Below are 72,089 nucleotides of genomic sequence, written 5' to 3' on the forward strand. Positions count from 1 at the left end.
TGTCATCGACAAAGACACCTTGCAGGCATTTGGAATTTGAAGGACATTTGGAGCACATGCTCAGGGACTTCTTTGTACTTGGCACTGGCCATGAAGTAACACTTCGTAAACTAATTTTGAGAGTCGAGACCCCACCCTTGAGTAAAGCCATAGCGATAGCCCAAGCGTTCATCGCCACCAGTGACAATACCAATCAAATCTCTCAGCACACGAGTGCTGTACAAGTACTGTAAACAAAGTAATGTTGTTCTCAAATCGTTACGTACAGGGCAGACCTCACATGCCTGCAGCTGCAGGTCTGCAGATGTCTCAGAGTCCACCATCAAGGGTGATGAATGCTACGCCATTAACACCTTGTTGGCGCTGCGGGGGTGATCATCGTTTCCATTCATGCCGCTTTAAATGATACGTTTGCAAGGGCTGTGGAACAATGGGACACCTGCAATGAATGTGCAGGCAAACTGCAAACCCTGCTATTCCTGCAAACCACTATGTTGCAGAGGAGGGCAGATCCACGGCAGATCACAACAAACCAGAGCATCAGACCGAGGAGGTAGAGGTATATGGGGTGCATACATTTACCACAAAGTGCCCCCGATAATGCTGAAGGTTGAATTAAATGGACTCCCGGTGTCAATGGAGCGAGACATGGGCGCGAGCCCGTCCATTATGAGCAGAAAGACTTTCGATAAATTGTGGTGCAGCAAGGCCTCAAGGCCAGTCCTGACTCCCATTCGCACTAAACTGAGAACTTACACAAATGAACTGATTCCCGTAATCGGCAGTGCTACTGTAAAGGTCTCCTACGATGGAGTGATACACAAGTTACCACTCTGGGTGGTACCGGGCGATGGCCCCACGCTGCTCGGCAGGAGCTGGCTGTGGAATATACGCTGGAACTGGAACGACATCCGGGTGCTCTCGCCCATCGACAACATTTCGTCTGCCCAGGTCTTAAACAAATTCTCCTCGTTGTTCGAACCATGCATCGTGAAGTTCCAAGGAGCAAAAGTGCTGATCCACCTAATTACCGGGGCGCAACCTATCAATCACAAAGCGAGAGCAGTAACGTACATGATGAGAGAGAGGGTGGAGATCGAGCTGGACAGGCTGCAACGAGAGGGCATCATTTTGCTGATCGAATTCAACGAGCGGACCAGTCCGATTGTTCCAGTCCTCAAGGGAGAGGGCACCGTCAGATTCTGTGGTGATTACAAAGTAACTATCAAATGTTTCTCCCTTCAGGATCAATGCCCACGACCAAAGGCAGACAACCTTTTTGCGACGCTGGCGGAGGAAAGACGTTCACGAAGCTGGACTTGACCTCGGCCGACATGACGCAGGAGCTGGAGGAATCATCGAAGGGCCTCACCTGCATGAACACGCACAAAGGTCTCTTCATTCACAACAGATGCCCATTTGGGATTCGATCAGCCAGAGAATTCCAGAGAAACATGGAAAGCTTACTGAATTCGGTCCCGCGCACCGTGGTCTTCCAGGACAACATCTTGGTTACAGGTCGGAACACAGATGAGCATCTGCAGAACCTGGAGGAGGTTCTTAGTCGGCTTAATCGCGTGGGGCAAAGGTTAAAATGCTCGAAGTGCGTTGTCCTGGCGCCCGAAGTGGAGTTCCTGGGGAGAAGAATTGCGGCGGACGGCATCAGGCCCACCGATTCGTAGATGGAGGCAATCGACAACGCACCGAGGCCACAGAACGTGACGGAGCTGCGGTCGTTTCCAGGACTCCTGAACTACTTTCGTATCTTCTTACCGGGTCTCAGAACACTGTTCGAACCACTGCACGCTTTACTGCATAAAGAAAACGAATGGGTATGGGGTAAAAGCCAAGAAAATCCCGTTGTAAAAGCTAGAAAGCTGTTATACTCAACCAAATTGCTTGTGCTGTATGATGCATGTAAGCGTTTGGTGCTAGCATGTGATGCGTCGTCATACGATGTTGAGTGTGTATTGCATCAAGCTCATGAATCTGGGAAATTGCAACTGGTTACTTATACATCCAGGAGTCTGTCTAAGGCTGAGAGGGCCGACAGCATGATCGAAAAAGAAGTGTTAGCATGTGTTTATGGAGCAAAAAAAATGCATCAATATCTGTTTGGGCTCAAATTTGAATTGGAAACTGACCATAAGCCACTTATATCCCTCTTTTCTGAAAGTAAGGGGATAAATACAGATGCATCGGCCCGCATCCAGAGATGGGCGCCCACATTGTCCGCATACAACTACGCCATCCGCCACAGACCAGGCACAGAAAACAGTGCCGATGCTCTCAGTAGGCTGCCATTGCCCACCACAGGGGTGGAGATGGCACAGCCCCCAGATTTAGTTATGGTAATGGAAGCATTCGAGAGTGAGCAATCACCTGTTACCGCCCGACAGATTAGAACCTACATGAGCCAGGATCCCTCATTGTCCTTCGTAAAAAACTGTGTGCACCACGGGAGTTGGTCTAGTGTTCCGTTAGAGATGCAGGAAGAAATAAAGCCGTACCAGCGGCGCAGAGATAAAATGTCCATACAGGTAGACTGTATCAAGTAGTGGTGCCAATAAAGGGCAGGGACACTTTCATTAGTGATCTCCACAGTACCCACCCAGGCATTGTAATGACGAAAGCGATAGCCAGATCCCACATGTGGTGGCCCGGTATCGATGCGGACTTAGAGTCCTGCGTTCACAGATGTAATACATGCTCGCAGTTAAGCAATGTACCCAGGGAGGCGCTGCTAGGTTTTTGGTCTTGGCCCTCCAAACCGTGGTCTAGGGTACACGTCGACTATGCAGGCCCGTTCTTGGGTAAAATGTTCCTTGTGGTTGGAGATGCGTACTCCAAGTGGATTTAATGTGAGATGATGTCCGCTGCCACCACTGAAAGCTTGCGGATCACGTTTGCCATGCACAGCCTGCCTAACGTTCTTGTCAGTGACAATGGGCTGTGCTTCACCAGTGCTGAGTTCAAAGAGTTCATGACACGCAATGGGATCAAACATGTCACATCTGCCCCGTTTAAACCAACATCCAATGGTCAGACAGAGAGAGCAGTGCAGCAATCAAGCAGAGCTTGAAGAGGATAACTGAGGGCTCACTGCAGAGTCACCTATCCCGATTCCTGCTGAGTTACCGCACAAGACCCCACTCGCTCACTGGGGTTCCCTCCGCAGAACTGCTCATGAAAAGGGCACTTAAGTCAAGGCTCTCGTGAGTCCACCCTGATCTACACAAACAGGTAGAGAGCAGGCGGCTTCAAGAGAATACATATCATGATCATGCAAATGTGTCACACGAAATCGAGATTAATGATCCTGTATTTATGTTGAACTATGGACAAGGTCCCAAGTGGCTTCCCAGCACTGTCGTGGCCAAAGAGGGGAGTAGGGTGTTCCTGGTCAAACTTCAGTACGGACTCACCTGCAGGAAACACTTGGACCAAACCAAACTCAGATTCACGGACTATCCAGAACAACCCACAATAGACTCTACCTTTTTCGCTCCTCCAACACACACACAAGTGGCAATCAACCCAGCGGTTGACCACGAAGCAGAACCCATCACCCGCAGCAGCCCAGCAGGACTCACCACGCCCAGCAGGCCAGCGAGGGCCCAACAAATGACTCACCAAAACCAGCATTTGCACTGAGACGTTCAACCAGGGAAAGGAAGGCCACAGATTGACTCAAATTGTAAATAGTAACAGTGCTGACTTTGAGGAGGCTGGGGGGAGCGGTGCCGGGGAGAGTGTTGTTACATATGTAAACCTGTAAATACCTTGTTTAACAATCAGAGGGCTCATCCACTGGAGTCCCAAGGGATCCCACAATCCATCAGGAGGCCTCACAGGTTGGAGAGGCACACTGGAGACTTGTAATAAAGGACGACGGTCACACCTTACTTTGAGTTTGCGGTATCTGGTCAGATTCTTTATTCAAGACATAACACTCAATATTTCGGAGGCTGGTTTAAAATGTTTATTGCTCATGCGACAAGGAATCTGGGGCGACTTTTGTTCAATTTATTTCACAGCAAAAATAGTCTCAAAAATCACGTTCCGCCCGGGATCCTTTCGCGTGTGAAGCGAACGTGATAACAACGATGCTACGGAAACACTGCGGTTCAAATGATGTTAGGAACATAACCAGATGTTTAAACTTGCTGTCGAGGAACTGCCAGGATCTTCTTCAATAGTGGACTAGGCTTGAGGGGCCGAATGGCCTGCTCCGGCCCCTAATCCTTGCATGCTTATGATCTTATGACCTTTCACAGGAGAACAAACTCGCCCCTGAGCATGCATGAGGAGAAAGCTACAGAAAATATTCCCGCCCAGTGAGCTTTCACTTGTGAGGTGAACGTATTAACAGCTACACTGCGGAAACATCTCCACTTTCAGCACCTGGTCAGACGGAAATGTGAAGCGAGCAGGTGAACTGCTGAATCCCAGTTTTTAGGAGTTAGTCGTGGTGTCAAACAATGAGCTTCACTTAATGATTAAAAGTAAGAAATGTCAGATTCAAATCCACACCTCCAGAGGAGACTGCGAACAGAACACAGCACCTGAGACCGCTCGGATATCCTGACGATTCAGTGCAGGGTGATTTTGAACTGTTGTGTCCTGTCACATGAAATAAATGAGGGCAGCAGGCGTAACTCTGCCTGACACCGGGGAAACAGTGAGAAAACCTTGGAGCAAGGGTCTGGTTTTTGCCAAACTGCAAAGAAAATATTAATTCTGGAAGAACAATTTCCAAATATACAGTGACTTCGACTTGATTTGAACATGCAACCTTCTGATATGGAGTCAGACACGCTACCATTGCGCCACAAGGTCTACACAGGGAGCAGGGGATGTTCGTCTATATGAAGGTTTCACAATACAAGTGGCTTTAAAATCTCCGCCCATTCCCACCTGGTGTCAGAAGCAGCGCTCACCTGCCAGTCACTGTATGTTTTTTTCTGACACATTTGTGTTGCTTTCACGGGAAAGCATCATTAATTAACCCCTCACCTTCTTTTGCACAATGAAAGAAATGTTAACTGAGGGACAGTCGGATACTTCAATCATTTGTCCTGTGCTTTGGGGAGCGGGAAGGGAAGTGGACCCGAGTCCATGATCGGATCAGCCATGATCGTATTAAATGGCGGAGCAGGCTCGAGGGGCGTATGGCCGACTTCTGCTCCTATTTCTTATGTTCTTATGTTCTTATGCATATTAACCCATTTTACACACTGTATTTTAGGAGTCTGGTTCAAAACCTTCATTGCCGATAACACCAGGAATCTGGGGCATCTTTTGTCAAATTTAACAGCACCGGTTATTCCCACCGTGCACAGAAAATAGAATCAGCAGTGAGGATAAAATCCCATGGTGCTCATTTTCAGATTCAATGCAGTAGGATTTCAATTAAAGTGAAATAATTTTACAGTGAAAAGATTTGGAAGTGTTACTTGTATTTATGTCTTTAATTTAACTTTGTGGCATCTGACTCCCGTTCATGCCACTGCTGAATACGAAAGTAGGGTCTGACGTTGACCAGACTGCACTGCCCCTGATATTTGTGAGTTCACCCTTTATATTCAGTGGTTTCTTGCCCTTTGATTGGTTGCAGTGTAGCGGATATCACGTTGGCCTCACATGCGAAAGATCCCCGGTGGATCCGTTTCCTCTCACTGAAGGTTATCTCTTTATTGAAGTGAAATAAAGTGCAATTAAGGAATAAGGGACCACTTTTGCCAGGAGAATAAATAGAAAATAAAAACAGCAAATGCTGGAAATCTCAGCAGGTGAGGCAACATTTGCCAGGAGAATAAACTCGCCTCTGATTGTTCCTCTTTCGCAAGTTTAAACATAAAGTTCGTGGCCAGGATTGAACCAGGGACCTGTCACATGTAAAGAAAACGTGATAACCGCTGTCCTGCAGAAACCTCTGGCACAGCAGCCCCAACAAAGGGGAGCTGACCAGTGAGCTCCCTCTGTGCTGATCGGGAATGTGTTTGCTCACCTTAAACAACTTCTCTCCCACACTGAAAGTTCTCAAACTTCTCCTCCGCTGCCCTTTACAGAAATGTCACGGATCACCCAGCAACCGTGTTCACTTCCGCATCCTCACAGTGGGGCCACAGAGGCTCCTACCGTCTCCCCGCGATCAGCGAACTCGCCCAGTTGACAAAATTAAACCCGGAACACGTGCCCGGCAAAGGGCAGGAGAAGCCAGATCGTCTGTAAACTCGGTCTATCACAGAAAGTATTGGTTTTCATGGTGATTACAGTATTTATTAATCGTCTCACAGTCCTCAATTATTTTAATGCAATGAACTGCTCGAGGATTGAAACCAGATTAGTTCACCGGATCTTAACCCCTCGACCACCAGGGAACAGTTATGATACATATAGATATATTTATATATATTTATATATGAACCGGAATATCAGTGGCTAGCTGCCTAGACCTCATGGAGCAACGGTAGTGCGTCTAACTTTGAGTGAGAGAAGTTGTTCCACAGAGACACCCATTTCATCTTTTGTTCCCTTTTAAACCCCAGAAACTGAGACAGGGGGAAGAAATATAGAAATAAAAGCACAGGGATAGAGACAAGAGGAAGAGAGAAGGGGAAAGAGACGGTCCCCATCCAGAACTAATGCAGAAACCCCTCTGCTGCGCTCGGGGTGGCCACCCACAGCCTGGATACGCTAACGGGAGAACACCAGCGGCAGGTCGGGGCCATAAAAGGAACGGCGAGCGGCCCTGGGAGCAGCTTGGAGGTCCCGGGAGACTCCTCCAGGGAGCAGCGCGAGCTGGTGCAGGAGGGCGGCGGCAGCGAAGAGTGATGTCATCAAGGTCCAGCTCGGTGATTGGAACGTGGGCAGATACAGCAGGAGCGGCGAGATCGGGGCAAAGAGTGGCGAGAGACTGTAGAGGGATGTGATCAGGGCCCAGGGGAGGCATGAGTTCGGAGCCAGGAGCCCAGGGGCAGCACGGGCCAGCCCACACTGTGATATGTGTGTGCACTAGGTCCGTGCAGCAGAGCTGGTCTCCAGTCCTCTTGGTTAACCCTTGCCACTGGACCAAGACCTCGCTCTGTCAAGCCCGTGTGATGGCTGGGGTGCAACGGCTACCACACATCAAAAAAATCCACGCACAGGCATCTTCCACCCTTTGGGATGTCGTTCGGGTCCTTCATTGAAACACCTGTGAACTCATCTTTTTTCGGCGTGGAAGCAAGTCATCCTCGTTTCGAGTAACCGCCTATGATGATGATGATGATGGATACATTAACGTCCCAACAGCTCATTGACTGCAGGAGTGGGACCGTGCGGCGCTTCAGAAGACATGTCGAAAAGGCAAAGTCACTGATTCCGTCTCATGTGCTCCTCCGATCAAGAATAGCAAAACACACTAGAAATGCTTCAATAATGGTTACACCTTATCTCCACATTTGCAAAGCAGTTGGCTCGTTGGTTTTGGAGTATGATTGTAGTTTTGGGGTTGTTACTTGAAATTTGCGAGAGTTTCTCAGTTCAAATCCCGCACGAGCCCTCAATTTGTCGCAAATTTTTAATTTGCATCAAACTTTTGCAAAGAATGACTTGCATTTCTGCAGTGCCTGACATGACGCCCAAAAGCGCTTTACAGCCATGGAGTTTCCTTTGAAGTGTTGCCACGTGAGAAAAGATGTACCCAAATCACCCCTCACGAACCTCATCTCTTTGCGAAGGAGTTCATAGAATCATAGAAGTTTACAGCACGGAAGGAGGCCATTTCGGCGAATCGTGTCCGCGCCGGCCAATAAGAGGCTATCCAGCCTAATCTCACTTTCCACCTCTCGGTCCATAACCCTGCAGGTTACGGCACTTCAGGTGCACATTCAAGCACTTTTTAAATGTGGTGAGTGTTTCTGCTTCTACCACTCTTTCAGGCAGTGAGTTCCAGACCCCCACCACCCTCTGCGTGAAGAAATTTTTTCTCTAAACTTTCTACCAATTACTTTAAATTTATCCACCTGGTTGTTGACCCCTCTGCTAAGGGAAATAGGCCCTTTCTATCCACTATATCTAGGCCCCTCATAATTTTATACACCTCAGTGAGGCCTCTCCTCAGCCTCCTCTGTTCCAGGGAAAACAAACTCAGCCTATTTAATCTGTCCTCATCGATAAGATTCTCCACTCCCGGCAACATCTTCGTAAATCTCCTCTGCACCCTCTTCAGTGCAATCACGTACTTCCTGTAATACGACGACCAGAACTGCACGCAGTACTCCAGCTGTGGCCTTACCAGTGTTTTATACAGTACAAGTATAAATCCCCACCCCATCTCTTGTAATCTATGCCTCGGCTAATAAAGGCAAGCATTCCATATTCCTTCTTAAACACCTCATCTACCTGGCCTGCTACTTTCAAGGATCTGTGGACATGCACTCCCTGGATTCTGTGAGGACCCTGCTGATTGGAAAACTGCAAATATAACGCCCTTATTGAAAAAAGGAGGCAGACAAAAAGCAGGAAACTATAGACCCGTTAGTCTAACATCTGTGGTTGGGAAAATGTTGGAGTCGATTATTAAAGAAGCAGTAGCAGGACAGTTGGAAAAAATAATTCAATCAGACAGAGTCAGCAGGGATTTATGAAGTGGAAGTCATGTTTGACAAATTTGCTGGAATTATTTGAGGATGTAATGAACAGGGTGGATAAAGGGGAACCCGTGGATGTGATGTATTTTGACTTCTCGAAGGCATTTTGACAAGGTGCCACATAAAATGTTACTGCACAAGATAAAAGTTCACGGGGTTGGGGGTAATATATTAGCATGGATGGAGGATTGGCTAACTAACAGAATACAGAGAGTCGGGATAAATGGTTTATTCTCGGTTTGGCAATGAGTAATTAGTTGGATGCCGCAGGGATAGATGCTGGGGCACCAACTATTCACAATCTATATTAACGACTTGGGAAAAGGGATCGAGTGTAACATAGCCAAGTATGCTGATGAGACAAAGATGAGAGGAAAAGCAACGTGTGAAGAGGATACAAAAAATCTGCAAAAGGACATAAGCAGGCTAAGTGAGTGGGCAAAAATTTGGCAGATGTATTATAATGTTGGAAAGTGTGAGGTTATGAACATTGGCAGAAAAAATCAAAGAGCAAGTTATTATTTAAGTGGAGAAAGATTGCAAAGTGCTGCAGTACAGTGGGACCTGGGGTAATTTTGCATGAAACACAAAAGGTTAGTATGCAGGTACAGCAAGTGATAAGAACATAACATAAGAAATAGGAGCAGGAGTAGGCTATACAGCCCTTCGAGCCTGCTCCTCCATTTAATACGATCATGGCTGATCCGAACATGGGCTCAGGTCCACTTCTCTGCCCGCTCCCCATTACCCCTTATTTCCTTATCAGTTAAGAAACGGATTATCTCTGTCTTAAATTAAATTTATGATCAGGAAAGCCAATGGAATCTTGGCCTTTATTGCAAAGGGGATGGAGGATAAAAGCAGGGAAGTCTTGCTGCAGTTATACAGGGTATTGGTGTGGCCACACCTGGAATACTGCGTGCAGTTTTGGTTTCCATATTTACGAAAGGATATACTTGCTTTGCAGGCAGTTCAGAGAAGGTTCCCTAGGTTGATTCCGGAGATGAGGGGGTTGACTTATGAGGAAAGGTTGAGTAGGTTGGGCATCTACTCATTGGAATTCAGAAGAATGAGAGGTGAACTTATCGAAACGTATAAGATTATGAGGGTGCTTGACAAGATGGATGCAGAGAGGATGTTTCCACTGATCGGGGAGACTAGAACTAGGAGGCATAATCTTAGAATAAGGGGCCGCCCATTGAAAACTGAGATGAGGAGATATTTCTTCTCTCAGAGGGTTGTAAATCTGTGGAATTCGCTGCCCCAGAGAGCTGTGGAAGCTGGGTCGTTGAATAAATTTAAGACAGATATAGACAATTTCTTAAACGATAAGGGAATAAGGGGTTATGTGGAGCGGGCAGGTAAGTGGACCCAGTCCCTGATCGGAGCAGCCATGATCATATTAAATGGCGAAGCAGCTCGAGGGGCCGTATGGCCTGCTCCTATTTCTCATGTTCTCATGTTCTTATGTCCCTTTGTTCCTCTACACTTCTCAGTGTCCTACCATTTAATGTCTATTCCCTTTCCTTGTTAGCCCTCCCAAAATGCATGACCTCACACTTCTCCGGATTAAACTCCATTTGCCACTGTTTTGCCCACCTGACCAGTTGCTTGATTTCCTCCTGCATTCCGCAGCTTTCTTCTTCATTATCAACCACACCGCAGATTTTAGTATCAACTGCAAACTTCTTAATCATAACCCCTAATTCAAGTGTAGATCATTGATGTAAATCACAAAAAGCAAGGGTCCGAGTACTGAGCCCTGCGGAACCCCACTGGAAACATCTTTCCAGTCGCAAAAACACCCATCAACCATTACCCTTTGCTTCCTGCCTACGAGCCAGTTTTGGATCCAACTTGCCACTTTGCCCTGGATTCCATGGGCTTCTACTTTTGTGACCAGTCTGCCATGTGGGACCTTATCAAAAGCTTTGCTACAGTCCATATACACTACATCATATGCTTTGCCTTCATCGACCCTCCTGGTTACCTTCCCAAAAAATTCAATCAAGTTAGTCAGACACGACCTTCCCTTAACAAATCTGTGCTGACTGTCGTTGATTAATCCGTGTCTTTCTAAGTGAAGATTTATCCTGTCCTTTAGGTTTTTTCCAATAATTTACCCACCACCGAGGTAAGGCTGACCGGCCTGTAATTACTCGGTCTATCCCTTTCTTCCTTCTTAAACAAAGGTACAACGTTAGCAGCCCTCCAGTCCTCTGGCACCACACCTGAAGCCAGAGAAGATTGGAAAATGACGGTCAAAGCCTCTGCTATTTCCTCTTTTGCTTTAGAAGAACCAGAGGTGCTCTCGGAAGAAAAGCAACTGAGACAGTGCGGGCACATTTCACCCGGACAAGGTCCGGTCTTTGAAGTGCTACATCAACAGCCCCTCTCTTTTGTGAAAAAGAGGCAAAGTATCGATTAAGAATCATAGCCAAGTCTTCTGCCTCCACACACAGATTTCATTTTTGGTCTCTAATAGGCTCCACTCTATCTCTAGTTAACCTCTTACACTTAATGTCTTTGTGTTTGTGTTTTTCCTGATTTTACTTGTCAACATTTTTTCATGCTCTCTCTTTGCTTTCCTGATATATTTTTTAATTGCACCCCTGCACTTCTTATATTCCTTTCGAGTTTCTGCACTTGGTGGTTAACAATTGTACAGTTGTAGCAGGATTTCCCTGCTTTTATACTCCATCCCCCTTGTAATTAAGACTAACATTCCATTTGCCTTCCTAATTACTTGCTGTACCTGCATACTAACCTTTTGTGTTTCATGTACAAGGACCCCCAGGTCCCTCTGCACCGCAGCATTTCGTAATCTCTCCCCATTTAAATAATTATTTGCTTTTTTATTATTGCTACCACAGTGGATAACCTCATATTTCCCACATTATACTCCATCTGACAAATTTCTGCCCACCCACTGACCCTATCAATATCGCTTTGCAGATTGTTTGCGTCCTCCTCACAACTTGCTTTCCCACCTATCTTTGTATCATCAGCAAACTTGGCGACATTACAAACATGCAGAGCACAGAACAAATTATTGACGGATTGACTTTCTCTCAGTCAACATTTCTTTCATTGTGTAAAAGAAGATTATCGAATCATTAATTATTTTATCCCATGAAAGCAAAATAAAAGCATAACGAAAATAATTGGCACATTTGAAAGGAACATTCTTGTTTTGTGCAGTTTCGGTCAGAGAAATGTTTGTGAAAGGAATTTTTTGCAGAAACGGATTCAGCATTTCAGCTTGTCGCTGAACACTTCTCTCTGGGTACTGCACTAAGCAGCAGTTTCCGTAGTGCAGCGGTTATCATGTTCGCCTCACCCGCGAAAAATCCCTGGTTTGAAAACCAAATGAAAATGTTATTTTTGTAACAAAAACTGATTTTAATTGTTCATTCCCTCCTTCCGTCCTGTAAACTTCTCTGATTCCATGATGAGCAATGAACATTTAAAACCAGTCTCCTAAAATACAGAGTGTGTAAAATAAGAAAGGGAATAAAACTTCCTCAATGATTAAAGTTTCACAAATTATTAAAATGAAGTTGTTGAAGTATCGACTGTCCCTCAGTGATCATGTTAGCATTTCTTTCATTCTGCTCAACAATGCTATCGGTTAATACCAGCAGATCTAAGCCACATTTCAAACCCGGAAACAACTCATTCATTATTCACCCTTCCCAGTTCCAGTGCACAGAGGGTTATTAAAACTCCATCCCAGAAACTCAAGTCCAACTTCTGACATTCCTTATTTCTAATTATCAACGCATTTGTTTTGACACCAGTCTGAAGTGCTTTGGGTCATCTGTGTAATTTAATTAAATTACTTCACTTAGTGGTAGCAAAATTACTTCCCTAACTGGGAATCGAACCCTGGTAACTGAAGTGATTGGAAAGGTTTTGTGAAGCATTTAAATATGCCCTGCAAAAATCTCGCACTGCTAATTAAAAAACACGGTGACAATTTGCTTCAGTGCGAAAGAAGGGGATTGAAAATGAGAACAAAAACACCAGGCAGCAAGTGCATTAAGACAAATTCAAACTTTTAACACAGTTGGTACTCCGAATCAACGGCTGAGCTAAAGTGGGCACTGACCAATAGTTAAGAAACATCTCATTATAAACGATGAGCCCACAAATATCAGGAACAGTGCAGTCTGGTCAATGTCAAACCCCTCCTTCCTTATTCAACAGAGACATGAATGGCAGACAGACGCCACAAAGTTGAATTAAAGAGCGAAATACAAGTCACATTTAATTTCCAAATCCTTTCACTATGAAATTCTTTCATTTATGTCAAATCTTACTGCGTTGATTCTGAAAATGAGCACCATGTGATTTTATCTTTAATACTGATTCTATTTTCTGTGCACGGTAGGAATTACCGCTCCAGTTTTGAGCCCAATTTGATAAAAGTTGCCCCAGATTCCTGGTGTCGTCAGCAAAGAATATTTTGAACCAGACTCCTAAAATAGTGTTTTATTATATTAGTTCACAGGATCTGGGTGTCACTGGCAAGGCCAGAATTTATTGTCGAACCCTAATTGCCCTTGAGAAGGTGGTGGTGAGCCACCATCTTGAACCGCTGCAGTCCGTGTGGAGAAGATGCTCCCACAGAGCTGTTAGGGAGGGAGTTCGAGACTTTTAACCCAGTGACGATGAAGGAACGACCGATATATTTCCAAGTCAGGATGGTGTGTGACTAAATCTAACAATGTCTGGTGTCACAGGCACCAAACATTTTAAAGCAATGTCCTAAAATGCAGTGTGTAAAATGAGACAAGATAATAATTCACAGAAAAATAGAAACATAGAAAATAGGTGCAGGAGTAGGCCATTCGGCCCTTTGAGCCTGCACCGCCATTCAATGAGTTCATGACTGAACATGCAACTTCAGTACCCCATTTCTGCTTTCTCGCCATACCCCTTGATCCCCCTAGTAGTATGGACTACATCAAACTCGTTTTTGAATATATTTAGTGAATTGGCCTCAACAACTTTCTGTGGTAGAGAATTTCACAGGTTCACCACTGTCTGGGTGAAGAGGTTTCTCCTCATCTCGGTCCGAAATGGCTTACCCCTTATCCTTCGACTGTGATCCCTGGTTCTGGACTTCCTCAACATTGGAAACATTCTTCCTGCATCTAACCTGTCGAACCCCGTCAGGATTTTAAATGTTTCTGAGATCCCCTCTCATTCTTCTGAACTCCAGTGAATACAATCCAGTTGATCCAGTCTTTCTTGATATGTCAGTCCCGCCATCCCGGGAATCAGTCTGGTGAACCTTCACTGTACTCCCTCAATAGCAAGAATGTCCTTCCTCAAGTTAGGAGACCAAAACTGTACACAATACTCCAGGTTCGGCCTCACCAAGGCCCTGTACATCTGTAGTAACACCTCCCTGCCCCTGTACTTAAATCCCCTCGCTATGAAGGCCAACATGCCATTTGCTTTCTTAACCGCCTGCTGTACCTGCATGCCAACCTTCAATGACTGATGTACCATGACACCCAGGTCTCATTGCACCCCCCCTTTTCCTAATCTGTCACCATTCAGATAATAGTCTGTCTCTCTGTTTTTACCACCAAAGTGGATATCCTCACATTTATCCACATCATACTTCATCTGCCGTGCATTTGCCCACGCATGACATGCAAAGCAGGGAAAGTAATGTCTAAAATGGGGCTGTATAAAATTAATGTGAATATTTTTCTGCCTGACAGGGTTTTGGAAGCAGATTTAATATTAACATTCCAAAGGGAAATATAGTTGAAAATAAACATTTGCAGGGTGTTGGGGAATGGGACTAATTGGAACCTTCTTTCACAGAGTCAGCACAGATAACAACATAAGAAATCGGAGCAGTAGTAGGCCATACGGCCCCTCAAGCCTGCTCCACCATTCAATGTGATCAAGACTGATCGTCGATCTCATCTACACTTTCCCGCTCGATCTCCCGATCCCTTGATTCCCTGAGACTCCAAAAATCTATCGAACGCAGCCTTGAATATATTCAGAGACTCAGCATCCACAGGCCTGTGGGGCAGAGAATTTCACAGATTCATAACCCCCTGAGTGAAGAAATTCCTCCTCATCTCTGTCTTAAATGGCCGACCCCTTAACCTGAGACTGTGCCCCCTGGTTCTAGATACTCCAGCCCGGGGGAAACAACCTCTCAGCATCTACCCTGTCAATCCCCTTCAGAATATTGTGTGTTTCAATGAGATCACCTCTCATTCTTCTAAACTCCGGAGAGTAACGGCCCATTCTACACAATCTCTCAACTTAATACAGTCCTCTCATCCCAGGAATCAATCTGGTGAACCTCTGTTGTACCACCTCCCCGGCAAGTGTGTCCTTCCTCAGATAAGGAGACCAAAACTGTGTGCAGTACTCCAGGTGTGGTCTCACCAGGGCCCTGTACAATTGTAGCAAGACTTCCTTAATCTTGTACTGTGGGCTATATATTCGGTACTATGGGGCAACTGCAAACAGTGCTCCCTGGCAGTCTAGTGGTTAGGGTTTGGTGTTCTCATTGCTGTGGTCAGTGTTTGATTTTCGGTCAGGGAAAGCATTGTTACAGAGCAAGTTGATTAAAAATAATTCAAGTCGGTGAAATACTGAATAATTGTTTCAATCAGCATTAATGCACCGACATGATTTTGCACACTGAAGGAAATACAAATATGTTTGCCCAGCGACTGTTTAATTTTAATAACTTTTTATACAACCGTAGAATCAGCAGAAAAACAGGATATTCGCCCATAGTACTTATCTAAGGAAGGATATACTTGCCTTGGAGATGGTGCAACAGAGGTTCAACAGATTGATTCCTGGGATGAGAGGGCTGTCCTATGATGAGAGATTGTGCAGAATATGCCGATACTCTCTGGAGTTTCGAAGAATGGGAGGTAATCTCGTTGAAACGGACAATATTCTGAAGTGGATTGACAGGGTAGATGTTGAGAAGCCCGGCTAGCTCAGTCGGTAGAGCATGAGACTCTTAATCTCAGGGTCGTGGGTTTGAGCCCCATGTTCGTCGATTACTGTTCCTTAAAATGTATGTTGCTTTCACCGAAAAACATCATTAATGAACCCATAATCTTCTATTATTTAGAGATAACCTTTCAATGCTTCACCAAACCATTCCTTTCGCTGCAGCCACCCGGGATCGTTTCCTGGTTTGGGAAGTAACTTTGATATCACCGTTTGGAATTGAAGTGGAGTAATTTTCTGAAGTTCGATGGATGTCCCAAAGCACTTCAGAATGGTGTCAAAACAACTGAGTTTGTAATTAAAAACACTGAATGTCAGGAGAGGGATTTGAATCCACACCACCAGAGGAGACTGTGACCTGAACGCAGCGCCTTAGACCGCTCGGCCATCCTGACTGTTGGATGCTTCAGTTACAAGTTATTACTGGGAAAGTTTCAGACCGGGCGCTTGTTCAGTGTTGCTGGAAGGCCCAGTGATCGGGATATCCTCACCCCCGGGGTTTTCTTGAGCCTGTGCTCGGTATACGAGGAGCTTTGCCCCGGGTCTGAGGTAGTTTGCATCCCAGGGATGGACAATAACCCTCTGAGCTCTGGAACTGGGGAAGAGCGAATAATTAATGAGTTGTTTGTGGGTTTCAAATGGAACTTAGATCTGATGGTATCAACCGATAGTGTTGTTTCGCAGAATGAAAGAAATGCGAAAAGGGACAATCGAAATTTCAATAACTGAACTTTAATAATTAGTGAAACTTTAACGCTTGATGAAGTTTTATCCCCGATCTGATTTTACACACTCTGTATTTGAGTGGATTAGTTTTAAAATGTTCATTGCTCATGCGACAATGTATCCCGGACAGCTTTTGTTCAATTTTATTGCAGACAAGTTTTTGCTTCACAAATAATGTTTCCGCACAGGCTCGAAACAGAGACTTTTCGCGTGTGAGGCAAACATGATAACCGCTACACTACGGAAACTGCTGCTTAGCTCAGTGCCCAGAGAGAAGTGTTCAGCAACAAGCTGAAATGCTCAATCCCTCTCTCTGCAAAACGTTCCTTTCACAAACATTTCTCTGAACGGAACTGCACCAAACAACAATGTTCTCCTTTCAAAGTCATTAAACTCCCAATTCCCACATCTGCAATTTTAAGGACAAGGACTGAAAGCGCTTTGCGATCAGAAAATTGCAGGAAACCCCTGTGGTTAATGACAGGGCTTTTGATGGTTGATTTCTGTACACACCTTGTGTTATGTATTTAACCCTTGGCGATCTGTATCACACCACCACCAGAGGGCCTACCTGTTGGAGTCCCAAGGGATTCCAGCATCCCTTGGCAGCACAGTATAAAAGCACTCTGGAGTCTTATTAAAGGAGCTAATGTCACACTTACTCATTGTTCACAGTACTCAGTTTCATTCTTTATTATGAGCGTATCAATTGGCGACGAGACAACGAACAACCACGCGAAAATCCAAGTAACAGTTGGTATAACTTGATAACAGCACAGCTGGCAATGGTTGCGGAATATATTAATGAAGCCAAAACGCACAATGGCAACCTGGAACTGCACGGCACAGAATCCTCAGTGAAAAACAATTAAAGGCTTTGTCCCTGAATGGGCTACGATCCACCAACCTTGCAGTTAATAGCTGAACACACGTATCCATTGCACCACAGAGACTGATAGATGCACATATTGCTAGACATCGCTGTGATATCTTCACAGAGCACAGCACACACAGCTTCCGAACATGCAGGCTGCTCTCTCGGAACTCTCCGGAAAGAGCCTGTTCTGTTTGATGATTAACGATACAGTTGCAGTACACAATACGTCCACATCCACAGTGTGGAGCTACAAGCATTACATGCTTACAGACATTACAATCCCAAACTGCGGTGTCAGTCAGTTAAAGCTTCAGATTGCTCTGACCGGGATGGAACTTGTCCACTCTCAGTTGTACTTTTCCCAAAAAAAGGGTGGGACATTCATTGTGGATATGTGGAAGCAGTCTGGTCCCGCACACTGCAGACACTTCCATGTCACCGCCAACCAGCTCTCCCACAACCGGTGTGATCTACCTTCCAGCCTTCTGGTGCCTTGTCTGTGACGAAGTATTCTGATTGTCCCGAAGCCGGTATCCTTTGTCATCAATCGGGTTTTAAGTTGTTTCGGTAATTTTTACCTGCTGGACAGTCGAGGCACAAATTGTAGAGTGGAACACTTGCGTGGACCCCGGTTTTCTAGTGGTTGATTTTCCTGGTTGGGTCCGTCGGTCGCGGTGGTCCGGTTGATGCCTGTTACCTAGTCAGTTGGTATTGATGTTCCACTGATTGGTTTTTTGGAGTTCTTTTCTCCGATGTCGTGATGTCTCTTCCTGTGTTTTCTTGCCGTGTGCTCTCGATCTTGATCTTGTTGTTGCAAAGTAATGGTCAGAAAAATAGGTTGCTCTTGGTACGATAGGCTCCCAGTTATACTCTGAGAGGCTGCTTAATCTTCGTGCCAAATCTAACGTTTCTTTTGTTTAAGTTTTGCTGCCCATTGATTTAAGTGGTCTTCTTTGTATAAGTTTTGGCGGACTAGCTAACTGAGACTTGATTAAATGTTTTAATCTGGTGTAGATAGACTTTGGGATGGTGATACTCCTTATTTATGAACTGATGAACTCTTGTCCATTGTAATAGCACTGCTTTGGCTTCGGGAAGTCTGAGCTGAGCCAGATATTTCTATACATGTTGAAAAGGTGTTGGAATATGGATGTGATATTTGGGTACTGTGGGTAAGGTGGATAATGTTTCTTCCGTGGTCGATTGTTTAAATGCTAATGTTTTCTGGGGGCCTGACTATGGTTTAAGAGCTCCCCCAGACAAACTGATTAGCTACAATATCCAAACTCTAAATCCCACCCCTCTGTCACTGCAGCTTTTCCCCACAGGCCCAAACATGCATTTTAAAATCCCAAACTTGGTTAATAATAGTAGATTTCTTCCATATGCTTTTTAGAATCCCAAACTTTATGTTTAATAGGCCTAAATCGAATTTCCTTTTCAGTGAGTCCAAACACTGGGGGGTTTCCATGAATTTTGGAATCTACATTGGCAGTCCCTCTGAATCGAGGAAGACTTGCTTCCACTCGTAAAGTGAGTTCTTTGGGGGCTGAACAGTCCAATACTAGAGCCACAGACCCTATTACAGGTGGGACAGATAGTTGTTGAGGGAAGGGATGGGTGGGACAGGTTTGCCGAACGCTCTTTTTGCTGTCTGCACTTGATTTCTGCATGCACTCGGTGTTGAGACTCGAGGTGCTCAGAGACCTCTCGGATGCACTTCCTCCACTTAGGGTGGTCTTGGGTCAGGGACTCCTGGGTGTCAGTGGGGATGTTGCACTTTATCAGGGAGGCTTTGAGTGTGTCCTTGTAGAGTTTCTGCTGCCCACTTTGGCTCGTTTGCCATGAAGAAGTTCCGAGTAGAGCACTTGCTTTGGGAGTCTCGTGTCTGGCATGCGGACTATGTGGCCTGCCCAGCAGAGCTGATCGAGTGTGGTCAGTGCTTCAAAGCTGAGGATGTTAGCCTGAATAAGGCCGTTGATGTTGGTGCGACTGTCCACCCAGGGGATTTGTAGGATCTTGCGGAGACATCGTTGGTGATATTTCTTCAGCAACTTGAGGTGTCGACTGTACATGGTCCATGTCTCTGAGCCTTACAGGAGGGCAGGTATTACTACAGCCCTGTAGACCATGAGCCTGGTGGCAGTTTTGAGGGCCTGGTCTTCAAACACTCTTTTCCTCAAGCGGCCGAAGGCTGCACTGGCGCATGGAGGCCGTGTTGAATCTCGTCGTCGATGCCTGCTCTTGTTGATAGGAGGCTCCCGAGATATGGGAAGTGATCCACGGTGTCCAGGGCCGCGCCGTGGATCTTGATGACTGGGGGGTAGTGCTGTGCGGTGAGGACAGGCTGGTGGAGGACCTTTGTCTTTCGGATGTTTAGCGTAAGGCCCATGCTTTCAAACGCCTCAGTAAATGCGTCGACTATGTCCTGTAATTCAGCCTCTGTATGTGCGCGGACGCAGGCCTTGGTGAGGCCTCACCTGGAATATTGTGTACAGTTTTGGTTTCCTAATCTGAGGAAGGACATTCTTGCTATTGAGGGAGTGCAGCGAAGGTTCACCAGACTGATTCTCGGGAGGGCAGGACTGACATGTAAAGAAAGACTGGATCAACTAGACATTTCTTCACTGGAATTTAGAAGAATGAGAAGGGATCGCAGAGAACATATACAGGTCTGATGGGATTGGACAGGTGAGAGGGAGGAAGTATGTTCCCGATGTTGGGGAAGTCCAGAACCAGAGGTCACAGTCTAAGGACAAGGGGTAAGCCATTTAGGACCGAGATGAGGAGAAACTTCTTCACTCAGAGAATTCTGAACCTGTGGAATTCTCGAGCACAGAAAGTTGTTGAGGCCAATTCATTAGATATATTCAAAAGGGAGTTAAATGTGGCCATTACGGCTAAAGGTATCAAAGGTATGGAGAGAAAGCAGGAAAGGGGTACTGAGGTGAATGATCAGTCATGATCATATTGAATGGTGGTGCAGGCTCGAAGGGCCGAATGGCCTAATCCTGCACCTGTTTTCTATGTTTCTATCTTTCTATGCAAAGCACAGGAACAAATGGTTGAAGTATCGACTGTCCCTCAGTTAGCATTTCTTTCATTGTGCAAAAGAAGGTTACGGGTTAATTAATGATGCAATACCGTGAAAGCAACACAAAAGTTGAACAAAAAAACATACGGTGACTGGCAGGTGAGCGCTGCTTCTGACACCCGGTGGGAATGGGCGGGGATTTTAAAGCCCCTTGTTTTGTGAAACCTTCATAGAGTCAAACATTTCCGATGTGCTGTATCGACCTCGTGGCGCAACGGTAGCGTGTCTGACCCCAGATCACGTCGAGGTCACTGTTTTTCAGGGTAATTCGGGAATTAATATTTTCTTTGCTGTTTGGCAATATCCAGACCCATGTTCCAAGGTCTGTCTCACTGTTTCCCCGGTGTCAGGCAGAGATACGCCTGCTGCCCTCATTTATTTCATGTGACAGGACACAAAAGTTCAAAATAAACCTGCAGTTGGCCACATATTGCCCTGAATAGTCAGGATGGCCGAGCGGTCCAAGGTTCTGTGTTTAGGTCGCAGTCTCCTCTGGAGGTGTGGGTTCACATCACACTTCTGACACTTCCTGTTTTCAATCATGAAGTGAAACTCATTGTTTGACACCACGACCAACGCCTAAAAAGTGGGATTCAGCAGTCCACCTGCTCGCTTAACACTTCCGTCTGACCTGGTGGTGAAAGTGGAGATGTTTCCGCAGTGTTACGGTTAACACGTTCGCCTCACACGCGAAAGCTCACCAGGCGGGATTATTTTCTGGAGCTTTCTCCTCATGCATGCTCAGGGGCGAGTTTGTTCTCCTGTGAAATGTCATAAGATCATAAGCATGTAAGGATTAGGGGCCAGAGTAGGCCATTCGGCCCCTCGAGCCTGGTCCAACATTCAAGAAGATCCTGGCAGTTCCTCGACAGCAAGTTTAAGCGTCCTGGGCGGAGCTGTAATCAACGACAAAAAGGTGCATTTTGCAGAAGCCCAGCTAAATCAGTCAGTAGATCATGAGATTCTAAATCTCAGGGTCAGAGGTGCGAGCCCACATTTGGTGATTATTTTTCATCGAATTATATAATCAGAAGTTTACAGCACGGAAGGAGGCCATTTCGGCCCATCGTGACCGTGCCGGCCAATAACAGGCTCTCCAGCCTAATCCCACTTTCCAGCTCTCAGTCCATAACCCTGCAGGTTACGGCACTTCAGGTGCACTTCCAAGCACTTTTTAAATGTGGTGAGCGTTTCTGCCTCTCCCACCCTTTCAGGCAGTGAGATCCAGACCCACACAACCCTCTGCATGAAGAAATTTCCCCTCAAATCCCCCCTACACTTTCTACAAATGACTTAAAATTTATGCCCCATGGTTGTTGACCCCTCTGCTAAGGGAAATGGGCCCATTCTGTCCACTATATCAAGGCCCCTCATAATTGTATACACTTCAATGATGCCTCCCCTCAGCCCACTTTGTTCCAAGAAAAACAATCCCAGCCTATCCAATCTGTCCTCATAGCTAAGATTCTCCACTCCCGATAACATCCTCGAAATCTCCTCTGTAAGTCTCCAGTGCAATCACAGTCTTCTTCCTGTAAAGTGGTGACGAGAACTGCACGCAGTTCTCCAGCTGTGGCCTAACCAGTGTTTTATATTCAAGCATAATCCACCTGCTCTCTTATTCTAGGCCTCGGCTAAAGAAGGCCAGCATTCTGTAGGTCTTCTTAACCAGCTAATCCACCTTGCCTGCTACCTTAAGGGATCTGTGGACATGCACTCCCAGGTCGCTTTGTTCCTCTACAATTCTCAATGTCCTACCATTTAATGTTTAATCTCTTTCTATTGTGTCTGTAAGCACTCAAGTAATGACTCCATGAGGCAAGGTATTGTACTTGAACTGTGGTGACCTTAGTCCATTAATTGCAGTTCCTGAGTGAGGGTACATTATGGTGAGCTCCGTTTTATACCTGGTTAACTGTCGTGTACCGGTGACCCCGAGGTCTCCACCAGTTGCACCCTCTGGTGGTACAGGCATCGTATATACAGTGTGAAGGTACATCCAGTCGTATTATGTAACTGTACATTGAGTGTACAGGGAGTATACTTATACTAAACAGACACAACATCACTCTCCACTTAGTCTTGTGCCACTGGCCTTTGCATTGTGTGCTCTGGCCCGAGACTTGAGTGCCCAAAGCCCTTGCACCTTGTCCATGCTTTGGCTTGGTTCTCTCCTTGTGGACCCCCAAGTCCTTTTTGTCACGACATTGGGAAATGTGCAGCAGTGGATGGTTGGAGATTGCAGTGGGGGTTGTGTTGGTTCTGGGTGTGATCCATGTTTGTCCATGGCTACAAACATCCATTCCCCCCCGCACCCTCCCCCCCCATACATAGACCATGTGTGTGGCTCAACACCTGCATGTGCAGACCTGTACAGACAGAAAGAACAAAAAAACATCGGATTAGTTACTTCACTGTTTGGGTTCTGCAGTAGTGGAACAAGTACATTTTACAGGTAAGGTACATACGTGGTATCACAGTCTTGCCCCTGGGTTGTGTAGGTGCAGGTGGGTGAGGTCACTAGTTCCAGAGTAACAAGACTGCGTCCAGATTGTCTGATGATGGAGCTGTGTCCCCTGCCAGCTGGGTCGGCTCAGATCGCTCACCTGGCTGAGTCTCAGAGCCTTTGCCGTTGCCTAGTGATGGGCAGAGCCACAGGAGTGTGTGGCCTCCTTGTCCTCCTTTGAGGGCTGCGGTGTCTCCCTGCTGCTCTTCAGTGATAGTGGGAGCCTGGTCATCCCATGTCCTGTTGGGAGGGCAGGAGGGTGCTATTTGCTCGCTCCCAGTACTGGCCCTGGTGGCCAGAGAGGTAGAGCCGATCGGGGGCAGGGTACCGGTCGTGGTGCCTTTGCCGTCCGCTGATCACTGGGCCTGCAGCTGGTATGCTCCCTCTGTGTGTGGCCACACTCCCTGGGGTATCACATTGGTCGCGGAGGGGCAGGCTACATGATCGCGGGACCTGGGTGCTGACGGAAGGTTGCCCTTGGTTTTGTCGGCAGGCTTGTAAATCCCAGCATCGCACGTCATCACTTCGCTTACTCTCACAATACATTGGTTCTGACCGCAATTGCCCGACTTATCATGATTATCATGGTGCAAGGGTCAAGGATGTCTCGGAGCGGGTGGAGGTCATTCTAAAAAGGGAGGGAGAACAGCCAGTTGTCGTGGTGCACGTTGGTACCAATGACATAGGTAAAAAAAGGGATGAGTTCCTACGAAATGAATTTAAGGAGCTAGGAGCTAAATTAAAAAGTAGGACCTCAAAAGTAGTAATCTCGGGATTGCTACCAGTGCCACGTGCTAGTCAGAGTAGGAATCGCAGGATAGCTCAGATGAATACGTGGCTTGAGCAATGGTGCAGCAGGGAGGGATTCAAATTCCTGGGGCATTGGAACCGGTTCTGGGGGAGGTGGGACCAGTGCAATCCGGACGGTCTGCACCTGGGCAGAATCGGAACCAATGTCCTCGGGGGAGTGTTTGCTAGTGCTGTTGGGGAGGAGTTAAACTAATATGACAGGGGGATGGGAACCAATGCAGGGAGATAGAGGGAAACAAAAAGGAGGCAAAAACAAAAGACAGAAAGGAGATGAGGAAAAGTGGAGGGCAGAGAAACCCAAGGCAAAGAACAAAAAGGGCCATTGTACAGCAAAATTCTAAAAGGACAGAGGGTGTTAAAAAAACAAGCCTAAAGGCTTTGTGTCTTAATGCAGCGAGTATCCGCAATAAAGTGGATGAATTAACTGTGCAAATAGATGTTAACAAATATGATGTGATTGGGATTACGGAGACGTGGCTCCAGGATGAGCAGGGCTGGGAACTCAACATCCAGGGGTATTCAACATTCAGGAAGGATAGAATCAAAGGAAAAGGAGGTGGGGTAGCATTGCTGGTTAAGGAGGAGATTAAGGCAATAGTTAGGAAGGACATTAGCTTGGATGATGTGGAATCTATCTGGGTAGAGCTGCAGAACACCAAAGGGCAAAAAACGTTAGTGGGAGTTGTGTACAGACCTCCAAACAGTAGTAGTGATGTTGGGGAGGGCATCAAACAGGAAATTAGGGGTGCGTGCAATAAAGGTGCAGCAGTTATAATGGGTGACTTTAATATGCACATAGATTGGGCTAACCAAACTGGAAGCAATACGGTGGAGGAGGATTTTCTGGAGTGCATAAGGGATGGTTTTTTAGACCAATATGTCGAGGAACCAACTAGTGGGGAGGCCATCTTAGACTGGGTGTTATGTAATGAGAAAGGATTAATTAGCAATCTCGTTGTGCGAGGCCCCTTGGGGAAGAGTGACCATAATATGGTGGAATTCTGCATTAGGATGGAGAATGAAACAGTTAATTCAGAGACCATGGTCCAGAACTTAAAGAAGGCTAACTTTGAAGGTATGAGGCGTGAATTGGCTGAGATGGATTGGCGAATGATACTTAAGGGGTTGACTGTGGATGGGCAATGGCAGACATTTAGAGACCGCATGGATGAACTACAACAATTGTACATTCCTGTCTGGCATAGAAATAAAAAAGGGAAGGTGGCTCAACCGTGGCTATCAAGGGAAATCAGGGATAGTATTAAAGCCAAGGAAGTGGCATACAAATTGGCCAGAAATAGCAGCGAACCTGGGGACTGGGAGAAATTTAGAACTCAGCAGAGGAGGACAAAGGGTTTGATTAGGGCAGGGAAAATGGAGTATGAGAAGAAGCTTGCAGGGAACATTAAGACGGATTGCAAAGGTTTCTATAGATATGTAAAGAGAAAAAGGTTAGTGAAGACAAATGCAGTCAGAATCAGGGGAAGTCATAACGGGGAACAAAGAAATGGCGGACCAATTGAACAAGTACTTTGGTTCGGTATTCACGAAGGAGGACACGAACAACCTTCCGGTTATAAAAGGGGTCGGGGGGTCTAGTAAGGAGGAGGAACTGAGAGAAATCCTTATTAGCCGGGAAATTGTGTTGGGGAAATTGATGGGATTGAAGGCCGATAAATCCCCAGGGCCTGATGGACTGCATCCCAGAGTACTTAAGGAGGTGGCCTTGGAAATAGTGGATGCGTTGACAGTCATTTTCCAACATTCCATTGACTCTGGATCAGTTCCTATGGAGTGGAGGGTAGCCAATGTAACCCCACTTTTTAAAAAAGGAGGGAGAGAGAAAACAGGGAATTATAGACCGGTCAGCCTGACATCGGTAGTGGGTAAAATGATGGAATCAATTATTAAGGATGTCATAGCAGTGCATTTGGAAAGAGGTGACATGATAGGTCCAAGTCAGCATGGATTTCTGAAAGGGAAATCATGCTTGACAAATCTTCTGGAATTTTTTGAGGATGTTTCCAGTGGAGTGGATAAGGGAGAACCAGTTGATGTGGTATATTTGGACTTTCAGAAGGCGTTCGACAAGGTCCCACACAAGAGATTGATGTGCAAAGTTAGAGCACATGGGATTGGGGGTAGTGTACTGACATGGATTGAGAACTGGTTGTAAGACAGGAAGCAAAGAGTAGGAGTAAATGGGGACTTTTCAGAATGGCAGGCAGTGACTAGTGGGGTACCGCAAGGTTCTGTGCTGGGGCCCCAGCTGTTTACACTGTACATTAATGATTTAGATGAGGGGATTAAATGTAGTATCTTCAAATTTGCGGATGACACTAAGTTGGGAGGCAGTGTGAGCTGCGAGGAGCATGCTGTGAGGCTGCAGAGCGACTTGGATAGGTTAGGTGAGTGGGCAAATGCATGGCAGATGAAGTATAATGTGGATAAATGTGAGGTTATCCACTTTGGTGGTAAAAACAGAGAGACAGACTATTATCTGAATGGTGACAGATTAGGAAAAGGGGAGGTGCAAAGAGACCTGGGTGTCATGGTACATCAGTCATTGAAGGTTGGCATGCAGGTGCAGCAGGCGGTTAAGAAAGCAAATGGCATGTTGGCCTTCATAGCAAGGGGATTTGAGTACAGGGGCAGGGAGGAGTTGCTACAGTTGTACAGGGCATTGGTGAGGCCACACCTGGAGTATTGTGTACAGTTTTGCTCTCCTAACCTGAGGAAGGACATTCTTGCTATTGAGGGAGTGCAGCGAAGGTTCACCAGACTGATTCCCGGGATGGCGGGACTGACCTATCAAGAAAGACTGGATCAACTGGGCTTGTATTCACTGGAGTTCAGAAGAATGAGAGGGGACCTCATAGAAACATATAAAATTCTGACGGGGTTAGACAGGTTAGATGCAGGAAGAATGTTCCCAATGTTGGGGAAGTCCAGAACCAGGGGTCACAGTCTAAGGATAAGGGGTAAGCCATTTAGGACCGAGATGCGGAGTAACTTCTTCACCCAGAGAGTGGTGAACCTGTGGAATTCTCTACCACAGAAAGTTGTTGAGGCCAATTCACTAAATATATTCAAAAAGGAGTTAGATGATGTCCTTACTGCTAGGGGGATCAAGGGGTATGGCGAGAAAGCAGAAATGGGGTACTGAAGTTGAATGTTCAGCCATGAACTCATTGAATGGCGGTGCAGGCTAGAAGGGCCGAATGGCCTACTCCTGCACCTATTTTCTATGTTTCTGTGTTTCTATGATTAGTTACATTTACAAACTTGAAATTGTCAGTTACATCTTTTACATTTGTATCACCATCATCGCTGTATAAAAAGTGGAACTGTCCCTTTAATTGTGATGGGTTGCCGGTCTCCTTTAAGAGGGTCTTTCAATCTTTACCCCAATCCAGTTCGCCGCTAGTCATCACGTCTTGCTCCCTTGTGGTCTGGCTGCCGCCATCTTGACTTCAGGCCCTTCACCTCGTGGTTCAGACGCAATCTTCTTTCTCTCCATGAGGTAGGCTGCGGTGATCCTTTTCTCCCCAGGTTCTGCCACGGAAGCCGGGAAGTTACCTTCTGTCTGAATTTTCTTCCTCTGGAATCCTGCCACTGGAGCCTGGAAGGTGAGGTCTGGTTGTTTGGGCTGAATCATCTCACCGTTGGGTTGAGCGGTCTGTATCGTCGCCGCACTGTCGAGTTGGGCGGTTGGTTTTTCAGGTGTTGTGCTGGATCCAACTTCGGGGTCATGGAGGACGTCGATCGCTGGAGGTTGGAGCTATTCCCGGCTCCAAGTGACCTTTTTCATCCACCTTCTTCCTAATAGCTTTGGACCATCCCCAGCAATGATCCACAAAGGTAACCTGTGCATCTCGCCGCCATGGGACACGTGGACATCCACGCTGCCAACGACTGGGATGTATCGTTTGTGTAGGTGAGCAGTTTCCCTTCGATCGGGATCATTTTAGGTCGTTCGATTGGATTGTCCCTGAGTTTCTCAAAGGCTGCCTGATTCATCAGTGACTGGCTCGCCCCTGTGTCCATCTCCATCGTGACTGGAACACAGTTGACTTCAACTTCCATTTTCACCGGGGAACTCTCGGTGGTGCAGGTAAACACTCCGTACACCTCATCGTCGCTGGACTCCGGATGATCAGCCAACTCTTCATCGACTCAGTGAGTACGATTTCTCTTGCATATTCGCTGGAGGTGGCCCTTCATGTTACAGCCTTTGCAAGTATAGTCTTTATAGCGGCACTGGTGGGCCCTGTGATTTCCTCCACAGCACCAGCATGGGGTTGGCCGGTTGGCCACATGTGGCGGACTCAGGATTGTGGGACTCAGGGTTCTGTTCTCTCTTCCCTGAGGGAGACTGCTAGCAGCAGCCCTGCCTCTAAAAGGCACCTTTCGGTTCACAGTACTTGCCGGGTTAGAGTCCTGGGGGTGAGACATCCACTTGGAATCGCAGGCCGAGATCATGAACGCCTGGCTCACGTTAATTGCCGTCTGCAGGGTGACCATGGTGTCCGCAGAGAGCAGCCTGTGGAGAAGGCCCTTGTGACCGATTCCAATAACAAAGATGTCCCTTCGTGCTTCGGTGAGGTGATCACTTAAATCACATGGTGCAGCCAATCGTCTCAGGTCTGCAGCATATTTTGCGATTTCTTGGCCTTCGGATCCACCGGTGGAGAGAGAACCGGTGTCTGGCTGTGAGGATGCTCTCTTTAGGTTTGAGCTGTTCCTGTACCAGCGTTACGAGCTCAAGATATGTTATTGTCTTCTCTGGGACTAGCAGGTCCCTGACAAGGCCATAGACGGTGGGCCCACAACTGCTGAGCAGGATAGCTCAACACTTATCAGCCAGCGAGGTCGGGTCGTCTCCCCCCATGTCATTTGCAATAAAGAAGTGTTCGAGCCTTTCCACAAAGGCCTTACAATCTTCCCCATCGGCGAATTGTTCAAACGTGCCAAGGTTAGCCATTGTCACATGGAAATTCGTATTCTCGTCACCAGTTATTGTGTCTGTAAGCACTCCAGTAATGACTCCACGAGGTAAGGTATTGTACTTGAACTGTGGTGACCTTAGTTCACTTATTGCAGCTCCTGAGTGAGGGTACAGTACTGTGAGCTCCCTTTTATACCTGGTTACCTGTCGTGTACAGGTGACCCCGAGGTCTCCACCAGTTGCACCCTCTGCTGGTACAAGCATAGTGCATACAGTGTGAAGATACATCCAGTGGGCTTATGTAACTGTACATTGAGTGTACAGGGTTTATACTTATTTTATACCTGCACAACAAAGATCATCGGTTAATTAATGGTGATTTCCCGTGAAAGCAGGATAAAATTTATCGATGATTTAATTTCTGCATTTAGAAAGACATGGGTTAATCATGGATAGTCAGCATGGATTTGTTCAGGGAAGGTTTTGTCTGACTCACTTGATTACATTTTCTGAGGAGGTAACCAAGTGGATCGATGAGGGCAGTGCGTATGATGTAGTGTATAAGGATTTTAGCAAAGCTTTCGCCAAGTTCCCACATGGAAGACTGGTCACAAAAGTCAAAGCCCATGGGACCAGGGCAAAGTGGCAAGTTGGATCCAAAATTGGCTCAGAGGCAGGAAGCAAATGGTAATGTTTGATGGGAGTGTTTGGGACTGGAAGGATGGTTCCAGTGGGGTTCCACAGGGCTCAGTGCTCGGTCCCTGGCTTTTGGTGGTAACATCAATGATCTAAACTTAAATATAGGAGGTATGATTAAAACGTTTTCAGGTGACACTAATTTAATCCAGAGAAGTGTGAGGCTGTGCATTTGGGGAGGGCAAACAAGGAAAGAAACACACATTAAATGGTCGGACATTGAGAAGTGTGGAAGAACAAAGGGACCTTGGAGTGCATGTCCACAGATCCCTGAAGGTAGCAGGCCAGTTGGATAAGGTGGGTAAGAAGGTGCACGGAATGCTTACCTTTATTGGCTGAGGCATGGGATAGAAGAGCAGGTTGGTTATGCTTGAAATGTATAAAACACTGGTTCCGCCCAGCTGGAGTATTGCATGTAGTTCTGGTCACCGTATTACAGGAATTATGTGATTGTACGAGAGGGTACAGAGGAGATTTACGAGGATGTTGCCATGCGTGGAGAATCTTAGCTGTGAGGACAGATTGGATCGGCTGGGTTTATTTTCATTGGAACAGAGGAGGCTGAGGGGAGACAACATTGAGATGTATAAAATTATGAGGGGCGTAGATATAGTGGATAGCAGAGGGGTCAACAATCAGGGGGCAGAGATTGAAAGTAATTGGTAGAAGGTTTAAAGAGGATTTGAAGATAAAATTCTTCATGCAGAGGTTTGTGGGGGTCAGGAACTCGCTGCCTGAAAGAATGGCGGAGGTAGATACCACAAGTAAAAAGTATTTGGATGTGCACCTGAAGTGCCGTAACCTGCAGGGTTATGGACCCAGAGCTGGAAAGTGGGATGAAGCTGGATCGCCTCTTGTTGGCCGGGGTGGAAGTGATTGGCCAAAATGGCGTCCTGATGTGCTGCAAACTTCTCTCAATCTATAATTCTATGAAAAATGGAAATGTCCAATGTGGGTGTCGAAACCACGACCCTGAGATTAAAAGTCTTATGTTTCACTGACTGAGCTCGCCAGGCTTCTGCCAAACATACCGTTCTCTCACTGATTGCAGACAGTCGCCTGTTGGCTCCGCCCCAGATGTTTAAACTTGCTGTCGAGGAACTGCCAGGATCTTCTTGAATGGTGGACCAGGCTCGAGGGGCCGAATGGCCTATTCCGGCCCCTAATTCTTACATGTTTATCATCTTATGAACTTTTCACAGGAGAACAAACTCGCCCCTGAGCATGCATGAGGAGAAAGCTACAGAAAATATTCCCGCCTGGTGAGCTTTCGTGTGTGAGGCGAACGTGTTAACCGCGACACTGCGGAAACATCTCCACTTTCAGCACCAGGTCAGACGGAAATGTTAAGCGAGCAGGTGAACTGCTGAATCCCAGTTTTAAGGAGTTGGTCGTGGTGTCAAACAATGAGTTTCGCTTAATGATTAAAAATAATAAATGTCAGAAGTTGGATTCAAACCCACACCTCCAGAGAAAACTGCGATCTAATCACAGCACCTTCGACCGCTCGGCGGTGTGTGTGGCCACCTGCAAGTTGATTTTGAACTTGTGTGTCCTGTCACATGAATTAAATGAGGGCAGCAGGCGTATCTCTGCCTGACACCGGGGAATCAGTGAGACAGACCTTGGAACAAGGGTCTGGTTATTGCCAAACAGCAAAGAAAATATTAATTCTGAAAGAACAGTGACCCCGACGTGATTTGAACACGCGACCTTCTGATCTGGAGTCAGACACGCTACCGTTGCGCCACGAGGCCTACACAATGTGTTTGAGATGTTCCTCTATATGAAGCTTTCACGATACAAGGGGCTTTAAATTCCCCGCCCATTCCCACCAGGTGTCAGAAGCAGTGCTCACCTGCCAGTCACCGTGTGTTTTTTTCTTAAACTTTTGTGTTGCGTTTATGGAAAAGCATCATTAATTAACCCCTCACCTTCTTTTGCACAATGAAAGAAATGCTAACTGAGGGACAGTCGATACTTCAAACATTTGTCCTGTGCTTTGCGGAGCGGGCAGGGAAGTGGACCTGAGTCCATGATCGCATCGATCATGATCGTATTAAATGGTGGAGCAGGCTCGAGGGGCGTATGACCGACTCCTGCTCCTATTTCTTTTGTTCTTATGTTCTTCAGCATGTTGACCCATTTTACACACTGTATTGCCGATGTCACCAGGAATCTGGGGCAACTTTTGTCAAATTTAACAGCACCGGTTATTCCTTCCGTGCAGAGAAATTAGAATCAGTCGTGAAGATAAAATCCCATGGTGATCATTTTCAGATTCAACGCAGTAGGATTTCAAATAAAGTGAAAGAATTTTACAGTGAAAAGATTTGGAAGTTTTACTTGTATTTGTATCTTTAATGAAACTTTGTGGCATCTGACTCCCGTTCATGCCACTGCTGAATAAGAAAGGAGGGTTTGACGTTGACCAGACTGCACTGCCCCTGATATTTGTGAGTTCATCCTTTATATTCAGTGATTTCTCGCCCTTTGATGGGCTGCAGTGTGGCGGATATCACGTTGGCCTCACACGCGAAAGGTCCCCGGTGGATCCGTTTTCTCTCACTGAAAGTTATCTATTTATTGGTTAAATAAAGAGCAATTCAGGAATAAGGGAGCATTTCTACCAGGAGAATAAATAGCTAATAAAAACAGCAAATGCTGGAAATCTCAGCAGGTCAGGCAGCATTTTCCAGGAGACTAAACTCTCCTCCGATTGTTCCCTTATAGCAAGTTTAAACATCATGTTTCTGCCCAGAATCAAACCGGGTACTTTTCACGTATAAAGCAAATGTGATAACCACTGCACTACAGAAACCTCTGGCACAGCAGCCCCAACAGAGGGGAGCTGACCAGTGAGCTCCCTCTGTGCTGATCGGGAATGTGTTGGCTCACCTTAAACAACTTCTGTCCCACACTGAAAGTTCTCAATCCTTCTCCTCCACTGCCCTTTACAGAAATGTCACGGATCACCCAGCCACCGTGTTCACTTCCACATCCTCACAGTGGGGCCACAGAGGCTCCTACTGTCTCCCCGCGATCAGTGAACTCGCCCAGTTTACTAAATTAAACCCCAAACAAGTGCCCGGCAAAGGGCAGTAGAAGCCAGATAGTCTGTAAGCTCGGTCTATCGCAGAAAGTATTGGTATTCATGGTGATTACAGCAATTATTAATCGTCTCACAAACCTCAATTATTTTTATGCGATGAATTGATCGAGAATTGAAACCAGTTTAGAGCGCCGGATCTTAATCCCTCGACCACCAGGGAACGGTTATGATACATGTAGATATATTTATATATATTTATATATGAACCTGAATATCAACGGCTCGCTACCTAGACCTCATGGTGCAACGGTAGTGCGTCTAACTTTGAGTGAGAGAAATTGTTCCACAGTGATACCCATTTCATCTTATGTTCCCTTTTAAACACTAGAAACTGAGACAGGGGGAATAAATAGAGAAATAAAAGCACAGGGATAAAGACAAGAGGAAGAGAGAAGGGGAAAGATACTGTCCCCACCCAGAACTAATGCAGAAACCCCTCTGCTGCGCTCGGGGTGGCCACCCACAGCCTGGATACACTAACGGTAGAACACCAGCGGCAGGTCGGGGCCATAAAAGGAACGGCGAGCGGCCCTGGGAGAAGCTTGGAAGTCCCGGGAGACGACTCCAGGGAGCAGCGCGAGCTGGTGCAGGAGGGCGGCGGCAGCGAAGTGTGAAGTCATCAAGGTCCAGGTCGGTGATTGGAGCGTGGGCAGATACAGCAGGAGCGGCGAGATCGGGGCAAAGGAGCGGCGAGAGACTGTGGAGGGATGTGATCGGTGCCCAGCAGAGGCATGAGTTCGGGGCCAGGGGCCCAGGATTAGCACGGGCCAGCCCACACTGCGATATGTGTGTGCACTAGGTCCGTGCAGCAGAGCTGGTTGCCTGTCGTCTTGGTTAACCCTTGCCACTAGACCAAGACCTCGCTCTGTCAAGCCCGTGTGATGGCTGGGGTGCAACGGCCACCACACGTTAAAAAAATCCATGCACAGGCGTCTTCCACCCTTCGGGATGTCGTTCGGATCCTTCATTGAAACACCTGTGAATTCATCCTTTTTCAGCGTGGAAGCAAGTCATCCTCGTTTCGAGGGACCGCCTATGATGATGATGATGATGGATACATTAACGTCCCAACAGCTCATTGACTGCAGGAGTGGGACCGTGTGGCGCTTCAGAAGACATGTCGAAAAGGCCAAGTCACTAATTTCGTCTCATGTGCTCCTCCGATCAAGAACAGCAACACACATTAAAAATGCTTCAATAATGGTTACATCTTATCTCCACATTTGCAAAGCAGGTAGTTTGTTGGTCTAGGGGTATGATTCTTGCTTCGTTGGTTGTTACTTGAAATTTGCAGAAAGATCCTGGCTTCAAATCCTAGACCAGCCTTGAGATTGCATTGAAATTTTGCAAAGAAGGACTTGTATTTCTGCAGCGTCTGTCAGGAACTCATGATGCTCCAAAGCGCTTTACAGCCGTTGAGTTGCCTTTGAAATGTTGTCATGTGAAGAAAGATGTGCCCAAATCACCTCAACTCTTTGCAAACGAGTTCATAGAATCAAAGAAGTTCACAGCACGGAAGGAGGCCATTTCGGTCCATCGTGTCCGCGCCGGCCAACTCGAGGCTATCCAGCCTAATCCCACTTTCCAGCTCGAGGTCCATAACCCTGCAGGTTACGGCACTTCAGGTGCACATCCAAGCACTTTTTAAATGTGGGGAGGGTTTCTGCCTCTGCCACCCTTTCAGGCAGTGAGTTCCAGACCCCCACAGTCCTCTGCATGAAGACATTTCCCCTCTAAACTTTCGGCCAATTACTTTAAATTTATGCCTCCTTGTTTCCCTCTGCTAAGGGAAATAGGTCCTGTCTATCCACTATATCTCGGAACCTCATCATTTTATATACCTCAATGAGGTCTCCCCTCAAGCTCTGTTCCATGGAAAACAAACCCAGCCTATCTAATCTGTCCTCATGGCTAAGATTCTCCACTCCCAGCAACATCCTCGTAAATCTCCTCTGCACCATCTTCAGTGCAATCATGTCCTTCCTGTAATATGGCGACCAGAACTGCACGCAGTACTCCAGCTGTGGCCAAACCTGCCCCACCGACCCCATCTCTTGTATTCTATGTCTCGGCTAATAAAGGCAATCATTCCATATTCCTTCTCAACCACCTTAGCTACCTGGCCTGTAACTTTCAGTGATCTGTGGACATGCACTCGCTGGATTCTGGGGAGGACCCAGCAGATTGGAAAACTGCAAATGTAATGGCCATATTTAAAAAAAGGAGGCAGACAAAAAGCAGGAAACTATAGACCAGTTCGCCTAACATCTGTGGTTGGGAAAATGTTGCAATCCATTATTAAAGAAGCAGTAGCAGGATATAGAAACATCGAAACATAGAAAATAGGTGCAGGAGTAGGCCATTCGCCACTTCGAGCCTGCACCACCCTTCAATAAGATCATGGATGATCATTCAGCTCAGTACACCTTTCCTGCTTTCTCTCCATACCCCTTGATCCCTTTAGCTATCAGGGCCACATCACCCTCTTGAATATATCTAACATCTGGCATCAACAACTCTGCGGCACAGAATTCCACAGGTTAACAACTCTCTGAGCGAAAAAGTTTCTCCTCATCTCAGTCCTAAATGGCTTACCCCTTATCCCTCAGACTCCGACCCCTGGTTCTGGGCTTCCCCAACATCGGGACCTGTCCAGTCCCGTCAGAATTTTATATGTTTCTATGAGATCCCCTCTCAGTCTTCCAAACTCCAGTGATCTCTCGATCCCTTGATTCCCCGAGACTCGAAAAATCTATCTAACGCAGCCTTGAATATATTCAGAGACTCAGCATTCACAAGCATGTGGGGCAGAAAATTCCAAAGATTCATATCCCTCTGAGTGAAGAAATTCCTCCTCATCTCTGTCTTAAATGGCCGACCCCTTAACCTGAGACTGTGGCCCCTGGTTCTAGACACTCCAGCCCGGGGGAAACAACCTCTCAGCATCTACCTTGTCAATCCCCTTCAGAATATTGTGTGTTTCAATGAGATCACCTCTCATTCTTCTAAACTCTGGGGAGTATCGGCCCATTCTACACAATCTCTCAACTTAAGACAGAACTCTCATCCCAGGAATCAATCTGGTGAACCTCCTTGTACCACCTCCCAGGCAATTATTTCCTTCCTCAAATAAGGAGACCAAAACTGTGCGCAGTACTCAAGGTGTGGTCTCACCAGGGCCCTGTACAATTGTAGCAAGACTTCCTTACTCTTGTACTGTGGGCTATATATTAGGTACTATGGGCCGAGTGCCCTGTTTTTTGGCTGTTTCGATGGTTGTATAAAAAGTTATTAAAATTGACAGTTGCTCGGGAAATATATTTGTATTTCCTTCAGTGTACTCCTTACTCTTCAAGGGCTAGATTTTCCCCAAGCAGTTTTGTCGGCGCACTGACCTCAAGCGCATTGACTTTGCGCGCTGGAAATGGCTCGGGGAAAAACTCGCCCCATCCTGGCCGCTGTGTACAGTCCCCGGAGTCCTGGCGTGGCGTCGATGATGAAGTGGGGGGCGGAGCCAAATGCCTACGCTGAAAACATTGCTGACACCTTCGCACATGGGCAGTAGGGAGAGAAAACGTGGCACTCTGCAATTTTTAAACAGTGTCAAACCCGATGAAAAGCACAGCAGCTTCTCAGCTTCTCCGGTCGCTCGGCGGGCTCTCCCCCTGTCCCTCCCCGATAAAACGCACAGCTCCAGCAGCTGCAACTTCTCCGGTCCACAAGCTCACACTTCTCCGGTGTGCAGAGGCAGTATTTCCCCTTCTCTCTTCCTCTTGTCTATATCCCTCGGCTTTGTTTTCTGGATTTATTCCCCTGGCCTCATTTTATGTGTTTAAAAGGGAACAAAAGATGAAGCGTGTGACACTCTGGAACAATTTCTCTCACTCAAATATATCTATTTAGTGAAGTGAAATAAAGAGCAATTGAAGAATAAGGGAGAAGCCACTGTCACCCTTTTGACAGGAGAATAAACTCGCCCATGGCTGTTCATCCACAGAAAGTTTAAACATAATCTTCCTGCACGGGATCCTTCCACGCGGAAAGCAAACGTGATAACGGCTCCACTGCGGAAACCGCTCTGACCAGAAGTACAGCAGAGGGCAGCTGACCAGTGAATGCCTTCTGTGCTGATCGGGAATGTATTGGCTCACCTTAAACAACTTTTGTCCCTCACTGACAGCTGTCAATCCTTCTCCTCCGCTGCCCTTTACACAAACATTTCACTGATCCCCACCCACCACCCCACATCCCCATCGTGTTATCTTCCATGTTAGCACAGTGGGGCCGCGGAGACACCTACTCTCTCCCCGCGGTTAGTGAACTTAGTCAGTCTGTAAAATTAAAGGGGAACAAGTGTCCCGCAAAGGGCAGGGGAAGGGAGAGAGTCTGTAACCTGGGTTTAATTGTTTGTCAAAGGCTACACGTCCTGTTGTGTATTTCCAGCAGTTTCCTACTTTCACAGGTGGAGATACCGGGGCTGGACCATGTTCCTTAAATACAATGAGGTCGGGATAAAAGTTCCGCACATACTCAGGGCAAATTAAATGATTGAAGTTCTAAAATAGATTAATTAATGATGTTTAAATCAATGAATCTTTTTTTCCACATGAGATGCATGTAACTCTTTCTTCTAAGGTTTTAATTTTGATGGAAGTGCAATTTCCCTGGCCGGAAATCGACCCAGGGCCGCGGTGGTGAGAGCGCCGAATCCGAATCATTGGACCACCAGGGAACGCTGCATTGCTGCATCGCTGCATCGTAATGCTTGGTGTCATTATTGTCCTTTTCAATCCACTTGTTTCACAACGAAACACATTGTAACCGTGATCTGAATTTAACGCCACGTCATTCTTTGAAATCACCTTTAAATGATTGGGTAAAACCACTCCTTGTACCACCGAAAAACAGCTTCGATTCCAGGTCAGGGCGGTAACTTCTGTAACAGCTTTTTTCAATTCAAAACCTTATAAAATTGAAGACATGCAGCTAATAAGAAAAAATAAGAATTAATTAAATCACAGTTAAATAACCGATAACCTTTTTCAGGATGAAATAAATATTAATATAGCTACTGAGGGACAGTAGTATCTTTAATCATTCATTTTCTCTTTACATGTGATGAGTTTTTATCCCGATCTCATTTACATGCTGTATGAGAAATTGTAAGTGTTTATGATTCAGATGTAAAACCATTGATTGTGTGTGTGTCTATTCTTGATAGGAGGAGCACTTGAGACCAAAGTTCCAGTTCGATATATGCATCAATAGAATCAATTTTCACCAGTTCCTTTAAACCCAATAACATAATTTATTTTGATTGGACTGGATGGAAGAACATGATCCATGTAAATTTTTTTTATCGTTTTACTTGTGCTGATTGCTCATAAAAGTATTGGAGTGGGAACTCACTGGATGACAGCAAAGCTTGCAATGTTTGCGGAATATATTCGTGCAGCCAAAATGCACAATGACAACCCGGAACTGTGCGGCACCGAATCCTCGGGGAAAAACATTAAAAGGCTTCGCCCGGAGATGGGTTTGGATTACCCACCTTTCAGTTACCAGCCGAATGCGCTGAACCATTGAAACACAGATACACACTGCAAGACATGCAAAACCAGGGTGTCAGTCAGTTAAAGCTTCAGATTGCTCCGACCGGGATGGAACTTATCCACTCTCAGTTGTACTTTTCCCAAGTAAAGGGTGGGACATTCATTGTGGATGTGTGGAAGCAGTCTGGTCCCGCACACTGCAGACACTTCCATGTCACCACCAACCAGCTCTCCCACAACCGGTGTGATCTACTTTCCAGCCTTCCAGTGCCTTGTCTGTGACGAAGTATGTTTCAAAAGTTTTGGAATAGTTGGTTCCATGGTGTAATGGTGAGCCCTCTTGATGTTAAATCTAGCGATCTGAGTTTAAATCTCGGTCAAACCTAAATTCTTGTTGTCCCAGCTGCTGAAAATTTGGGACAAACAAGTGAAAGACACCTGTTGCTGGTGGGCAGTTTTGTTGCCTTTTTCATTGATGCTTGATCTACAAGTCTAGTTGTCAAATTGTGTGCTCAACCGTCAGTTATCTGCTACAAATCAGCGGAGGACAAATCACTTTGTTGTCTAATGCTGCCTTTGCCTGCACAATGTGTGCTGAGATTATCTGTGCAATATGCATTCCGCAGGATGAATAAAAGCAATGCTTTTTGAAATGCAGGCACTGCATGTTTTGCACTCGACAAAACATTGCATTTTCTTTTCATTAATTTTACATTAATGCATTGCAATGCCAACGCACTTTTTACGTGGCAAGATCGATAATTAGCAGAGCGTAATGAAGACATCGCAAAGTTTCTGTTTAAAGAATGGACTCAGTCGAGAATATTTTGTGGATTTTATTTTTCTGAGGCTATTCTCCGTGTGCTGGGAACACCCTGCGCAGATATGTGAAAAAGCTGGTTTTGTTAAAACTCCAGAGACCGCATGGCAGTTCGCTGGGACAAAAGAGCTGTCAGTCATCCATTGACAAAAGAGCTGTCGGCCAGGAAGGGGGGCCACTGACAAAGCCACTCTAATTTGTAAAAGCACTTCTCACCTCCATCTCAGAAGGAGACACAGAACAATGAACCCACCAGCCTGGCCAGCCAAGGAGGAGCTGGGTCTTTCCCAACACAAAGGCTCAGAGAGATGCCCAGACTAAGGGCCATCAGCCCAATGCATGGGTGGGATGGCCCATCACTGACTAAGTACCCGTGCCTAGAAACAAAGGGGTTTTAAAGATTGGCGGGAAAGATAGGGGTAGCAAGACTCCCAGAAAGACAGGGTCCTTTCCACTTTATTTTTAGCTTGGAGCTTGGTGTGAAGCTTGGAGCTTGCAGCTTGCAGCTTGTGCCGAGAGAGAGCCCCCTCTCCCTCTCGCTCTCGCTCCACCGATCGATGTACCAGAGGAAGGGGCTGCAGTACTGCAGAAGAAGCCACCGAGACTGAAGACCAGGCAGTGACTTCCCACAGCTGAGCTGAGCAAGGAAACGGGCTGCGTGTGGTGGTGAACATGGTCGCGAGTGTCCCAAGCCAGTAACCAGATATCCCAGGCCAGCTGGGTAAGGGCTCAGGGTATTCTCAGAAGTGAAGCTTTCCAGGGCTATTCTGGGGAGGGTAATTCATTGGTAGGGGTGGGGTTAGAATCCACCAGGGAATTACTGCGTTTTTCTCCACAGAGACAGTGATTTCGTTTAGCAGTGCATGTTTTAGACAGTGTATGTTAGACCAAATAAATATACTACGATTTATCACTGAAGCATCCCTTTCCGTGACTCATTTAATTTACACTCTGAATAATAATTCCCGGATCTAGAACTTTCGTAAGGTGGGGGCGATTCAAACCGTCCGTCTGGCAATTGGGCGAGGATCACAAACACTTACAATATTTACGAAAGGATACACTTGCTTTGGAGGCAGTTCAGAGAAGGTTCACTAGGTTGACTCCGGAGATGAGTGGTTGACTTATGAGAAAAGGTTGAGTAGGTGGGGCCTCTACTCATTGGAATTCAGAAGAATGAGAGGTGATCTTATCGAAACGTATAAGGTAATGAGGGAGCTTGATAATGTGGATGCAGAGAGGATGGTTCCACTGATAGGGGAGACTAGAACTAGGGGGCATAATCTCAGAATAAGGGGCTGCCCATTTAAATCTGTGATGAGGAGGAATTTCTTCTCTCAGAGGGTTGTAAATCTGTCGAACTCACTGCATCAGAGAGCTGAGAAAGCCACGACATTTAATAGATTTAAGACAGAGATAGCTTCTTAACTGATAAGGGAAGAAGGCTTATGGGGAACGGGCAGGGATGTGGACTTGAGTCCATGATCGGATCAGCCATGATCATATTAAATGGTGGAGCAGGCTCGAGGGGCCATATGGCCTACTCCTGCTCCTAGTTCTTAAGTTCTTATGTTCTGAATAGCGACACACAAAAAAATGCTTTGATCATGGTTACACCTTATCTTCACGTTTGTCAAACAATTGGCTCGTTGGTCTCGGGCTGTGATTTCCCTTCGGAGTTGTTAATTGAAATTTACGAGGGGTCCCAGAGTAGCCCTGATATTGCTCGCATATTTTGAAATTGCATCGAACTTTTGCAAAGAAGGACTTGCATATCTGCAGCGCCTTTCAGGAACTCATGACGCCCCAAAGCGCTTTACAACCATTGAGTTATGTTTGAAGTGTTGTAGTTTGGGGAAAGATGTGCCCAGATCACCAAACATGTACCTCAACTCTTTGCAAAGAGTTTGGTGCAAATAATCAGGCGTCTCAGGGACTTGGACTTTCTTTGAATAAGTTCTGCTTGTACCTGCATTCAAGCTTGAAACAGCAACTGGGCTTCCATCTCACGGGACGTTTGGGGTTGATGTGCGTTGCTTTCAATCTTAGAAATTTCACCAAGCAAAGAAACGGTGAATCCAACTGTCCCTGTAAGCATTTAGTTCCCGTTTAATCACAGGAATATCCGCAGTCAGGAGCTGAAAAGGAATTCAAACCTAATACCGGCTTCGGGACAATGAGAATACTTTGTCACAGACAAGGCACCGGAAGGCTGGAAGGTAGATCACACCGGTTGTGGGAGAGCTGGTTGGCGGTGACATGGAAGTGTCTGCAGTGTGCGGGACCAGACTGCTTCCACGCATCCACAATGAATGTCCGTCCATTTATTTGGGAAAAGTACAACTGAGAGTGGACAAGTTCCATCCCGGTCGGAGCAATCTGAAGCTTTAACTGACTGACGCCCTGGTTTTGGATGTCTTGCACCTTTGACTTCCATCAGTCTCTGTGGCGCAATGGGTTAGCGCGTTCGGCTATTAATCGAAAGGTTGGTGGTTCGAGCCCACCCAGGGACGAAGTGTTTAACTGTTTTTCCCCGAGTATTCGGTGCCGCACAGTCCCAGGTTGTCATTGTGCGTTTTGGCTGCACGAATCTATTCCGCAAATGTTGCCAGCAGTGCTGTTATCCAATTAGTTCCCACTCCAATATTTTATGAGCATTCAGTTCAAGTAAAACGATAACAATTTTTTACCTGGATCATGTTCCATCCAGCCCATTAGAAATAAATTATGTTCTTGGGTTTAAAGAAACTGGTGGAAATTGATTCTATTGGTACATATATAGAACTGGAACTTCGGTCTCAAGTGCTCCTCCTATCAAGTATAGACACACACACAATCAATGGTTTTACAACTGAGTCATAAACACTTACAATTTTAAACCATTCTCATACAGCGTGTAAATGAGATAGGGATAAAACTTCATCACATGTAAAGAGAAAATGAATGATTGAGGATACCACTGTTCCTCAGTAATTATATTATTATTTATTTCATTCTGAAGAATGTTATCGGCTAATTAATGGTGATTAAAAGAATTCTTACTTTTGCACGTTGGCTTCATGTCGTCGTTTTTATAAGGTTTTGAATTTAAAAATGGGTTACAATGCTGGTTGAATACATGACCCCAAAGTCTTTTTGGGATCACAGGTTGAGTCTCTCTGGTGGTTTACGCTCTCTTGTAGAGCGCCTGAGTTGGGGCTCCGGTTGTTGGGCGCTGGCCTGTGTGTCTGCTGTTTGCGGTGCCTCAGGCCTATCCGGACTTCCCACAGTGACTGGGCTCTCCTCCCTTTGGTTTCGGTGTTCGGTCACCTGTGCTGGAGTGAACTCTGTATCGTGTTCTTCCTCTGCTTCTTCTATGGGGTTGCTTAACCTCCTTTTTGTTTGATCCACATGTTTGCGGCAGATTTGTCCATTGGTTAGTTTAACTACCAGAATCCTATTGCCCTCTTTGGCAATCACAATGCCTGCGAGACATTTAGGTCCTGCAGTGTAGTTGTGGACAACAACAGAGTCGTTTACACCAATATATCGTGCCCCCGCATTCCTGTCATGGTAGTTATATTGTGATTGGCGCCTGCTCTCAACAATTTTTTTCATGGTGTGGTGTATAAGGGATAACGGCATTTGAGCATCCTTATCATTAGCAGCCCTGCGGGTGGAACCCCTGTGAGCGAGTGTGGTCGGTATCTATTGGCCAACAGGAGGCGTGATAAGTGGCTTTGTAGGGAACCCCCTTGGATTCTGAGCATCCCCTGTTTGATTATCTGCACTTTTCGTTCTGCCTGGCCGTTTGAGGCTGGCTTGAACGGTGCCTTTCTGACATGGTTAATTCCATTGCCTGCCATGAAGTCCTGGAATTCAGTGCTTGTGAAGCACAGGCCATTGTCGCTGACCAAGATGTCCGGTAGACCGTGGGCGGCGAACATTGCCTGTAGACTTTGTACCGTGGCAGAGGATGTGCTTGAATTTAAAATGTCACACTCGATCCATTTGGAGTGAGCGTCTACTACAACCAAAAACATTTTTCCGATGAAAGGACCTGTGTAGTCATCATGGATGCGTGACCAAGGCTTGGCGGGCCATGGCCAGGGGCTAAGGGGGGCTTCCCTGGGCGCATTGCCCAGCTGGGCCCACGTGTTGTACCTGCGAACACAAACTTCCAGATCTGCATCTATCACTGGCCACCAAACGTGTGACCTGGCAATTGCCTTCATCATGACAATGCCCGGATGCACATTGTGGAGTTCTCTGATGAACACCTCTCTGCCCATCTGGGGCATGATTACGCGGTTTCCCCACAGTAAGCAATCGGCCTGAATCGAGAGTTCATCCCTGCCCCTGTGAAATGGTTTAAATTCCTCAGGGCATGCCCTGTATGTGGCTGCCCAGTCCCTATTCAGGACACGTTTCTTGACTAGAGACAATAGCGGGTCTCTATTTGTCCAGACTTTAATCTGACGGGCTGTCACGGGTGAGCCATCGCTTGCGAAAGCTTCAACAGCCATGACCATCTCAGCGGCATGCTCGGTAGCCCCCTCAGTGGTGGCTGGTGGGAGCCAGCTGAGTGCATCGGCGCAGTTTTCAGTGCCCGGTCTGTGCCGAATTGTGTAGTCACAGGTGGCTAACGTGAGTGCCCACCTCTGTATGCGGACCGATGCGTCTGCATTTATGGCCTTGTTGACGGCTAAAAGGGACGTGAGCGGTTTGTGATCTGTCTCCAGCTCAAATTTCCTGCCAAGCAGGTACTGGTGCATTTTCTTTACCGAATATACACATGCGAGCGCCTCCTTTTCTATCATCCCGTAGCCCTTTCTGCCTGGGACAGACTTCTGGAGGCATAAGCTACCGGCTGTAACTGACCCTTGGCATTGACATGCTGCAACACACACCCGACACCATAGGACGACGCATCGCACGTTAACACAAGTTTCTGACATGGGTCATATCGCGTGAACAGATTGTTGGAACATAACAAATTGTGTGCTCTATTAAAAGCCCTTTCCTGGCTGTCCCCTCAGACCCATTCGAGACCTTTGCTCAGGAGCACGTGGAGCGACTCTAGCAGCGTGCTCAATTTGGGAAGAAAGTTACCAAAAAGTTCGGGAGCCCCAGGAACAAACGCAGCTCCGTCGTGTTACGGGGTCTGGGTGCTCTCTGGATCGCTTCCGTCTTGGACGCAGTAGGGCGCATCCCGTCTACTCCTAGCCTCATCCCCAGGAATTCTACCTCTGGAGCTAGGAAGATGCACTTCGCCTTTTTCAGTCGCAGCCCTACCCGGTCCAGTCTGCGTAGCACCTCCTCCAGGTTGTGGAGGTGTTCATCAGTCTCGTAACCCGTGATGAGGATGTCGTCCTGAAAAACCACCGTCCCTGGAATCGACTTGAGGAGGCTTTCCATATTTCGTTGGAAGATCGCGGCGGCCGAGCGAATCCCGAACGGACATCTGTTGTACTCAAACAACCCATTGTGTGTCGTGATGGTGGTCAGCTTCTTCAACTCTCTCGCCAGCTCCTGGGTCATGTAAGCTGAGGTCACGTCCAATTTTGAAAAAGGTTTGCCACCGGATAGCATCGCAAACAGGTCCTCCGCTCTCGGTAGCGGGTACTGGTCTTGGAGTGACACCCGATTGATGGAGGCCTTGTAATCACCATATATCCTGACTGACCCATCCGCTTTGAACACCGGTACAATCGGGCTCGCCCAGTCACTGAATTCGACTGGCAAAATGATACCTTCCCTCAGCAGGCGGTACAATTCACCTTCTATCTTTTCCCGCGTCACGTACGGCACCGCTCTGGCCTTGTGGTGTCCAGGCCTGTCCGGGTTTATGTGAATCACTACCTTGGCCCCCATGAAAGTGCCAATGCCGGGTTGAAATAATGAGTCAAATTTTTGCAGGATCTGTGATCATGAAACTCGCTCCACAGAGGAAATAGCATTGACATTGCCCCAGTTCCAGTTCATGACAGCAAGCCAACTCCTCCCCAGTCGTGCGGGACCGTCCCCCGGGACAACCCAGAGTGGCAACCTGTTCTCCGAATCATTGTGGGTCACGATTATCGTGGCGCTGCCAAGCACCGGAATGATCTCCTTGGTGTATGTCCATACCTGTGCGTCAATCGGTGATAATTTTGGACGCCCACAACTTTTCAAACTATTTGATACCCATCAGGGACTGGCTAGCCCCCGTGTCTAGCTCCATTGATACTGGGATGCCACTGAGAGAGCACTTTCATCATTATCGGTGGCGTCCTGGTGTATGAACTGTATACGTGCTCCACATGAACTCACTGAACTTCAGCTTCCAGCGATTTCCCCCAGCGTTCATTTCTGCAATTTCTGTAGGTATTTTGTTCATCTCTGCAAACTCCGGCTGAGTTTGTGCCTCCATGCCTCCAACATGAGCTGTTGTTGGAAACAAAAGATCCCTTGCTCATCAATCGTCCCTGACGACCCCTGTGACTGTCATTGAGTGTGCCTTTAACAGGTGTTGATGGCCCCATTACTGGCCACATTGTCCCTTGCAATGATGTGAATCGCCGTTCTGCTTGCCATTATCTCTGTCGAACTCCCCCTCTGGGTTCGACTACATGTTGGGGCATGCCCGATTGCCCTTGTCTGCCTGTAGAACTGTGTGCTGCTTCAACAATGTTGATTCTCTGTCCCAACCATTCCTTAACACAGTATCTCTCGTCTATTCTGCTAGCGGCCATGCTCACGTGGTTTAAATCCCAGTTTCTCGTCGCCATTGATACATCCTTACTATACAGTAGAAATGCACACGAGGCCCATGCTTGAGAGAAGGTCAGTCTGTGGCCTGTCCTTTATTCCTTAGCACTCAAGTGATGAAAGTGGGTGGAGCTTCCCCTTTTACACCTGAAGATCCAGGTTAGAAGTGTCTCCCACAAGTTCACCACCTAGTGGTCATTGTTCTCACAGTGTACAACTGAGGTCAGATTATATATGGGTTACAATGTTGGTTGAATACATGGCAATAAGCACTTAAAATTTTAAACCATTCTCCTAAAATACAGTGTGTAAACGAGATAGGGATAAAAGTTCATCACATGTAAAGAGAAAATTAATGATTGAAGATAGTAAAAGATCCTCTCGGAATAAGTGATCACAGTATGGTTGAATTTGTAATACAGATTGAGGGTGAGGAAGTAGTATCTCAAACGAGCGTACTATGCTTAAACAAAGGGGACTACAGTGGGATGAGGGCAGAGTTGGCTAAAGTAGACTGGAAACAGAGACTAAACGGTGGCACAATTGAGGAACAGTGGAGGACTTTTAAGGGGCTCTTTCATAGTTCTCAACAAAAATATATTCCAGTGAAAAAGAAGGGCAGTAAGAGAAGGGATAACCAGCCGTGGATAACCAAGGAAATAAAGGAGAGTATCAAATTAAAAACCAATGCGTATAAGGTGGCCAAGGTTAATGGGAAAATAGAAGATTGGGAAAATTTTAAACGACAGCAAAGAATGACTAAGAAACCAATAAAGAAAGGAAAGATAGATTACGAAGGTAAACTTGTGCAAAGCATAAAAACGGATAGTTAAAGCTTTTACCGATATATAAAACGGAAAAGAGTGACTAAAGTAAATGTTGGTCCCTTAGAAGATGAGAAGGGAGATTTAAAAATGGGAACTGTGGAAATGGCTGAGACCTTAAACAATTATTTTGCTTCGGTCTTCACAATGGAAGACACAGAAACCATGCCAGAAATTGCTGGTCACAGGAATGTGGGAAGAGAGGACCTTGAAACAATCACGATCACTAGGGGGCTAGTGCTGGACAGGCTAATGCGACTCAAGGTAGACAAGTCCCCTGGTCCTGATGAAATGCCAGGGTATTAAAAGAGATGGCGGAAGTTATAGCAGATGCATTCGTTATAATCTACCAAAATTCTCTGGACTCTGGGGAGGTACCAGCGGATTGGAAAGCAGCTAATGTAATGCCTCTGTTTAAAAAAGGGGGCAGACAAAAGGCAGGTAACTATAGGCTGGTTAGTTTAACATCTGTAGTAGGGAAAATGCTTGAAACTATCATGAAGGAAGAAAGAGCGGGACATCAAGATAGGAATAGTGCAATCAAGCAGACGCAGCATGGATTCATGAAGGGGAAATCATGTTCAACTAATTTACTGGAATTCTTTGAGGATATAACGAGCATGTTGGATAGAGGTGTACCGATGGATGTGGTGTATTTAGATTTCCAAAAGGCATTCGATAAGGTACCACACAAAAGGTTACTGCAGAAGATAAAGGTACGCGGAGTCAGTGGAAATGTATTAGCATGGATAGAGAATTGGCCGGCTAACAGAAAGCAGAGAGTCGGGATAAATAGGCTCTTTTCGGGTTGGGAATCGGTGGTTCGTGGTGTGCCACAGGGCTCGGTGCTGGGACCACAACTGTTTACAATATACATAGATGACCTGGAAGAGGGGACAGAGTGTAGTGCAACAAAATTTGCAGATGACACAAAGATTAGTGGGAAAGCAGGTTGTGTAGAGGACACAGAGAGGCTGCAAAGAGATTTAGATAGGTTAAATGAATGGGCTCAGGTTTGGCAGATGGAATACAATGTCGGAAAGTGTGAGGTCATCCACCTTGGGAAAAAAAACAGTAAAAATGGAATATTATTTGAATGGGGAGAAATTGCAACATGCTGCGGTGCAGAGGGACCTGGGGGTCCTTGTGCATGAATCCCAAAAAGTTAGTTTGCAGGTGCAACAGGTAATCAGGAAGCCGAATGGAATGTTGGCCTTCATTGCGAGAGGCATGGAGTACAAAAGCAGGGAGGTCCTGCTGCAACTGTATAGGCTATTGGTGAGGCCGCACCTGGAGTACTGCGTGCAGTTTTGGTCACCTTAATTAAGGAAGGATATACTAGCTTTGGAGGGGGTACAGAGACAATTCACTCGGCTGATTCCGGAGATGAGGGGGTTACCTTATGAAGATAGATTAAGTAGACTGGGTCTTTGCTCGTTGCAGTTCAGAAGGATGAGGGGTGATCTTGTAGAAACATTTAAAATAATGAAAGGGATGGACAAGATAAAGGCAGAGAGATTGTTTCCACTGGTCGGGGAGACTAGAACTTGGGGGCACAGCCTCAAAATACGGGGGAGACGTCCATTGTGGATGTGTGGAAGCAGTCTGGTCCCGCACACTGCAGACACTTCCATGTCACCGCCAACCAGCTCTCCCACAACCGGTGTGATCTATCTTCCAGCCTTCCGGTGCCTTGTCTGTGACAAAGTATTCTGATTGTCCTGAAGCCGGTATTAGGTTTTAATTTCTTTTCAGCTCCTGACTGCGAATATTCCTGTGATTCAACGTGAACTAAATGCTAACAGGGACAGTTGGATTTAACGATTCTTTGCTTGGTGAAATTTCAAAGATTGAAAGCGATGCACATCAACCCCAAACCTCGTCACCTACTCGCTAACCGCTGCACGCTGCTTCCGTGAGATGGAAGCCCAGTTGCTGTTTCAAGCTTGAATGCAGGAACAAGCAGAACTTATTCCAAGAAAGTCCAAGTCCCTGAGGCATCTGATTATTTGAACCGAACTCCTTCGCAAAGAGTTGAGATTCGTGTGGGGTGATTTGGGCACATCTTTCCCCACACTATAACACTTCAAATATAACTCAACGGCTGTAAAGTGCTTTCTCTCTTCCTCTTGTCTGTATCCTGTGCTTTTATTTCTCTATTTATTCCCCCTGTCTCAATTTCTAGTGTTTAAAAGGGAACAAAAGATGAAGTGGGTGTCACTGCGGAACAATTTCTCTCGCTCAAAGTTAGATGCACGACCGTTGGTCCATGAGGTCTCGGCAGCTAGCCGTTGATATTCAGGTCCATAAATAAATATATTTTTTGGTATTTATACAAATTATCGAAGCTGTTCTCTGGTCGCGTGGTTAAGATCTCGAGCATTAAACCTCTTTCCATTCTCAATCAGTTCATCGTAGAAACATAATTGAGGTGTGTGAGAGGATTAATGATTGCTGTAATCGCCGTTAATAACCCCACTACTATCTGTTACAGAACGAGCTTACACATTCTCCCGCTTCTCCGGCCCATTGCCGGACACGTGTTCGGGGTTTAATTTTACAAACTGGGTGTGTTCGCTGATCGCGGGGAGATGTAGGAGCCTCTGTGGCCCCACTGTGAGGGTGTGGAAGTGAACACTGTGGCTGGGTGATCCGTGACATTTCTGTAAAGGCAGCAGAGGAGAAGGATTGAGAGCTTTGAGTTTGGGACAGAAGTTGTTTAAGGTGAGCCAACACATTCCCGATCAGCACAGAGGTAGCTCACTGGTCAGCTCCCCTCTGTTGGGGTTACTGTGCCAGAGGTTTCCGTAGTGTAGTGGTTGTCACGTTTGCTTCATATGTATATGATCACTGTTTCGATCCCAAATGCGAACTTTATGTTTAAACTTGCTGTGGATGAACAATCGGAGCCGAGTTGAGTCTCCGAGCAAATACTGCCTGACATGCTGAGATTTCCAGCATTTGCTGTATTTATTGATTAAAGTATCAACTCTCCCTCAGTTAGCATTTCTTTCATTGTGCAAAAGAAGGTGATGGGTGAATTAAGGATGCTTTCCCGTGAAAGCAACACAAAAGTTTAACAAATAAACATACGGTGACTGGCAGGTGAGCGCTGCTTCTGACACCCAGTGGGAATGGGATGGGATTTTAAAGCAGAACCTTTTATTGCAGAGCCTTCATTTCGATCAACATCTCAGACTCAGTGTTTCGGCCTCGTGGTGCAGCGGTGGTGTGTCTGCCTCTTGATCAGAAAGTTGCATGTTTAAATCATGTTGAGGTCCCTGTTCTTTTGGGCAATTACAGAATTAATATTTTCTTTGCTGTTTGGCAATAACCAGACCCTTGCTCCAAGGTCTGTTTCAATGTTTCCCCGGTGTTAGGCAGAGATAAGCCTGCTGTCCTCATTTACTTCATGTGACAGGACACAAAAGTTCAAAATCAAACTGCAGGTGGCCACACATAATATTGAGCAGTCAGGATGGCCGAGCGGTCGAAGTTGCTGCATCAGGTTGCAGTCTGCTTTGAAAGCGTGGGTTCCGTAGTGTAGTGGTCATCACATAAACTTAACACGCAAAAGGTTCCTGTTTCAAAACCAGCTGAAAACGTGTTCAATTAAATATGAGAAGCATTGAATAATGTGCATTTCTGGTTCAGTATTAACAAAGCATAATGTCTCCCAGTCCTGCTACATTTGTTGAATACTCTGTACAGTTCGGTACACATTCAAAATCTACAGTTTCCAGCCCTGACGGTGCAGAAAGCCCCTCTCAAAGCTGCACATTCCGGCTGCTTTCAGTTGAGTTGTGAGAGATTATTGACGGATCCTGCAGCTGTGAAAAGGAATGATGTGTCAGAGGGGTCATCAAACGAGGCCATGTGGGTTGAATTAAAGAACAAAAATGGGGCGATCACACTACTGGGAGTGCACTATAGACCCCCAGGCAGTTAGAGGGAGATAGAAGAACAAATATATGGGCAGATTGTTGAGAAGTGCAAAACCTCTAGAGATGTAATAGTGGAGGATTTTAACTACCCGAATATTAACTGGTGAAATGATCGTGTGAATGGTACAGATGGTGGAGAATTCCTAAAATGCATTCAGGAGAACTTCTTTATCCAGTATGTAACAAGCTCATCAAGGGAGGGTCGGTTCTGGACTGGGTCTTGTGATCGAAGAGGGGCAGGTATGAGGGGTATTAGTGGGACAGCATTTTGGTGCGAGTGATCATACTCAGTAAGGTTTAGGGTAGTTATAGAAAAGGACAAAGGGGACCAGGAATAAAAGTTCTCAATTGGGGTAAAGCCAATTTTGCTGAGCTGAGATGGAATTTGGCCAAAGTGGACTGAGAACGGCTACTTTCTGGTAAATCAGTGTCAGAGCAGTGGGAGGCATTCAAGGAGGAGATCCTGAGGGTACAGAGCAAGTATGTTCCCTTAAAACAAAGGTGGGACTAACAAATCTAGAGCTCCCGGGATGTCAGGGGACATACAGGGAAAGTTAACGAAAAAAAGGGAAGCTTATGACAGATACCGATAACTCAATACTGCAGAAACTCTAGAGATGCAGAGGTGCAATTAAAAAATATATCAGGAAAGCAAAGAGAGAGCATGAGAGAATGTTGGCAATTAAATCTGGGAAAACCCAAAGATGTTTTATAAATACATTAAGAGCATGATGATAACAAGATAAAGAGTGGGGCCTATTAGCGTCCATAAAGGGAATCTGTACGCGGAGGCGGAAGGCTTGGGTAGGATTCTTTATGAATACTTTGCATCTGTTTTCACAAAAGAGAGGGGCGATGTGGACTTTGCAATGAGGGTGGAGAAGTGTGAAATATTAGATGAAATAAACAGAGTGAGAGAGGAAGTATTGGTGGTTTAGCAGCTTAGAAAGTGGATAAATCCCCAGGCCAGGATGAAATGTATCCCAGGCTGATAAGAGCAGCAAAAGAGCAAATAGCAGAGGCTCTGACCACCATTGTCCAATCCTCACTGGTTACAGGTGCGGGGCCAGAGGATTGGAGCACTGCTAACATTGTACCTTTGTTTAAAAAGGGAGAAAGGGATTGAGTAAATACAGGCTGGCCAGCCGAACCTTTTACAATTATTTGTAAAAATCCTGAGGGACAGGATAAATCTTCATTTGGAAAGTCATGGATTAATCAAGGATAGTCAACATGAATTTGTCAAGGGAAGGTCGTGTCTGACTAAATAGATTGCATTTTTCGAGGAGGTAACCAGGAGGGTTGATGAGGGTAGTGGTATGATGTAATGTATATGCACTTTTGCAAAGCTTTTGATAAGGTCGCACTTGGAAGACTGGTTACGAATGTAAAAGCCCATGGGATTCAAGGGCAAAGTGGCAAGTTGGGTCCAAAATTTGTTCAGAGGCAGGAATCAAAGCGTAATGGTTGATGGGTGATTTTGTGATCCAGTGGGGTTCCGCAGGGCTCAGTGCTTGGTCCCTTGCTTTTTGGGGTATACATCAATGACTTGGACTTAAATGTTGAGGGTATGAGTAAGAAGTTTGCAGATGACACTAAAACAGGCTGAGTGGTTGATAATGAAGAAGAAAGTGGCGGACTACAGGAAGATATCAATGGATGTCTCAAGGCGCTTTGCAGCCAATGAAGTACTTTTTGAAGTGCGGTCACTCTTGTAGTGTGGGAGACACAGCCGCCAATTTGCACACGGCAGGCTCCTATAGGCAGCAGTGTGATGATGACCAGATCATCTGTCTCTGTGATGTTGATTGAGGGATAAATATTGACCAGGACACGAATCCTGGCCACATTGATCAGCCCACCACTTCACACTGTTCTCCGAGGGACCAGCGCGATGATACTAAAACAACAAGCGAAGTTGGTAAGCTATCCATGCAGTCCATCGGAATCCAGCCACACCACCTTATACCACGGGTAACATCTCTCCATGGATTCTGGAATCTGGATCAACAAACCATAATCCCATCTTATAAGGAATTCCGGGGGGTGCTTCAAGCTTTATTCCATATATGTGAACAGTTTTCAGGTATTTAAACAAATACCGACGTTTTTGAGATGGGCGTCTGGGTGACGTCATCAAAACCATGGTCGTCATTTTGGAGCGTGAGCATGAACATCGGCAGGGCCCAGGTACAGAGGAGTGGGAAGGTCGGGGCGGATGAGCGGTGAGTGTTTGTGGCGAGATGCGGTGAATGTTTATGGTGGAGGAGCGGCGACAGATCGTGGAGGAGGTGCGACAGATGACGGTATGGGACCCAGAAGAGCCGAGGGCCCAGTGGCAGCACGGGCCAGCCCACACTGCGATATGTGTGGGCACTGGGTCCATGCAGCAGAGCTGGTCTCCTGTCGTCTTGGTTAACCCTTGCCACTGGACCAAGACCTCGCTCTGTCAAGCCCATGTGGTGGCTGGTGTGCAACGGTCACCCCGCGTTAAAAAAATCCACACAAAGGCATCTTCCACCCCCTCAATTGGAGTCCAGGACTGGAACATCGGGTCCTTCATCGAAACACCTGTGAACTCATGGAAGCAAATCGTCCTCGATCGAAGGACCGCCTATGATGATGATGATCAATGTACTGGTCAGGTGGGCAGAACTGTGGCAAATGGAATTCAATCCAGATAAGTGTGAGGTAATGCATTTGGGGAGGTTTAACAAGGCAAGGGAATATACATTAAATGTTATGACACTGAAAAGTGTAGAGGAACAAAGGGACATTGGAGTGCAGGTCCGCAGATCCCTGAAGGTAGCAGGCCAGGTAGTTACTGTGGTTAAGAAGGCATATGGAATACTTGACTTTATTAGTCAAGGCATGGAGTACAAGAGCAAGGAGATTATGCTTGAACTGTACAAAACACTGGCTACACCACAGCTGGAATACTGCATGCAGTTCTGGTCACCACATTACAGGAAAGATGTGATTTCACTGAAAAGGGTGCAGAGGAGATTTACTAGAATGTTGCCTGGACTGGAGAATTTTGGCTTTGAGGATAGTTTGGAGATGCTGAATCTGTTTTCTTTGCAACAGAGGCATCTGAGCGGAGACCTGATTGAGGTGTATAAAATTGAGGGGCCTGGATAGAGTGGATATGAAGGTCCTGTTTCTCTTGGCAGAGGGGTCAACAAACAGGGGGCGTAGATTTTAAGTAATTGGGGAAGGTTTAGAGGAGATATGAGGGGACATTTCATCACCCAGAGGGTGGTGGGGTCTGGAACTCACTGCCTGAAAGGTTGGTAGAAGGACGGACCCTCACCACATTTAAAAGATACGTGGATGTGCACTTAAAGTGCCGCAACCTACAGAGCTATGGACCGAGAGCTGGAAAGTGGGATTCGGCTGGATAGCTCTTGGTCGGCCGGCGTGGACACGATGGGCCGAAATGGCCTCACTCTGTGCTGAAACTTTCTGATTCTATGATTCTATTAATATATATATATATATATATATATATATATATATATAATATATACAATTATCATAATTTTCCCTTGGTGGTCGAGTGGTTAAGATCCCGAGCACTAACCCTCTTTCTATTCTCAATCAGTTTATCACATGAAAATAATTGAGGTCTGTGAGAGGATGAATAATTGCATACCTCGGGAGCCTATTATCAGGGCAGGCATCGACGACGAGGTTCAACACTGCCTCCAGTGCGCCAGTGCAGCCTTCGGCCGCCTGAGGAAGAGAGTGTTCAAAGATCAGGCCCTCAAATCTGCCACTAAGCTCATGGTCTAACGGGCTGTAGTGAGACCCGTCCTCCTGTATGGCTCAGAGACATGGACCTAATACAGTGGGCACCTCAAGTCGCTGGAGAAATACCACCAATGATGTTTCTGCAAAATCCTGCAAATCCCCTGGGAGGACAGACGCACCAACGTTAGCGTACTCGATCAGGCCAACATCCCCAGCATCGAAGCACTGACCACACTCGACCAGCTCCGTTGGACGGGCCACATTGTTCGCATGCCTGACACAAGACTCCAAAAGCAAGCGCTCTACTCGGAACTCCGACACGGCAAGCGAGCCCCAGGTGAGCAGGGGAGACGTTTCAAGGACCCTCAAAGCCACTTCATAAAATGCAACATCCCCAACAACAGCTGGGAGTCCCTGGATAAAGACCACCCTCAGTGGAGGAAGAGCATCTGGAGGGTGCTGAGCACCTCGAGTCTCATCGTCGAGAGCATGTAGAACACATGCACAGGCAGCGGAAGGAGCGTGTGGCAAACCAGTCCCACCCACCCTTTCCTTCAACTACTGTCTGTCCCACCTGTGACAGAGACTGTAATTCCTGTATTGGACGGTTCAGTCACCTGAGAACTCACTTTTAGAGTGGAAGCAAGTCTTCCTCGATTTCGAGGGACTGCCTATGATGATGATGAATTGCTGTAATCACCGTTCATAACCCCGTTACTTTCTGTTACACACTGAGTTTGCAGACTCTCTGGCTTCTCCTGCCCTTTGTGGGACACTTGTAACTTTACAAACTGGGTGAGTTCACGGCCCCTTATTCTAAGATTATGCTCCTTAGTTCTAGTCTCCCCTATCAGTGGAAACATCCTCCTTGTCAAGCCCCCTCATAATCTTATACATTTTGATCAGATCACCACCCATTCTTCTGAATTCCAATGAGTAGAGGCCCAATCTACACAACCTTTCCTCATAAGTCAACCCCCTCATCTCCAGAATCAACCGAGTGAACCTTCTCTCAACTGCCTCCAGAGCAAGTATATCCTTTCGTAAATATGGAAAACAAAACTGCACGCAGTATTCCAGGTGTGACCTCACCAATACCCTGTATAACTGTAGCAAGATTTCCCTGCTTTTATACTCCATCCCTTTTGCAATAAAGGCCAAGATTACATTGGCCTTCCTGATCACTTGCTGGTGATCTAGTTTGCTAGATATGAAGGCCAGCTTAACATTCGTCTTATTTGATTATTTTCTGTACCTGCCCATGACATTTACATAAAAACATGTTGACTCTGTCGAATCATGTTATAATTTTCAAAGTACCCTGACACCACTTCCTTAACAATGGATTACAGCATTTTCCTGATGACTGATGTCAGACTAACTGTCCTGTAGTTCCCGGTTTTCTCTCTCCCTCCTTTCTTGACTAGCGATGTTACATTTTCTACCTTCCGATCCGCTGGGACTGTTGTAGAATCTGGACATCGTGGTGCAAAGGTTACGGGTCTAACACCCGATCAGGAGGTTGCATGTTCAAATCAGTTAATTTAGCTGTTGTTCTTCCGGAATTGATATTGTGTTTGCTGTTTCACAATAACCAGACCCTTGCTCTAAAACCTGTCTCACTGTTTCCCCAGGGGCACATTCATGTTACAATAAACATTCTGAATCAGATGCCTGAAGTACAGTGTGTAAAATGGGATATGGTTTAACAGTTAACATGCAAAGCACAGAACCAATTATTCAATTATCGACTTTCCCTCAGTTAACATTACTTTCACTGTGCAAAACAAGCTGATTGGTTAATTAATAAAGTTTTCCCGAGAAAGCGACATAAAGTTTAACGATAATGATTCGCCCAACATGGGGCTCAAACCCACAATAGTGAGATTAAGAGTCTCATGCTGTATCTACTGACCTAGCCAAGATTATGTAAATCACACATCCCTGTCGGTGATTTCTGCCAGGCGCCTGTTGGTTTCGTCCCATTTCCCAGTGTTTCCCGATCCTGTCTGTCTCTCTGGCTCTGTTTAATCTGTGTGTGGCCACCTAAGGTTGATTTTGAACAAATACCAATGTTTGTGTATTCAGTAAAAACAGAAAATGCTGGAAACACTCAGCAGGTCGGGCAGTATCTGTGGAGGTGGGGAAGTGGGAATAATCGATGGGTTTGTTTGCGGCTTTGATCTGTTGCTGGGAAGTGAGGCAGCGCTGCAGGATGCTTCTTTGCGAGGTGTAGCAGAGGTTTCTGTCGTGTAACGGTTATCACCTTCGCTGCACATGTGAAATATCCTCGGTTTGAGCACGGACAGAAACATTATTTTGGAGAATATTTTTCTGTGTAATACATTTTTTAAAAGTACCCGAGGATCCTTTTATCATGAGCGATGAACATCTTAACTCACTCTCCTAAAATACAGTGTGTGTAAAATCAGATAGGGGATAAAACTTCATCAGTGATTAAAGTTCCTTAACTAAGTAAAGTTCAGTTATTGAAGTTTCCATCAATTCATTACATAAACATAATTGAGGTGTGTGAGAGGATTAATAATGGGCTTTAATCGTTAATGAGCCCATTACTTTATGTTACTGACCCAGGTTACATACTCTCTTGCTTCTGAAAGAGTTGAGATGCGTGTGGGGTGATTGGGGCAGATCTTTCCCCACATTACAAGGCTCCATCGGTACTTCATTGACTTTAAATCACTTGAGGATATCCTGAGTTGTTGAAAGGCCACGTAAAAATGCAAGTCATTCTTTGCAAAAGTTCTAACCGCAAGTTCAAACTTCGCCGGCAAATGGAGGCTCACCAAGAATTTGTTCTCACACACGACAAAGTCCTTAAAAGTGGAATTCAGCAGTTCAGCTGCTCGCTTAACATTTCCGTCTGACCTGGTGCTGCAAGTGGAGATGTGTCCGCAGTGTAGCGTTTAACACGTTCACCTTACACACGGGAAAGCTCACTGGGCAGAAATATTTTGTTGGAACTTTCTCCTCAAACTTTTTCAGGGGAGAGATTGTTCTCCAGTGAAAGGACATAAGATCATAAGAACGTAAGAATTAGGAACAAGAGTCGGCCATTCGGCCCATTTTAATGTTTTCAAAGTGATTTCACCCGGGGACCTTTGGTGTGTTTGGGGAACATGATAACCGCTACACTACAGACACACGGTGGTAGATGTTGTCTTAGGAACATAACCAGAGCTCTAACCAACACAGCTGGCCGATACTTCATGAGCTGGTTTTAATAGAATGGAATGACGGTGCTATATTTAGGAAGGCTGTGAGAGTGGCCGGAATTGATCTCGTATTTCCCAGACTTTATACACAGGAACATAGGAACAGGAGGAGGCCATTTGGCAGCGAGTGGTTGGGATCCAGAATGCGCTGCCTGAAAGGGTGGCGGAGGCAGAATTAACCTTATCTTTCAAAATAGATTTGGATAAGTATCTGAAGGTACAATATCTCAGAGGTACGGGTAAAGGCCGGAGGATTGGGACTAGCTGAGAGTCGGCACGGGCTCGACAGGCCGAACTGCCTACTTCCGTGCTGTAACCGTTCCACGATTCTATATTATGTTTAAACTTGCTGTGGATGAACAATCGGAGGTGAGCTTAGTCTCCTGGTAAAAACGCTGATGCTGCCTGACCTGCTGAGATTTCCAGCATTTTATGTTTTTATTTGCTATTTATTCTCCTGGCAAAAGGGTTCCCTTATTCCTTAATTGCTCTTTATTTCACTTCAATAAATAGATAACTTTCAGAGGGAGAAAACGGATCCACCGGGGACCTTTCGTGTGTGAGGCCAACGTGATATCCGCTACACTGCAGCCCATCAAAGGGTGAGAAACCACTGAATATAAAGGATGAGCTCACAAATATCAGGGTCAGTGCAGTCTGGTCAACGTCAAACCCTCCTTTCTTTTTCAGCAGAGGCATGAACGGGAGTCAGACGCCACAAAGTTTAATTAAAGACACAAATACAAGTAACACTTCCAAATCTTTTCACTGTAAAATTATTTCACTTTATTTGAAATCCTACTGCGTTGAATCTGAAAATGAGCACCATGGGATTTTATCTTCACGACTGATTCTATTTTATCTTCACTACTGATTCTATTTTCTGTGCACGGTAGGAATAACTGGTGCTGTTAAAGTTGACAAAAGTTGCCCCAGATTCCTGGTGTCATCGGCAATGAAGATTTTAAACCAGACTCCTAAAATACAGTGTGTAAAATGGGTTAACATGCACAAGAACATAAGAACATAAGAAATGGGAGCAGGAGTCGGCCATACGCCCCTCGAGCTTGCTCCGACATTTAATACGATCATGGCCGATCCGAACATGGACTCAGGTCCACTTCCCTTCCCGCTCCCCAAAGCACAGGACAAATGATTGAAGTATCCGACTGTCCCTCAGTTAGCATTTTTTTCACTGTGCAAAAGAAGGTGAGGGGTTAATTAATGATGCTTTCCCGTGAAAGCAACACAAATGTTTCAGAAAAAAACATACAGTGACTGGCAGGTGAGTGTTGCTTCTGATTCCTGGTGGGAATGGGCAGGGATTTTAAAGCCCCTTGTATTGTGAAAACTTCATATCGACGGACATCTTAGGCTCCCTGCGTAGGCCTCGTGTTGCAACGGTAGTGTGTCTGACTCCAAATCAGAAGCTTGTGTGTTCCAATCACATCTGGGTCACTGTAATTTTTGATATTGGTCTTCGAGAAGTAATACATTCTTTGCTGTTTCACGATAACCAGACCCTTGCTCCAAGGTCTGTCTCATTGTTTTCCCGGTGTCAGGCAGAGATACGCCTGCTGCCCTCATTTATTTCATGTGACAGGACACAAAAGTTCAAAATCAACCTGCAAGTGGCCAGATGCAGTTTTGATACTCAGGATGGCTGAGCGGTCTAAGGTGTTGTGTTGAAATTGTAATCTGCTTTGTAAAGCTTGGCTTCTCATCCCACTTCTGACATATGTTATTTTTAATCATTAAGCAAAACTTATTTGAAACCACAACGAGCTTCTAAAAACTGGGATTCAGCAGTTCAGCTGCTCACTTAATATTTCTGTCTGACCGGGTGCTGAAAGTGGAAATGTTTCCGCAGTGTAGCGGTTAACACGTTCGCCTCACACGCGAAAGCTCACCGGGTGGGAATATTTTCTGTAGCTTTCTCCTCATGCATGCTCAGGGGCGAGTTTGTTCTCCTGTGAAAGGTCATAAGATCATAAACATGTAAGGATTTGGAGCCGGAGTGGGCCATTCGGCCCCTCGAGCCTGGTCCACCATTCAAGAAGATCCTGGCAGTTCCTCGACAGCTAGTTTAAACATCTGGGGCGGAGCCAACAGGCGCCTGGCTGCAATCAGTGACAAAAACGTGTATTTGGGCAGGAGCCCCGTGAGATCAATCGGTCGATCATGAAACTCTTAATCTCGAATTTGTGGGTTGGAGCCCTACGTTAACTGTTAAAACATGTCCCATTTTGCACAGTGTGTTTCCGGGGTCTGGTTCAAAATGTTCATTTTTGGTAACATCAACAGGAGACTGGGGAAACACTGCGACTGACTTTAGAGCAAGAATCTGGTTATTGTGAAACACCAAAGGAAATATAAATTCTAGAAGAATGACATCGAAAAGAAACGTGACCCCGACACCCAGAAAGAAGTGTTAAGGTAGAAGATTAAATGCTGCATTCCTCTGTGCAAAAAAATCCTTTCACAAACATTTCTTTGACAGAAACTGCACAAAACAAAAATGTTCCTTTCAAAGTCATTAAACTTCCGAATTTCCGCGCCCCCCGAATCTCCTGAATCAGATGTATCTAGTTTTGCCGACTCAATCCATGTCCCTTTGCAATGTTCTGCTTCCACCCACACTATGAAATGTGCCACTAACTTATAGAATCATGGAATGGTTACAGCTTGGAAGGCCATTCGGCCCGTCGAGCCCGTGCCGACTCTCAGCGAGTCCCACTCCCCCGCCCTTTCCCCTTAGGCCTGCATTTATTGTTACTTCAGACACTTATCCAGCTCCCGTTTGAAAGATAAGATTGAGTCTGCCTCCACCGCCCTTTCAAGCAGTACATTCCAGATCCTAACCACTCGCTGCTAAATGGCCATCTCCTGTTCCTATGTGTAAAGTCTGGCAAACACTAGATCAATTCCTGCCACACTCACAGCCTTCCTAAATATAGCACCGTCATTCTATTCTCGTAAAACCAGCTCCTGAAGTATAGGCCAGCAGTGTCGGTTAAAGCTCTGGTGATGTTCCTGACATTGCTGTCGTGTTTCTGTAATGTAGTGGTTATCAGCTCACACGTGAAATGTCCCTGGTTCGAAACTGGGCGGAAGCATTTTGAAAACTTGTTGAATTAATTTTTATAAAAAATGGATTTATTCATATTAGTTGTTCAATATTAACAAAACACAATGTCCCACAGCCTTGTTAAATTTTTTGATATCTCTGTACAGTTCTGCATACACTCAAACTCGACACTTGAACTGCATGCTCATAAAAGTATAGGAGTGGGAACTCACTGGATAACAGCACAGCTGGCAATGTTTGTGGAATATATTCGTGACACCAAAGCACACAATGACAACCTGGAACTGTGCGGCACCGAATCCTCAGGAAAAAACAGTTAAAAACATCGTCCCTGGGGGGGCTCGAACCACCAACCTTTCTGTTAACAACCAAACAGCGGTAACCCATTGCGCCGCAGAAACTTACGCAAATGAACATCGCAAGACATCCCAAACCAGGGTGTCAGTCAGTTAAAGCTTCAGATTGCTCCGACCGGGATGGAACTTGTCCACTCTCAGTTGTATTTTTTCCAAATAAAGCGTGGGACATTCATTGTGGATGTATGGAAGCAGTCTGGACCCGCACACTGCAGACACTTCCTTGTCACCACCAACCAGCTCTCCCACAACCGGTGTGATCGACCTTCCAGCCTTCCGGTGCCTTGTCTGTGACGAAGTATTCTGAATGTCCCGAAGCCGGTATTTGGTTTTAATTCCTTTTCGGCTCCTGACTGCGGATATTCCTGTGATTAAATGTGAACACAATGCTTACAGGGACAGTTCGATTCACCGTTTCTTTGCTTGGTGAAATTTCAAAGATTGAAAGCGACACACATCAACCCCAAACCTCGTCACCTACTCGCTAACTCGACAAAATGTTGCATTTTCTTTTCATGCCAAGCATTTTGCATTAATGCATTGCAATGCCAACGCACTTTTTACCTGGCAAGACTGAAGTACAAGCTGTGATGAACAGTGTGAAACAGAAACAGCTACTTGAGAACCCATAACCTCGACGGTATCTGTGTGAATTGCTCTGCATCGATAATTAGCAGAGCGCAAAGAGAGGAAATTGACGAAGTGGATGAGAAAATGCCGAGCCAAAGTGTAATGATGTCGATGATTTTGTTGTTTTTGAGAAGTGTTTCAAAGATTTTACATTATCTGTTCAATGGTGTAATGGTGAGCACTCAGGATTCTGAATCCAGTGATCTGAGTTTAAATCTTTGTGGGACCTGAATGCTTGTTGTCCCAGCTGCTGAAAATTTGGGACAAACAAGTGCTGGTGGGCAGTTTTGTAGCCGTTGTCATTGATGCTTGATCGACAAGTCTAGTTGTCAATTCGTGTGTTCAACCGTCAGTTACCTGTTACAAAATGGTTTAAACAACTGTCTTGCTCTTTTCACTTCGTTGCTTTTAACCCCGAATTACCCGCACACACTCCGTTGTAGTAAAGGTAGGATCAGGTATTTTATTTAAACATTCATACCAAACAAACCAAGTATGAAAGTTACTGAGAACACTTCACAAAGGCAGCTTGCTTCGATTTCCGTGGCTGCTTGAGACACACACCTTCCAAATGTCCAGTGTCTCTGGTGTCTGCGTGTGTGAGTCTCATCTTTGTACTCTTATTTCTTTGCATTTAGACAATCACGGCTAACTGCTTTGTGAATTGTTTAACATATAGACTTAATATTGCTTGTTTAACCTGCACATGCCATTAAATAGTAACAAAGGTACAATCAAATATTTAACATACAGACAATGACCAGTTACTCATTTCAATGGCTGAAGGCACCACATTGTCTAACAGTCTCTTTCGATCCAAACTTCAATCTTCCTGTTTTTTAATCTAAACTTCAGACTGCGTGCTGAAGCAAAGAGTTCAGCAATGCGGGACTGTGCTCCCACATTCCCCCACTTCTTCTCCTCGCCTCTCTGCAGGTCTTATCTGGTTAACATATATTTGCATGGTGGCTCGAGCTCATTCAACAGCATTGTCCAGTTGTTGTCCTTGTTTTCCAACACAACATCCACAGTAAATCAAAATGACCAGCACGATCAGCTGAACCAGCACCAGCATAAGGACAGGGTGTATCATTGTGTTCATCACGCCTGTTGCCGTCGGGCTCCATCCCAACAATCACTCCCACCAGCTTACATGTTCAATCTGGTCCAAAGTTGTGTGCACGTTCTCGATTTCCGCAGTGTGATGGTTAATGTCCACAACGATTGCTTGATTCAAACTCAGCAGCTGTTGAAATTTTGTATTCCATTCCCGTATTTCCTTCTTCCAAATAGCAGCGCGCTTAGGGTCAAAGTAGGGTTGTTGTAGATTCAGATTCTCAGGATGCCATTTTAAAGTCCGTTGGTCTGTGATCACCATATCCATTTTTACTTAAAAGTCAATTTTCAATTTTTGATGTTTCCAACTGAATTCCATGCTGTTTACATTCAGAAATGTAAACTCACAATCGGTGTCTTCGACTAAGTCTGTTGCACTCTGCACAGGTTTTAACAATTTCCTCTGCTTTGTGGGAGAAGTTTAACAACATCGAGTAAAGGATGACGGAAATGCTGAATAGTCAGTCGAGAGACCCAGTCCTTCTCTCAGTTCACCCTTCGGAACTGCTGTAATTCACTCTCTCGACATTTGCAACGATCCAACTTCTATTTCACATCCTTTAAGATCATGTTTGTAACTCCAACATTTCAGGTTTTCACTGAACATCTCATCAGTTCTGAGACAGCCCATTCCTGCAGAAACTTTAAATGTTTCTGAACAAGCTTCTCCCACTGCTTTCATCTCTGACTGTTCAGTAACTGCTCCTCGTGTATCTGGGGTGTTGGGGAACTGTCTCTGAAGAGGGGAATCCCCTTCCTCCAGGAGCACCTTCACTTGTCCGGCAGACCCGGTGTCCATTTCCCGCTGCCCTTCCACACAAGCCTCGATAAGGGTATGGCCACCCCTATCCTGAAGTAAGGGTCCTAAAGAACGACATGTGTGGTTGAGGCGCGGCATCCCTATAGGGATCCTCCCTCACCTGCGGAATCTACCCCCAACCTCAGCAACTGAACCGAGGTATCATTCCTGTCTGTGTCTCCAGCTTCTCTTTCCTGATTCTTCAACTTTTCTTTTAACTTTTCTAATTCTTTAGCCAGTCTATCCCTGTCCTCTATCAACTGACGGCCACCACCTGGTCCTGCTCCTTTTATGTGACTCCTCGCGGGATTCATCCACTCAGGCCCTTCTGCCTTCCATCGCTGTAACCCCTGTCTCACTTCCATGACTGAAATTCCTGCAGCCCCCTGATACAAGCTTTCTACCCTTGCCAACCATTTATCAAAATGATCGTCCCCACCCCAGGCATCTACTTCCAGAACTTCTGACGGGGATAGGAGAGTCAAAATGATCTCTCTATGTGTACCATCCCCGTAATGACTGATATCAATCCAATTACTTCCCAAACTTTTACACAACTGGAATATACGTTCCCCAGCTTCCCTGGGTCCTTCCCCTGGTAATAATGCAAGGCGCTTTATTAACTGTGGCCCTGAGTGAGTAACAAAGGTTGCAGCTATTATTCTACCAAGCATGAGACCTGGAAGTTGTTTCAAAACCTATTACCTTTCCCCGGTGATTCCCAAAAGCTCACAGAATCATGTGAACCCTCGGTTTCTCTGATATGTTCCCAGACTGCCACCATCCCAGAATATTACACCACCATTGGGCAAACTTTTTAAGATCCTGAAGAGGTGCAGGTCCCACTTCACGAAGGATAGCTCTCATGTCCTGTAACTGTACCCCTCCTCGCTCATACCAGGTATCCCCAAAACCACTTAAGGTCGTGTTCCCTTCACGAGCTCCACAGGGAGTAGAGGAATCATGATCCTACTCTCGCCTTGTCCGCTCGAGCGTGCTTCCCCCACTCTCCACATTACCGGAAGGTCGTGTGTAATGTTTTGGGGTGTTAAGCGTCTGAGCAACCGAAGAGGCATCTAACTGCTCCGCCTCCGTACCTAACATTGCCATGCGAACCACACGGGTTCGAGGCTCCGAAGTCAGAGAAGACAAAGTAGCTGTGGATGGGAACGGTGGGCATTCTCCCTGTCCCTTCATCCCCTTTTCAACCCTCAGACCCGGAGAATCCTCCGAATACCACCCGGCTTTATCAATTGCTGTCTCCGCTGGCTAACCTAATACCACCATCTGCTACAGCTTAGATATTCCTTTCTCTAGATCTTGTTTACGCTTCTGTTCATCAGCAAGATGCTGATCCAGTGTCAGAACAGTCCTGGCTGCCCCGAGTGCCTGAAATCACCAATTCTCTACTTCTTTACTCACTGCTGTTAGCTGCTCTCTGAGTTCTGAGACTTCCCTATCTCGAGCCTCAGCCTCTTCTCCTAACGTTTGAATCCCCAGCATGAGACACTGCAACACTAACGCTTTTCTCTTTTTATCACTTTTTAACCCAAACACTTTAATCTTTTTTAACTGGACACTCTCCACTAAGGACTGCCGTGTCTCTCTCCATCCTCCTGTCATTGTTTCCTGTCTTATCCCATAAGGTCTCCCTTTCGACTCAATCCATTCATTAAGAAATGACTGGACTTCAACTGGAATATCTCCTGATCCTCCCATTACTAACTGTAGATCCCTTTAATCACGACAACTAAGAGAATGCTCACCCCTCGAACTGATGTGTGGGAAACACTTCTTCCAACAACTCAGCCAACTTTCTGCTTCACGTCGGGGACTTCGAATAAGCTAACGAACTTTTGAAAATCACGTCGGGATCACTAAAATGTTGTAAACGGCTGTCTTGCTCTTTTCGCTTCGTTGCTCTTAATAACGAATTACCCGCACACACTCTGTTGTAGTAAAGGCAGGATCGGGTCTTTTATTTAAACATTCATACTAAACAAACCAAGTATGAAAGTTACTGAGAACACTTCACAAAGGCAGCTTGCTTCGATGTCCGTGCCTGCTTGACACACACACCTTCCGAATGTCCAGTGTCTCTGCTGTCTGTGTCTCTACAGTCCACAAAAGTCTCATCTTTACACTGAAAAAGCCTTTGAACTCTTATTCTTTGCATTCAGACAATCCTGACAAACTGCTTTCTGAATCGTTTAACAGACAGACTTAATATTGCTTGTTTAACCTACAGATCTCATTAAATAGTAACAAGGATACACTCAAATACTGAACATACAGACATCGTCAAATCGTTTAGTCCTGAATTTCCATTATTCCCACCGTAACAAGGCACTCAAATATTTAACATCCAGACAATGACCAGTTACTCATCTCACTGGCTGAAGGCACCACATTGTGTAACAATCTCTTTTCCATCCAAACTTCAATCTTCCTGTTTTTTAATCCAAACTTCAGACTGCGTGCTGAAGCAAAGAGTTCAGCAATGCAGGACTGTGCTCACACAGAGCACACGATTTGACAACGAGACTTGCAGATCAATCATCAATGACAAAGGCAACAAGATTGTCCACCAGCACCAGGTGTCTTTCACTTGTTTGTCCCAAATTTTCAGCCACTGGGACAACAAGAATTGAGGTTCCACTGAGATTTGAACTCAGATTGCTGGATTCAAAGTCCAGAGTGCTCACCATTACACCATGGAACCAACCACAGAATGAACTTTGAAACAGTTCTCAAAAACAAAAAAGTCATCTCGAACATTACACTTTGGCTCGGCCTTTTCTCATGTTTCGCGTCAGTTCCCAATATTGGGGATGTCCAGAACCATGGAACACAGTCTAGGAATAATGGGTAAGCCATTTAGGACCGAGATGAGGAGAACCTTCTTCACTCAGAGAGTTGTTAACCTGTGCAATTCACTACTGCAGAGAGTTTTTGATGACAGTTCATTGGATGCATTCAAGAGGGAGTTAGATGTTGCCATGACGGCTAAAGGGAGCAAGAGGTATGGAGCCAAAGCAGGAATTGGGTACTGAGGTGAATGATCAGCCATGATCCTATTGAGTGACGGTGCAGTCTCTAAGGGCTGAATGGCCCACTCCTGCAAGTATTTTCTATGTTTCTATGACGTGCTTGCATTTCAAAAAGCGTTGCTTTTATTCATCCTGCGGAATGCATATTGTACAGATAATCTCAGCACACATTGTGCAGGCAAAGGCAGCATTAGACAACAAAGTGATTTCTCCTCCGCTGACGATTTGACAACGGGACTTGTGGATCAAGCATCAATGACAAAGGCGACAAAACAGCCCTCGAACACCAGGTATCTTTCACTTGTTTGTCCCTAAACTTCAGCAGTTGGGTCAACAAGCATTCAGGTTCGACTGAGATTTGAACTCAGATAATTGGATTCAAAGTCCAGAGTGCTCACCATAACACCATGGAACCAACTGCACCAAAACCTTTGAAACATTTCTCAAAAACAGCAAAATCATCTCCAACATTACACTTTGGCTCGGCCTTTTTTTATCTATCGTGGCAGTGCCTCCATTTCAAAAAGCGTTATTTTTGTTCATCTTGCTGAATGCATATTGCACAGATAATCTCAGCACACATTGTGCAGGTAAAGGCAGTATTTTAGATAATAAACTGATTTCTCCTCCACTGATTTGAAACAGGTAACTGATGGTTAGCAACATAGAAACATAGAAAAAAACAGGTGCAGGATTAGGCCATTCGGCCCTTCGAGCCTTCCCCGCCATTCTATAAGATCATGGCTGACCATTCCTTCAGCACCCCTATCCTGCTTTCTCTCCATACCCCTTGATCACCTTAACCGTAAGAGCCATATCTAACTCCCTCTTGAATATATCCAATGAACTGGCATCAACAACTCTCTGCGGCAGGGAATTCCACAGCTTAAGAACTCTCTGATTGAAGAAGTTTCTCCTCATCTTGGTCCTAAATGGCCTACCCCTTATCCTAAGACTATAACCCCTGGTTCTGGACTTCCCAAACATCGGGAACATTCTTCCTGTATCTAACCTGTCCAGTCCCGTCAGAATCTTATACGTTTCTATGAGATCCCCTCTCATCCTTCTAAACTCCAGTGAATGAACACACGATTTGCCAACGAGACTTGTCAATCAAGCATCAATGACAAAGGCAACAAAACTGCCCACCAACAACAGGTGTCTTTCACTTGTTTGTCCCAAATTTTCAGCAGCTGCGACAACAAGCATTCAGGTTCCCCCAAGGTTTGAACGCAGATCGCTGAATTCAGAGTCCTTACCTTTACACCATGGAACCAACAATGCAAAAATTATTTGAAACATTTCTAAAAAACAATAAAATCATCTCCAACATTACACTTTGGCTCAGCCTTTTCTCTTCCATAGTGTTCCCCTCTTTACGTTCTGCTAATTATCGATGCAGACCAATTCACACAGATGCTGTCGAGGCGATGGGTTCTCAAGTGCCTGTTTTTGTTTCACACTGTTCATCACAGCTTGTACTTCAGTCTTGCAAGGTAAAAAGTGCTTTGGCGTTGCAATGCATTAATGTAAAATGCTTGGCATGAAAAGAAAATGCAAATTATTTTGAGTACAAAACATGCAGTGCCAACATTTCAAAAAGCATTGCTTTTATTCATCCAGCTGAAAGCATATTGCACAGATAATCTCAGCACACATTGTGCAGGTAAAGGCAGCATTAGATAAAAAAACTGGTTTATCCTCCGCTGATTTGTAACAGGTAATTGATGGTTGAACACACGATTTGACAACTGGACTTGCAGATCAAGCATCACTGACAAAGGCAACAAAACTGCCCACCAACACCAGGTGTCTTTCACTTGTTTGTCCCAAATTTTCAGCAGCTGGGACAGCAAGAATTGAGGTTCCACCACAATGTGAACTCAGATCACTGGTTTACTGAGTACAGAATGCTCACCATTACACCATGGAACCAATCATGCCAAAGTTTTTGAAACATAGAAACATAGAAAATAGGTGCAGGAGTAGGATTGCAAAAATTCGTTGGACAACCCCCCAGTGTGTGGACTCATTGGAAAGGGAATTTAATTTGGAACTATTAACCAGAAAGTTTGGGATCCTAAAGTGCACATGGAAGAAACTACAAGTTTTAATCGAATTTGGAATTTTACAAGGCAGATTGGGTCCGTGTGGAAAGGGCTGAGAACGAAAGGATCGTTCAAAGAAAGCAGTTTGGGTATTGAAGCTGTCTGGGATATTGAAGCTGAACAAATTGTCTGGGGAATTGTGTAAACTCGAAAACCCATCTCCTCGGGAGACATTAACATAGCAACAATCAACCCAGAGATAGCCAGCCATCACTCTGAGCAGGAAACCCATCCAGCGTTAACATAATGACAATGGCCCATCCAGCCCGCATGGAAAACCCAGGCCTCGGCTGACATTGCAAATACCAAAAATCTAATTTTCCCGATCAAGAAACAAATTCAAAAGATCGACACATCCGAGACAGGTTACCATTAATGGGCCCGCCAAAATATAACAAAGAGATATCAAGCCCGCCAAAATTAAAACAAAGAATCGGGGCTCATTTGGCACGCAAATTAGAACGGCTCCCAAAGTATAACTGGGGCCTTGTTTTTTAACGAATGAAGGAGAACGGGAAGGAGGGAAAAAGGAGAGAGATCTCCGCAGCAGTTTGTAACAAGCCTTCCAGAGAGTTTGCTACACAGCCTCCTATGCAGCTCTTCTGAGCTCCAACATCTTCAGCCTCGACGACACTCCTGGACCACACTGCCCTGCTGCCGAAGGAGAAGGAAGAACATCATCACAGCAGAGAAAGCAGTTCCCAGTAACTTCGGACATCATCATCGCGGCAGCAACTGACCAAAGCCAACGTGGTAACATCGAAAACACCGCGATCGGCAAATTCTAAGAACAAAAGTCCTCAAGAAGAAACCGAAGCTTCGAAAGTTTCCCCTCTACAATCTGTTCCTCGATACCAACAGGTGAATCATTACCTAAAGAACTTTAAAACCTACTGCTGACGGAAGAAAGTGGGTACTCACCCCATAAATCCAATACGCACCCTGCCGCATCAGTGGACACCACGCAACTGAAGACTACGCAGTAAGAAATCTTCCACGATGTTCGGGGTACGGCAAGCAGAACTTACAGAGTCCAGTGAACCTCGAAACTGCAAACCACCGCCAACTGACAATAAGAGGATTGGTGAGCATAATCCCTGTTTGCCTTCGAGTTTCACCGAGTCAGAGTTAGGCATTGGGAGGTGGGAGGTGTATTATTTTTCTGTAACCCCTTTAAAGTGTGATAAGTGTTTATTTATTCGAGTAATTACAAGCTCGACATTTTACGTTCCTGCACTTAATAAAATTGAGGTTCTTTGCACCAAAACCAATTGTCTCTTGCACTTTGTCACATCCCCAAATAAATCCAAAGTCTAGAACCCAGATAGTGCGAGCGATTCAAACCGCTCAGAAGGTCAGAGGTGAACCTCACCCCACACACCACGCCCGACAGAATGGCGACCACGGCAGGACTTTGGTATGAAGGATGTGATACAGAGATTGCTGTTTTGGAGGAAAGAACAAAGATGGAAGAGAGGATTTCCTCCTATGTGTACAAGAAAGTGAATGTCAATGAGGAATGGGTGCTTGGTCTGTTGCGCGCTGAGCGTTCAGGAGACGCTGCGGCCCAGTGGACAGCCAGCAAGTACCAGAAGGAATCAGTAGAAAAGGCAATTTGGTTGTCCTGACGACTGCAACAGGTCCAACCCCTAGATAAGAACATTGAGTCACTGCAGGCAGAACAAGGTGAATGTGCAGAAACATCACATGATAGGGCTATGGCAGAAGAAAGGTGTGGGGGGAACTCCGTAAACTAAAACATGGAAAGACACAGCGAATGGAAAGGTTCAAAAACAGCCAGGACTATTTTCAGTGTCAGGTTACCGAGGCTAAGAATAATGAAAAGATACCGTGGGAGGAAAACACTCGCCTCACCCTTCAAGTAAAAGAGCTGGAGGAGAAGTTAAGAGACGTACAGCAGCTTATAAAGTAGCCAGCACTAATGGGTTTGAGTCAGGAGACCACGGTCCCTGCCAGCAACAAACAAAAGTTTAACCCTTGCTCTATGCAAGGCAAAAGGCAAGGCATTCCTAATAAACCCGGGTATGGCCCGGGTAAACCTGGAAGTCACGGAGGAAACTATTCAACCACCACCTGTGGTGCCGGTGACTATACCGGTTCGGCAGCAGGAGGGTGAACGAGTTGTGGGGCGGACAGGGACAGCGGACCACCACCACCTGTGGCACCGAGTTTCAGCTTGGCTTGGTAGCAGAGAGGAGGGGTAGGCGACCCAGAACAGGAAGGGCCAGAACCAGGGCCAATGTGCCTGGTCCGGCAACAAACGTTTGGCCCGCCCACCGGTGCTGGGGGTCTGGGGCCCCTGGAAAGTCAGTTTTTGGTTCCCCACACGACCCAACTCCTTAGGGCTATGATAAGTCACCTGGGAAAGCTCACCCCAAAGGGAGACACCTCGGTCCACTTTATGGAAGTGGAACAGGCAGGGGATATTAACGGGTGTGATGATGCTGAGATAGCAAATATGCACCTCCTCTCACTGGACGGCAAGCTGTACCAGTCCCTCTCTGCCGAGAGTAAAAGTGGGCAGAGGACATGTGCCGCTGTCCAGGAAATATTCTAGAAGCCATGGACTGTAATGATGGGAGTCCCAACAGTGCAGCTCACAGGGAAAACCCGACAGGTTTTGGCAGACAGGCTGTGGCCTGTGTACCAGAGCGTCTGTGGAGGGGACCTCGACCGGAATCACCTAAGCCGGGATGAGAGAGCCCACTGGCTACGAAGCCTGATGGCAAACAATTTACCACGTATAAGGACAAAGGCTGAGGCCTGGTTTGACCCGAGAGATCCCCAGGCCACCGAACAGGGAGTGGTCAGAGAACTGACCCGACCCTACTGGAACGGCAGGGAGATGGAAGAGCACCCACCCAAGGGAAGGGTCCTCGAAATCAGACCTAGTCAGGACAAGAGGGAATGGTGCCACGAGGGGTGCAACCCCTCTGATACAAAACGTACCTGTTTTGGGTGCGGAAAGAGAGGGCACTGGAGAAAGGATTGTAGAAACCCATGGAAGAGTAGCGCAGGGAAGAGTTCTCCTGCCCCTGCCCAAAAGACCGAGACCGAGAAGCCAGCCCCTCCCCACACGTTTGATACCTTTCTGACTGCGCTGCGAACAATGCTGGATGGCTCTGGGAGGGTAGCCACCGCCACCGGTACCGAAATCCCATCTGCCCCATCCCAGCCAAAACAGTGACTAGAACAGACACAGCCTGTTCCCCTGTGTTCCCTCGAGTACGATGCGTGGGGGAGACCGACCGTTCAGATGGAAGTGGAGAAGGTGAAAGGGACTGACCTGCTGGATACCGGTGCATCAAGCACCCTTGTCGATGTAAATAACCCCGCCGCCTCACCTCTGTCTAACGGGGTCCCCTAGAGCTTGGTGGGTTTCACAGGTACCGAGCAGGTTGGCTCATTCTCCGTTCCGCTCTCTGTTCATTTAGGAACACCCCACACCAACTGGACTTGTGTCCTGATGAAGTGGGAACAGGAAGGGAGAGGGATCCTGGGGGCTGACTTTATTCTCGGCCACGGGATCCTAGTGGATTTAAAAAAACGACTGTCTTTGGGGGTCAGTCTGTACGGGACAGGAGAGTGAGGTAATGGTTATATCAGAAAAACGGGAAAAGGGGACAGTGTGCACCATGAAGCCACTC

General features: G+C 46.1%; 4 non-coding genes across 4 annotated transcripts; 2 read left to right on the top strand and 2 right to left on the bottom strand.

Moving 5' to 3' along the window:
* Positions 1-15,620: 15,620 nt before the first annotated feature.
* trnak-cuu (transfer RNA lysine (anticodon CUU)) lies at positions 15,621-15,693 on the top strand. Its single transcript has one exon. It is a non-coding gene; the product is annotated as a tRNA-Lys (tRNA).
* Positions 15,694-30,989: 15,296 nt separating this feature from the next.
* trnaw-cca (transfer RNA tryptophan (anticodon CCA)) lies at positions 30,990-31,061 on the bottom strand. Its single transcript has one exon. It is a non-coding gene; the product is annotated as a tRNA-Trp (tRNA).
* Positions 31,062-41,227: 10,166 nt separating this feature from the next.
* Positions 41,228-41,301, top strand: trnan-auu (transfer RNA asparagine (anticodon AUU)). The gene has a single exon. It is a non-coding gene; the product is annotated as a tRNA-Asn (tRNA).
* A 24,612-nt stretch (positions 41,302-65,913) lies between these two features.
* On the bottom strand, positions 65,914-65,985 carry trnaq-uug (transfer RNA glutamine (anticodon UUG)). Its single transcript has one exon. It is a non-coding gene; the product is annotated as a tRNA-Gln (tRNA).
* Positions 65,986-72,089: the final 6,104 nt, after the last annotated feature.

This window comes from Pristiophorus japonicus, unplaced genomic scaffold (assembly GCF_044704955.1).
Source record: "Pristiophorus japonicus isolate sPriJap1 unplaced genomic scaffold, sPriJap1.hap1 HAP1_SCAFFOLD_58, whole genome shotgun sequence".
NCBI classification, from domain to species: Eukaryota; Metazoa; Chordata; class Chondrichthyes; family Pristiophoridae; genus Pristiophorus; species Pristiophorus japonicus.